The sequence below is a fragment of the Brassica napus genome, chromosome C2, assembly GCF_020379485.1.
Source record: "Brassica napus cultivar Da-Ae chromosome C2, Da-Ae, whole genome shotgun sequence".
Taxonomy (NCBI): Eukaryota; Viridiplantae; Streptophyta; class Magnoliopsida; order Brassicales; family Brassicaceae; genus Brassica; species Brassica napus.
In genome coordinates, this window is record NC_063445.1 from 17,110,271 (window position 1) to 17,182,359 (window position 72,089).

General features: G+C 34.4%; 6 protein-coding genes and 1 pseudogene across 6 annotated transcripts; 2 read left to right on the plus strand and 5 right to left on the minus strand.

The window, feature by feature from the left end:
* The first annotated feature begins 10,743 nt into the window (after positions 1-10,743).
* On the plus strand, positions 10,744-14,144 carry LOC106381129. Its single transcript, XM_013821000.3, has 11 exons — positions 10,744-11,436; positions 12,085-12,204; positions 12,286-12,397; positions 12,486-12,517; positions 12,593-12,706; positions 12,800-12,856; positions 12,943-13,009; positions 13,109-13,162; positions 13,273-13,347; positions 13,439-13,474; positions 13,573-14,144. The coding sequence occupies exons 2-11, from the start codon at positions 12,185-12,187 to the stop codon at positions 13,693-13,695; spliced, it is 690 nt and encodes a 229-aa protein (XP_013676454.1). The 5' UTR covers positions 10,744-11,436; positions 12,085-12,184; the 3' UTR covers positions 13,696-14,144.
* A 5,073-nt stretch (positions 14,145-19,217) lies between these two features.
* On the minus strand, positions 19,218-26,976 carry LOC106378009 (annotated as a pseudogene).
* A 12,331-nt stretch (positions 26,977-39,307) lies between these two features.
* Positions 39,308-40,571, minus strand: LOC106381128 (mediator of RNA polymerase II transcription subunit 23). The gene is made up of 2 exons (XM_013820999.3): positions 40,141-40,571; positions 39,308-39,823 (listed from the first exon to the last, which is right to left on the minus strand). The coding sequence occupies exons 1-2, from the start codon at positions 40,510-40,512 to the stop codon at positions 39,539-39,541; spliced, it is 657 nt and encodes a 218-aa protein (XP_013676453.1). The 5' UTR covers positions 40,513-40,571; the 3' UTR covers positions 39,308-39,538.
* A 9,332-nt stretch (positions 40,572-49,903) lies between these two features.
* On the plus strand, positions 49,904-50,678 carry BNAC02G17680D. Its single transcript, XM_013819346.3, has one exon. The coding sequence runs from the start codon at positions 50,320-50,322 to the stop codon at positions 50,518-50,520; it is 201 nt and encodes a 66-aa protein (XP_013674800.1). The 5' UTR covers positions 49,904-50,319; the 3' UTR covers positions 50,521-50,678.
* LOC106380390 (basic blue protein) lies at positions 50,559-54,858 on the minus strand. Its single transcript, XM_013820148.3, has 2 exons — positions 52,773-54,858; positions 50,559-52,484 (listed from the first exon to the last, which is right to left on the minus strand). Exons 1-2 carry the CDS (start codon positions 52,975-52,977, stop codon positions 52,279-52,281), a joined length of 411 nt encoding a protein of 136 aa, XP_013675602.1. The 5' UTR covers positions 52,978-54,858; the 3' UTR covers positions 50,559-52,278.
* Positions 54,859-65,086: 10,228 nt separating this feature from the next.
* On the minus strand, positions 65,087-65,600 carry LOC106378006 (uncharacterized protein At4g02000-like). Its single transcript, XM_048748793.1, has 2 exons — positions 65,541-65,600; positions 65,087-65,461 (listed from the first exon to the last, which is right to left on the minus strand). The coding sequence occupies exons 1-2, from the start codon at positions 65,598-65,600 to the stop codon at positions 65,087-65,089; spliced, it is 435 nt and encodes a 144-aa protein (XP_048604750.1).
* A 4,354-nt stretch (positions 65,601-69,954) lies between these two features.
* LOC106381126 (heat stress transcription factor A-8) lies at positions 69,955-71,749 on the minus strand. Its single transcript, XM_013820997.3, has 2 exons — positions 71,322-71,749; positions 69,955-71,071 (listed from the first exon to the last, which is right to left on the minus strand). The coding sequence occupies exons 1-2, from the start codon at positions 71,550-71,552 to the stop codon at positions 70,214-70,216; spliced, it is 1,089 nt and encodes a 362-aa protein (XP_013676451.1). The 5' UTR covers positions 71,553-71,749; the 3' UTR covers positions 69,955-70,213.
* Positions 71,750-72,089: the final 340 nt, after the last annotated feature.

Consider the following 72,089-nt stretch of genomic DNA (forward strand, 5'->3'; position numbering starts at 1 on the left):
AGTGATTGCTACGGTCATCAATATACTTAGAAAATGTACTTATTTAATGTGTTATACTATTAAATGCATATGAATCGATAACAACTTTAATAAAATTTTCATTGTGGGATTAATAGTTTTAGTAATTTATAATTTAAAAAAAAAATAAGTTGTCAATTATCGTTCAAAACTTTTATCAAAAAAATTGTTCAAAGTAAATTTTGAAACTAAAATATTGTATTTTATATGGTTTATAGTTTAATTTAAAACGATATACATATTAATCTTATTAATTAATTAAATTAGACTTTTTACTTATATAATTTTTGTAATCATTTGTATTTTGTCATAACAAAAATTTTAAACCATGGATCATAAAATTTGAATGTGAGACTTTTAACAGTTTTAGTAATTTATAGCCGTTTGTAAAAATTTGAAATATTACATATACATAAAAATCTAAATTTTTATTATATGGTTATTGTGGTTGTTTAATTTATTTAATAGCTTAAAATTAAACAAATATGATAGAAGATATACTATTTTTTATCAAATCTTTATTATTCAAAATCATTAATTGCCATATACACTTTAGCCACGTTAGGCAATTCCGTAAATTTTATTTAAGGAAATAATAAAGTACATTAATGATGAATTTATTGTTAGTTTAATAAAAAGCTTATTATATAATTAGATGAACCAACATATTTCTCTAATGATTATAAGAATCATTCTAGTGATGACATGTGGCTACAAAAAGAAGTTGTAATGTTTCTCAAATAATATATAGGGATAGTTAGGGGGATAATTAGGGAAATGTTACGTAAGACTAAAAATATTGTTTGTTAATACTCCCTCCGTTCCTTAAAGATACATATTCTAGAGAAAAAATTTGTTTCTAAAAAATTCATTTTTCACATTTTCAATGCATGTTTTATTAACTAATTGCAAATTTCAAAAATCTTAATTGCACTAATTGATTTTTTATTGGCTTAAATTTGTGGAAAGAAGATAAACACAAAAAATTACCCAAATTTAATATGTTTTATTAAAATGTGTGAAAAAACTAGAATATAGATATTTTAGGAACAGAGGGAGTAAAAGAGTTACTTGTTAGTTAATAAAAGGGTGCGGTAACCTTTAGTATGGAGATTTTTTAAGAATATTTTTTTTTAATAATATAGATATAAACAAGTATGATGTCGAGAAAAAAAAAGTGTGTCGAAAAAACAAGTATGCTCTCAATTCCCAAGTTGGTATTATACTTTTTTACACGTGAATACCACAATTTCACGTTAACAAAACTATTATAGAATTTTAGATACATTTTTTTATTTGTTATGATGTGACATTTTCAGTAACTTGATGTTTAAGTCTTTTTTAACTGGACCATTCATTTATAAAATTTATTCGAGTCGGGTTTCCAAAGTACTTGAATATTTTTTCTATATTATGTATATTTGGGTATTTCAGATTGTTTTGAGTATTATAGAAATTTTTAAGTTTTAGATTCAGATTTTTGGTTAAAGTTTCAGGTTTGGGTAAAACATTTCGGGTATTCGAATAAAACTTTGGATATTTTTGGTTCTTTAGATAAAATTTTGGCTTTTGGACATTTGAATATTTTCAAGTATATGTTTATATTTTCGTGTTTTGGATTTTTCAGAATTTCAAGTACTTTGAATCTTTTCTGGTCCTAAATACCCAAACTGATCCGAACCTATATTAAACCAAAATTACATATATTTTACAGATATTAGAATTGTAGACTCGAACCAAACCGGATCCAAAAGAACAGACTCAAACCCAATATAGACCTACATTATTGCATAACAACCATAATGTTAAGTGATAAAATATTTTAGAGAAGAAGTGTATCACATGAAATATTTTAAAAAATCGAATTGATTGTTATATTTAAATATTATTTTATTTTTATTAGTGTTAATCTATTATAAAATTTTTTTAATTCAGATTCAAAGTTAATTTTATAATAATATTTATTTATTTATTTACTTGCAGCCAAAGGCCTAGTTTGGTATAAAATTATTCAAATAATTTTGTGAAGAAGCTATGGTGTTCATTGGTTGAATTTTTAATTTTGAGAAGAAGCTATGGTGTTCGTTTGTTGAAATTTTAATTTTGAGATTTGAAGACTATGTTTTTTTTTGTAACTCGATTTGAAGACTATGTTCTAGGTTGTTTATCACTGTTTATTAATGATGCATGTCGAAGAAGAAAAACCAGAAGTTATAGAGCTTGGTTGGGAATAGAAGTCATTGCCATCACGTATAGAAATGGTATTTATTTGATATGTAATACTATTAAATATATATGATCAGTTTTATTTGATGTGATATTATATTATTAAATGTATATGAATTTCATGGAAACAGAAGTGATTGCTACCGCATCAATATACTTAGAAAATGTATTTATTTAATGTGTTATACTATTAAATTAAATGCATATGAATCGATAACAACTTTAATACTACCGTATAGTTAGAGAAATAATACTACTGTATAGTTAGGGATAATTAGGGAAATATTATGTAAAATCAAAAATATTTCTAGTTAATAAAAAAGTTACTTGTTAGTTAATAAAATGGTGCAATAACCTTTAGTATGTAGATTTTTTTTTTTTTTTTTTTTACAATAAAAGGCTATAACGAAACTAAGTAGGTTCCTGATCCAAGAGCCACTTTGGAGGAATCGAATCAACATAAACCATAGCAGCAGGCTGATTTCTAGCACCTCGTGCCAGCTTGTCCGCCAATGTATTTTGTGCCTTCGGAATATGATGAATAGTGAAGGGATGAAAAAATTCCTTACATCGTAGAAACTCCTCCATGTGTGTAGTGAACGCTGGCCATTCTGTTGGTGTAGACACCATCTTCACCAGTTGAGAGCAGTCAGTTGCAAACACCACTTCTGAGATTCGTAGGATCTTCATGCACTCCATCGCCCATATCAAAACTTCACATTCTGCATGTAAAGGTGATAGACTTTTGCGAATATACATGGCACCCATCATAGTATCAGTAGATTCACCTACTTCATAAAACCATCCTTGTCTTGTCCTTTTGCGTATGTAGATTTTTTTTAAATGCTTCCTTTTTTATAGTATAGATATAAACAAATACAATGTCGAGAAAAAAAGTGTGTCCAGAAATAAAGTATGCTCTCAGTTCCCAAGTTGGTATTATACTTTTTACACGTGAATACCACAATTTCGCGTTAACAAAACTACTATAGAATTTTAGATACATTTTTTTTATTAGTTATTTGGTGACATTTTTAGTAACTTGATGTTTAAGTCTTTTTTAACTGGACCATTCATTTATAAAATTTATTCGAGTCGGGTATCCAAAGTACTTGAATATTTTGTGTATATTATGTATATTTGGATATTTCATATTGTTTTGAGTATTATAGAAATTTTTAAGTTTTAGATTCAGATTTTTGGTTATAGTTTCGAGCTTGGGTAAAAAATTTCGAGTATTCGAATAAAAATTTGGATATTTTTGGTTCTTCAGATAAAATTTTGGTTTTTGAGGCATTTGAATATTTTCAAGTATTTATTTATATTTTCGAGTTTTGGCTTTTTCAGAATTTCAGGTACTTTGAGTCGTTTCTGGTCCTAAATACCTGAACTGATTTGAACCTATTTTGTACCAAAATTACATATATTTTACAGATATTAGAATTATAGACTCGAACCAAACCTGATCCAAAAGATCAGACCCAAACCCAATATAGACCTACATTATTGCATAACAACCATAATGTTAAGTGATAAAATATTATAGAGAAGATGCGTATCACATGAAATATTTTAAAAAATCGAATTGATTGTTATATTTAAATATTATTTTATTTTTATTAGTGTTAATCTATTATAAAATTTCTCTGTTTTTTTAATTTAGATTCAAAGTTAATTTTATAATAATATTTATTTATTTATTTATTTATTTGTAGCCAAAGGCCTAGCTTGGTATAAAATTATTTAAATAATTTTGAGAAGAAGCTATGGTGTTCGTTGGTTGAATTTTTAATTTTGATACGAAGCTATGGTGTTCGTTTGTTGAATTTTTAATTTTGAGATTTGAAGACTATGTTTTTTTTTTGTAACTCGATTTGAAGACTATGTTCTAGGTTGTTTATTACTGTTTATTAATGATGCATGTCGAAGAACAAAAACCAGAAGTTATAGAGCTTGGTTGGGAATAGAAGCTACGTAGCACAGAAGCTTCATCCGACGTCCGCTTCCCGCTTCAGAACTAGAATCGGAATCAGAACCTTGTGGAAGTTTGCGGAATCTCGCTTCCAAAACGTTTCTAAAATATTCTCTTTAAAAACCTGTTGGAATCTTACGATTTCGTTTTAGAATCACGCTTCTGTTTAAAAAAAAAATGCAATGTATATCAATAAAATATAAAACTATAGTTTTAATCTACATAAAATAAAAAAAAAATAATTGTAATGAATACTGAATTATAAATATAAAAATATTAAAAATAATACTATAATTATCTTTATACATTGAGATTTTTTATTAAAGATATAGCGCATATTGAAATGTATTGTGTCAATTATTTATGAAGTATTAAAAATAATTAATATAATATTTTTTTGTAAACTTAATTTATGTGTATTTTTACAGTTTTAATATAAAATTATTTCAAAATTATTATAAATGAATAAATACTTTATTTCAAATTTAAATCATATAATTTTTAGTCTTATATTTTTAAAAAATTTATATATACCTATATATATATATATATATATATTTCTATATGGACATACGATTCCAACACGTACCCGCTTCCTAATATTTTAAAAATTCTCGCTTCTACGCTTTTTTACGCTTCCGCTTCCACGTACCCGCTTCCGTTTCTATGTAACATAGAATAGAAGTCATTTCCATCATGTATAGAAATGATATTTATTTGATGTGTAATACTATTAAATATATATGATCGGTTTTATTTGATGTGATATTATATTATTAAATGTATATGAATTTCATGGAAACATAAGTGATTGCTACGGTCATCAATATACTTAGAAAATGTATTTATTTAATGTGTTATACTATTAAATTAAATGCATATGAACCGATAACAACTTTAATACTACCGTATAGTTAGCGAAATAATACTACTGTATAGTTAAGGATAATTAGGGAAATATTATGTAAGATCAAAAATATTGTTAGTTAATAAAAGAGTTACTTGTTAGTTAATAAAATGGTGCAGTAACTTTTCGTATGTAGATTTTTTTTAAATGCTTATTTTTTATTAGTATAGATATAAACAAGTATGATGTCGAGAAAAAGAAAGTGTGTCGAAAAAAAAAGTATGCTCTCAGTTTCCAAGTTGGTATTATACTTTTTTACACGTGAATACCATAATTTCACGTTAACAAAATAGAAAAAAATAAAAATAGCACTAAATCAACTTTTTGTTCCCAAACTAATACTCAAGGTCAAAAGTCACAAAAATAGCATTTAATGTTTTATCAAAAGTCACAAACTTAGGGTTTAGAGTTAAATGGTGGGGTTTAGGATTTAGGGTTTAGGGTTTAGGGTTTAGAGTTTAGGGTTTAGAGTTTAGAGTTTAGGGTTTAGGGTTTAGGGTTTAGGGTTTAGAGTTTAGGGTTTAAGGTTTAAGGTTTAGGGTTTAGGGTTTAGAGTTGAGAAATGAGGTTTTGGAGATAAGATTTCAAATTTTAAAAAATAAAAAAATTAAAATTTTCAAACGATAAACTTAGAAATGTGCTATTTTGGTCATTTTAATTTTGGAATGCTATTTTGTGATATAAACTTAGAAATGTGCTATTTTGGAAATTTGCCCTTGACAGAACTACTATAGAATTTTACATACATTTTTTTATTAGTTATGATGTGACATTTTAGTAACTTGATGTTTAAGTCTTTTTTAACTGGACCATTCATTTATAAAATTTATATGGACCATAATAATTAATTAATTACTCCTATCGACAATCTGAATTCGGTTTTTAACTATACCGAATTATTAACAACATAATCCTTGACTACGAATCTATATTATAATAGATCAGTTTTTGCTCACTCCTCAGCGCACCACGTCATCGTTTTGTGGGTCCCACTTTTAAAAAGTATAAAAAAGTGTCAAGCTCATGGCTCGAACCCGGGTTATTAAGATATAAACACCAACATTTATACCACTAAGCTAACTGATACCTTTGAACATTGATGGCCGAACCTAATATATATTTATGAAGGTCGGAAGCCCTTGCTTCTTCGGCTTCCTCTGAGAGTCGGACCTACAAGTGTGTTATGGTTTCATTTTTAAATGGGATTCATCACGTTATATGAAAAAGCTTAAGTTTTCAACAATTATGGTTTTCGTATATTGTAAACTGTTGTAGTTTAATATGAGTTCTTTTCATCATTGTCTCAAACAAGTCTGAGTTACAGAGTTGCGCTGTGTATATGTTCGTAATCTATTTTTTCACCGGTGAACTCTTCATGTCCCCATCTTAAATCGCCTGATCATAAATGTTCCTGATTTGTAGCCCCTCTGTAAACCATATATATATGATTCTCATCTTTGATGAACTCAATCTGCATCTACACAAAACTCAATTATTCCTCTTAGCTTTAACCATCTTCTAGAAAATGTTTCTCTCTGCCTCTCCAGTTCGTCAAACCGGCGTCCCGGCGTCCGTCACTCAACCTTCGAGTCTCTCCGTCTTGGTCTTAGTAATCAGAGCATAGCCTCTGGCTTCCTCCGCTTATGGGATTCCTTGAACTTCAAGAAAGACAGGGAGTTTGTGGGAATCACGGTTCTTTTCCTCGATGAAAAAGTAAGTTAATCTTCGATCTATCACACTTATTTAACATAATAGTTTTAATTTATTTCCTGATTCTTTGTTGGATAATACTATTTGCAGATTCCGTGATTCATGGGTTTACTCCCGTCGGACATGCTAATCATTACATGCCATCTTTGAAAGCAGATTCCATTGTGAAAGTCGATCGTTTTGAGGTTGCTAGGTGCTCCAAGTGATTGCGAACACAAACCTAGAAATTGGTAAACATAACATATTTGGCAGCTCCAAGCAAGATTACAATCAGGCAAATTCAAGTGGAATGACATAGCAACAACTGAAACTGGTAATTAGTCAACAACTTATCCCATATTTTCCTTATCTGAAAAAATCTACTGTGTTTCTGATCTATTTTTTTCATCTACGCAACTTTAGTCTCTGTCATGGATAGCTCTCTCCCAAGGATTGCATTGACTATGGTTTCTGGGAAGAAAAAGATCTTGCTCCTGAAAAAAGACCGTGACAACCCTGTTGTAAGATTTTAGTTTGTGCAGAACAAAAAACCTTGATTTATTTTCTATTTAGTATAGTGATAGTTGTTGACAATCATTAGTTATTTGCCAATATGTTTTTTATGCGGCATTTCAGAACTCTCCATTCCAAGCGGAACAGCAGATGGAAGCTAATTTTTTTGGAAGCTCCTTGACTTCAAGACAGAATCAGAAGATAGATGTTGGTGGGAGCTTAATCAAGGGAATACTTCAGAGAAGTGAGACGGCCTAGCCAGACTTCATCTATTGTACAGCCTGAGCAAAGAGTGGAACCCACAAAACACGAGAGAAGAAAAAACAAACACGAAATTAACATATTCAGATCTTCTCTCTTGCATGTCTAACATCTGACGCCGACGAAACTCAACACACACGGCAGACGAAGCTGATGCAAGTAAACCTCTCATCAATCATGCTTAAAATCAATATACGCTTTTCAATCTCACAAACTAAAAACAATTTTACCTACATGAATCGGAAAATTAGTGCCCACATTCCCGACATAGAGAAAAAAGGAGTTGAAGTTCTAACAGTTTTTTCAGTATTAGACTAAACCACAGATTCAAGGCCCAGTTATTTTGAAACCCTAACATTTTAAATCCAAATTTATTATCTTTTTCCATGCACTATTTGATTTATATACAAATAACTACCTAAGTAAACACTAACAAGTTCCATCACCCTCAACTTTGAACATATAAGATATAAAAATATCAACATATGACTTCGTCGTTCATTCTTATATCAAACTCATCAACCTATGTAATATCCAAAGTCTCATCAATCACATTATAGACAAAAAAACAATAAAATCCCGTAAACAAAACTATATAATACACCTATAATGTAGCCGACTCCGCGCTTGCGCGGAGACTATGCACCTGGTTGATTCTTAATGTGCAAGTATAACCGGAGATATTCCAAACTATTTTGTAATATCCCTTAATTTTTTATAAATGCATATTTATTCGTCCACGTCAAGAATAAATCTATCATTTACATACTCTTCCAATTTTCCAGTCTGTTAATAAAAATATAAAGCATTTTTTTGTTGACTATTATATCATATAAAGGCTAAGTCAGAAACCTCAAACTGGAGAAGAAAAAAAAATAGTTTCGCATAATACATATATATTAAAAACTGTTTGATTATAATTTCTAATATAGAATTATGTTGTAAACTTGATTCTCTTACATAAATTTTATTTTGTATAGATATACTAACTTTTTAAAAACGTACAAAACAATTTTAGATCATAGAAAAAAATTGTGGCAAAAATTTATTTTTTGACTGAAAAAAACAGAAATACAAAGAAACCTTAAAAACATATATTAGAAAATCATTAGAACCGTTAGTAGCTTGAGAAATTAACCAGGAAGTCATTTCCTTATCTAAAAGCTGAGTTTTGGACACATGCTCACCTTATCAAAAATTTTACATGAAACCCAACAAATATTAATACTTTAAATCAATTGTACAATACATCTAAAATTGTTTCGACATCAAAACTGTCTAAAATTCATATAACATGAAACCAAACAAATATTAATAGTTTTTGGTTTATCACCGAAAAAATAAAAATCTCATGTATTTTAACCGAACAAACCAAAATAAATATGGATTTAGAATGATAGTTATATTTTAGGAGATTAAAAACAAAAAAACAACATAAAGCCGAATTGATATCCAGATTAAACAGACCTAATGTTTTCTTATCTTAAAAATAACAAAAAAATAATCTCATCGTACAAGACGCGAATTATTACCTAGTATATAAATACTCATGTCCCCCATAAAAAATCCTAAGATCCACTAAAGTATAACACACGAATGGAGCTGATGATGATGACAGAAACGGAAGCTCTATCTTGAGATGACCATAGAAGAAAGTAGATAAAAGATATGGAAAATTATGAAAAAGAAGAGTAAGAAATTAAACGACTATTCATCATCCTTGCGTACCTTTATTTGGTTCGTTGCTGTGAGCTTAATAAAAATTTTAATAGTAATGGTAGTTTTTGGGAGGTGATATTTAGGGTATGATGGAAGGTATAGCGAGCGAAGACTGGAAGTTAGAAATAATGCCAATTTTAGAATGCGCCGTAAAACCTAAATATGAAAACATAAAAACAGTTCGTGAAAGAGAGCTAGAGAACACCTCAAGATTGTTAAAGAGAAGTGTACATGTATCAAATTTTGGAACGTCCTTGGTTGAGATGACGCATTGAAAAGAGGCTCCTCAACTTTATTATTATAGATAGATATCATAAAGTCTAAAGCTCTATTAATACAAAATTGGAATATAGGCTCCGAATGGTGACGTGCGGTACAACTACGGAACAAGTGCGGTGCCGTTCTAATAGTAACAAAAGTATATAGATACATAGGTATATGTAAAGATTTTTGTTATTATTCACGGCGGTGCGGTGCGGTGCGGGACGGTTTGGCACCGTTGGAAGTAGACATGTCAATTAGGACCGAAGCCCGTAGTCCGAGCCCGCCCAGCCTTAAAAATTACCGGGCTTGGGCTTAGCTTTATAAGCCCAAAAAAAATTGGGCCTTTCGGGCTAAGCCCATTTGGGCTTTGGGTATTTTGGGCTTAAGTCCGTTTGGGCTAGGGCCGGCCCGAAAACCCGAAATTTATATTTTAGCGTAAATATTATCCTTCTTTCTTGTAATCGAAACTATTATTAGTATTGATATATTATTTTAATATTTTTATCTAAACTCTAATAAAGCAAATATAAAAGTTTTTAATGCGCTTTATTGTTTCATCATTACAAGTGTTACATTTTAAATTTTACAAAAGTGCATTCTTCTTTCATGTACAACATGTTTTTATTTTCAAAATATAAAGTATAAAACGTTTGACCATGTTTATCATAAATTTTGTTCTCTTATATTTTTTGTTTTAATTGATATTTGATTATTTAAATCTTATTAAATTTGGTTTGTGTATAAAATGTTTTTAAAACATACGAAAAAATAAAAAATTTGTGATAGACAAGAAAATTTTAAACTCACTTTATACTTTTTTTATTTTTTAAAAATGAAACTCTTTTTTTAATGAAAATTCACATGTATTAAAACGATGGAAGTGACAATGACAAATTATTTTTCGAAAAGCCCACAAAAGCCCGAAAAGCCCTGTAGCCCTATAAGGACCGGGCCGGGCTTTGAATTCTAGGCCCAAATTATTTTCGGGCCGGGCCGGGCCGGGCTCAAATATTTACGGGCTTAGCGGGTTTGGGCCGGACCGGGTCGGGCCAGCCCGAATTGACACCCCTAGTTGGAAGCAATAGATTTTATTCAACAAATTCATACAAGGTTAGAAATAAATAATTTCATTAACTATTTACAACGTATCTGGATTGTTGGTTTCTTCTATCAAAATCTTATCTTCTAAAATAGTAAAAGATCTGGCGTGATTATTGGAGAGATTTCCCAACCCAGGCTTTCTAGTAATTTGCAACTTGATAATTTTTGGCAACAAAGATTATGACAAAAGTTGCAATTTGAAATTGAATTTTCTTAGATTTTGTTTACATCCACATTGACATGTTTGTTGTAAGGAGATTCGTGCCGGTGTCGGTCCTTTAAGAATTTTGTTATTGTTGTGCGTACTTTTACGCGCATTTAAGTTAAAGCCAATCAAACCATGACAACATCTACATATAAACGCCGTCGTTTGGTATTTCGATATTTCAGTTTCACCATTCTAATTTCGTTTTTCTATATAATTTTTAAAGGAATCAGCTTTGAGTTGTGAGCTTTTTGGGGTTTCTTTCTCCTGCACCTGAAAAAAAACCCCAGAAAAAAACAATTCTCATAGGGGTCGCCACCAAACCAAGACCCCCCTACGCTGCTTTGAATTTTCTCAAGGAAGAAAAGGCAAAGTTGTCCGTTTTCTCCTCACGGTTTTTGTTGGCGATCACGCGGGTTTTAACACCTCTCTTTCGTTGTTTCCTGTGCGAAGAAGAAGGGTTTGGGTTTTGTGTGGGTGAGAAGCGATTTTCTCGTGCTTTCAATTTTTTTTTGTCACAGGGATCTCATTCGTGCCTTGTTTGATTAACCCCTCCCCCAGGTTCGTTTTCGATTTTAAAGTTTGCCTTTTTTTTTTTTTTTTTTTTTTTCCTGTCGTAATCAGGATCATGTGAAAGCCTATCCGGTTTGGGAAATTGGGTTACGTTTTTGCGTTTTATCTCTTTACCTGCTTTGGTTGATTGTTGGTTTAGTTGTCATTGTCGGTCTTGCAATCTAAGTGAAGTGTTCTGTTTTTTTTTTTTTGCGTTCTGATTGTAGTTTATGGTTTGTTTTTGTTGCCTTTGTCAATTGGGGAAGCTCATCATGCTTTCTTGCTTGTTTGTTAGTTTTTTTCTTGTAATTGTGATTATAGAACTGAGAGCGATCTATTTCAACTATGCAAGTAAATGTGTGTGTTTTGACTTTTATTAGATATTTGTTTTCTCATTATAGGTTTGGTCAATAGTTTGGTATTCAAGTCTTTGCTGGTTTAGAATCACTATATTCTATTCATGTTTAGATTCTACGATAATGACTTACTTTATTGAGCATAGAATTCCATTTTTTTTTTTTTTTTAAAAATTGTATTTGATGACCAAATCTGCCGTTTAAAGAACATAGAACATCCTATTCTGTTTGACCATGTGTATCTTTTTCTTCAAAAGACTCATTTTTAGTTAATGACTCACTGTATTAATAACCATAGCAGGTTCCTAGCTTCTTCACTGTCAGGAGGCCAGAGAAAAAAACCCAGTGAGTCACTCCTGCAAATTGCATGCTACAATTAGAGTCTGTACTTTGGAGAAGATATGGGAATTTTTTCACGCAGGTAAACATCTCGTCCTTTTTCTTTTAAGAGGTCTAAGTGATGAATTTCTCTTCATGACTTTTTGTTCTTGTTTTATTTCAGTTCGAATAGTAGGAAATCAAAAGATGGAATGAAGATCATTGCAGCAGCATTTTTCGGTGTAACTTTTGGCTTTCTCATTGGAATATCTTTTCCATCATTATCAATCACTAAGGTTGTTTCATCAAACCCTTTTTATCTTTCTGCTCTCTGTTTTTTTCCTTGTTTTAATCTTAGGAAGATCTTCATCTCATATGTTCCAGGTGAATCTCCCAACAAAATTTAATGCCGAAGAGTAAGTTTCTTATAAACCTTCACATGGGTTTCATTTTGAACTGTTGGGATCATCTTTGGATTATCTTTTTTCCAGGTACATAAAGCTGGTGAAGAAGCATGGCCTGGAGATTTCACAACCTGGCTTGGAACCAAACAAGGGGTTAACATGGCAGATGACAAAGAGAAGAGGAGATCTTGAAGTCCACAAGTATGATGGACCCAAAATCCCCCTTATATTCTAGCCATCTTTAGTTTTCTGCATAATGATCTTTTTGAAATTTTTGGCTTTGAATTGATTTAGGATAACAGAAGAAAAACCTGGATGGTGCTCAGATCCTCACCTCCCTCCATGTGCTGCGTACGTAGAAGAAGCCTTTCTTTCTGCCTTTTATGAGTTGAGAGGAACTAAACAGTCTCGTTATTTTGTGTCATTGACAAATGCAGATTTGTCGAGATCATGGCTCCTGTATTTTCAAGAGATGCCTGGAGATGCGTGTGGCATATGATCCAGGTTCCTTATTTCATCATCTGTTTGTTCATTCTTAATTCACTTTAAATCTGGCTTCATGCCAGTCTTACTTATATGCCTTACCTTAACTGTTATAAACAGAATGATTTGGTTCACGGTTGGGGACTTGACTTTGCACTCAGAAGATGTGCTGAGGTACGAAAGTAACACATGAAGCTTGTTTCTTAAAACACTGGTTTACTTAATTTTAGTTACCTCTTTGTTGTATGATGACGAATCTGTGTATATTTTACACCAAAATGCAGCCTGCACACGAGAAGATAGGGGTAGTAGATTCTCAGTGGATCGTTCATCAAACTGTCCCTTCCCTTGGCAGCCAAGTAAACTCTCTCTCTGTGTCCCATTGTTTCATCTTCTTGATCCGACATTAACGTTTTTGCTCAAACTCCCTTTCTCTTTTGATTGCTGTAGGGTGAGGCAGTAGATGGAAAAGCGCCATGGCAAGGGGTAACAAACTTTTCTAAGCTCTCTCTCTTGTTGTAACTGTGTGATGTGAGCAAAGACGCATAACTTTAATGTGTGTGTTTTTTTTTGTGGTTTTGCAGGTGAGGGACAGATGCAAAAAGGAGTGGACCATGTTCCAGAGTAGAATGGCTAACGCAGAGAAGGATTATTTCAAATCTTTACAAGTTGAAGGCTCCTCCAATTCAACTGCAACTACCATTTAATAGTATTCTTCAAAAAAAAAAAAAACTACCATTTAATAGGAGAGTTGTTAAATAGCCAGGCCAAGACGCTGACAGATTCAGCTTACAAAAAGTGTCTTGCATTTACATATAGAGTCTGTATATGATGATAATGTAGTGGATACTCATCTTTTCTTTTCATATTAGGCATAGGCATTCGGGGTCCCAATCGGGTTTCGGTTTTGTGCAATCGGATCTCGATTTTTCGGATTTATAAAAATCAGCCCCATTCGGGTTATATGAAAGTTCGGTTCGGGACCGGTTCGGGTTCTGCCGGGTTCGGGTTGGGGTTAGTAAATCTCCAAAGAACAGGTACAACCCGATGTACTTTCGGGTTTGGGTCCCAATCGGTTCTTCGATTTAAAACTACATGATTTGTATCTACTTTGTAAGCAAAACATTGATAAAATCGGTTCTTCGGTTTTAAAATACTTGATTTATACCTATTTTGTAACCAAAACATAAGTAAAATCTATTCAAAAATAAGAATAGAACATCAAACATGATCACGAAAGGTAAACATAGTTATTGGAAGAAATAAAATCAAATAAATGAAAGCATAAAATGAAAACCAAGTTCTCATGAAATGAGAAACATTATTCAATGAAAACAAAACCAAAATCTAAAAACTTCAAGTTTCAACCGTCACCTTTAACCATCAACCTTCATGTAATAGATAATTATTTTAGATGTTCAATAATATATTAGTGTATTTTGGATACATATTAGAAACCGAGTCATGTTCGGTACAAATTCTTTTTTTGAGATTTTGAATCTTTCGGGTTCTATCGGGTATCCATTTAGGTTCGGATTCGGTTCGGATAATACCCATAACCCGAAATACCATAAAACAAGATCCATTTGGTATTTACATCGGATTCGGATCGGTTGGGATTCATTTTTATCGGATCGGGGTCGGTTCGGGTTTTCGATTTCGGTTTATTTGCCCAGCCCTACTCATCTTTTCTTAGCTCACATTAAAATCTTCCATCTCGTAAACAAAAAGAAGATAAATGTCACAATCTTGATCCATTATAGGAGTTCTGCATCCAGTGGGATAAATTGATCTAGAAGTAAATTCTTGATTGAGGAAAATATTAGTGATCTTATGCTGAATTTCTTGATTTAGTCAAAAACTCAAAATCATGGATTAGACATTAGTGGCTGGATTAACATTGAGAAACTTCCATTCTTCCTCTCTATAACATCGTTGACTTACATCAATGAGGTTAATGCGGTTCTAAGCTCTAACATTTTAGCTTCAATGTCATATTATTTGAGTTCAGTATAATTTGTGTACTCAGTATCACATTTTTGCAAGAATTTTTCATAGTCTTCGAAATTCCCACATTAGTTCTTTGGTTTTCTAATTCCTGGTTAGGATCATTACAAATTATGAACTTTGGATAATGACTTAATTTTAAAGGAGAGCATTTTTTAAAGAGTATTTGTTGCTTATGAAATGGTTTTTTCCCTCTCCAACAACGAGGTTTTCTTCGCTTGATAATCATCAGGGATGCATCAGGCGGTTTCGATGGTGTAAATACGACAGTCACTTCCCTTTTCCTTCTGTTTGGAACAAAAAAGACTTTTGATGGATCACATTCACATGTTTTTGGTTTTACAATTTGTTGAAATCCTGATGGCTTTACTTACGAAACAACCATCATCTGATCCACCATGAAGAATGAAAAGGAGCAAAGACAAATATGATGGAAAAAAAAAAGTTAAAGCCAAATAATGTTACAAGGTTTTGGATACAGAGACATCGACATATAACTATAGAAACAAAACTTATACAAAGCATTAGTTTAATAATAGGGAAAACTAGATTTTGATCCGCGCTTCGCAAACGCGGGTTATGGGTTATATACGAAGTTGGATATGATATAGTATTTTGAGTATATTGTGTATTATTATGTTATAAAGTCGTATTATATCGAATATAGAAATTTGTTTAAAATTATATAACTTATGAATAAGTTTATTCAAGATTTTTTATATATACTCTTATATAACTCTTTATTAAGTTTGAAAGTTTTACCCAAATTTGATAAACGAACCAAACCAATACGAAATACGGGTTGAGGTTCGGGATTGGGAAAAAGTACCTATTAGATTTTTGCGGGTCTCTGTTGGACTCCGGGTACCCAAAGTACCCATAATGTTTTGTTCATATTATGTATATTTGAGTAATTCATATATGTTCTCAGTATAAAAATATTATTGTTAATTTTTCTGTTATAGTTTCAGGTTTTGGGTAAAATTTCAAATTTTAAAAATATATTAAAAATATTGGATATTTTTGGTTCTCGGGTAAGATTTTGGTCTTTAAGATATTTAGTTATTTCTGGTATTTTTTTGATTTTGGGTATTTTCGTGTTTTGATTTTTTGGCTTTTCGGATTCTTTAGATTTTTTTGTCCTAAATACTCGAACCGACTCGTTACGTAGCCAAATTACATTGTAAATTTTATAGATACTTGAATTATTGACTCAAACTAACCGAACTAAAAGGAACCGATCTGAACAAAAAAAAAAAAATTCAAATACCTAGTTGGATATAAATGCCCAAGACCCAAAGAACTTGGACCTGAAAGAAACCGATTTATATTTGACCCGAAGACCCGAATGTCCAAATCTAACCTTTCATTATATTTTTGTGCATTTTATAAGAGTTACATTTGTTCGGTTGGTGAAACTTAAGATTTATTTGAGAGGTTTTTGGTTAATTTAATAGTATAGATTTGTATGTTTTTTGTTGAGCGGTAAAAAAAAAGATTTGTTGGGTTTTTGATAATTTTAAACTTATCTTAAATACTAAATTGTTATTTATCAATAAAATAAAATTAACATAATATATATTTTTAAACTTATCTTAATGAGACATATTTAGATAATAGTATAATAAAGTGTACGTGATATTATGGATGTAACTGGTAAATTGTTTTAGGAATGTATGGAAGAAAAAGAATTGGAATATATGGGATACAATGGAATGGAATGACTCTAATTTGAGGGATAAAAGGAATGAATTATATATTTTGTATCCAATTATAGCTAAGTTATCTCATTCAACTCATTCCTTCCATTCCTCTACTTTTTTCATCATGAAAGAATTTTAACGTAATTTACAGTTTTTTTCATTCATCTCACAGGAATGAGTGGAATCAAAAAGTTTGCTTTTTCCTTGTAACTGGTAGTTTTTATTTGGAATTCTTATGAATGGCTAATTCTACATAATTCCATTCATAAAAATTACATTCCAGTTGCAGTCTATATTTTCGTGAACCAAATTTATGTGGTCGTATATATATGGTATAATCTTTTCGTTTACAAAAAGATATGGGTCCAATAAATAAAAGCTTTGACTAAATAATTGTTAGAGAAATTTAAGATAACATATTGTTTGTCCAAATCAAAGTAAGACCAAAATATTATTAGTTAATGAAAGGGTCCAAACAACCTTTTTAAATAGATTTAAACTTCTTCTCTTTTAATAGTATTGATTTGGAAAAATACATCAAATTAAGATTTTAGTTTGAAAAATACACTATTATTTTATTTTTTTTGAAAACTACACTTATGTATATGTAAATTGACTAAACTATCCAATATATATATATATATATATATATATATATATATCTATTTTATAATTATTCTATATATTATCGTTTCTTCTTTTTTGTGCATGGTATATTCTCTCGTGTATCGCCGACATCGTCTCTTTCGATGGCAACATCAACTACGTTTTTAAAAACTTAGAGAAACAGACATTGTGTGGTGGATCTGTTGAAAATTATTATGCTTTTTGTTAATTTATTGCAGGAAACTATGTTTTTGATCAAAACTATACCGCTAATGAAACAAGAAAGAGCTCTGTTTTATTCACGAAAACAGAGTAAATCTGTTTTATACACAGAAACAAAGTTCCCAGATATAAGCATACAAGCAAACCAACACAAACACAAACCAAAATAACCATGACGTATTCATGAATTAAATAATTGAACATATATAACTTTGATAAAAAAATGCTTGTACAGAAACACCAAACACGACCTAACATCAAAGCACTACCTCTGAACGACTTAACCCCAAATCCTAATCAAGAGAAATTTCAAAGCATAAGAAGAATTCACTCATGAAAATTCACATAAGTAACACTTCCAACCAAGTCATCAATGGAATGTGTTACAATTCCATATATCTACTTTAAGATCCCTAAGGCCTTCAAGCAAAGTGAACTGTAGCTTCTCGTGGAATACAACGCTTGTTTCACCATTTTAAGAATTATAAAATATTAACATTTTTAAACTATAAGAATGAACAATAGGAATTTGTGCAGGTTTTGGTTTATAACGTAGTGGTCTAAGTTTTTGTGATTCAACTACACATTAAGTTGTCGATTGTATTTAACTTTAAAAACAATTCTAATACAGAACAACCAAACATACATGAATCCAAAAATCATATAGTGATTCATGAATTAAATTATTAACATGTATTTATTTCATAATTGTGTTTATCTCAGAAGAAAATAATTTATTGTTTTAATTTTTTTTTTGGTTTTTAGTTTATAAAAAATCTCGATATAAATGACTTTTCACATATAAAAAAGTGCAGTTTTCAAAAAGAAAAAATCAAAATGTATTCTTCAAATTTAAAATCTTAAATAGGGTATTTTTTAAATTATCCCTTAATAATATACTCCCTATGTTTCACAATGTAAGTTGTTTTAAAAGTTTTTTTTTGATTCAAAACATAAGTAGGTTTAACATTTCAAAGTGACTTTTGTATTTATTGAATATTGTGTGACCAATTAAATTATGTAGATTTTTTTATTAACGGTTAAAGTTATATATTAAATGATACTTTTTAACAAGTAACCACTTTCTTAATATCGATGTCTTTAACTAAAATTATTTGTAATTTAAAACAACAGAAGGAGTACGTAACTAAGAGCTCTAGCCAAGAGTGCTATACAAACACAATTTGCGCTAGAAAAAGAAAAATAACATTTGTAATCCACTGATGACAAAAAAAAAACATTTTTAATCCACTGTTAGCAAATAACCTTTTACTTCACGAATCATTATCCTGATTTGTATATATTAATATATGTAATATAACTTTTTGAACTTTTATATATTAACTTTGTAATCCTGATTTGTTACTACTGAAATTGTTTGGTTGTCCAAAAACATACATAACTAAAAACATCATAATATATTAATTTCTGTCTAACTGATGTACATATTCTAAATGCGCAAGACCTGAGGTGTCCTATTTCATTTGGGCACTTAAATGTCCACACTTTTTAAAGTGTTTCTACCTAGCAAGTACAAAGTTAAGTTTAAGCTTTTTGATTCGGCCAAACTTTATATATATATATATATAATAGGGTCGGCCTGTCATACGGGCGGGATATACTTTACTTGTGATCTAAATTATTATTTTTTTGTATAATTTTGTGATTTGTGTTTTGGATTTACATCTGTAAGAGATGTGTATGATAATGGTTTTTTCTTTTTAGAAAGTTTTAAGTGAAAAAATATTATATGTGATAAGATATATTTTGCTTGAAATATTACATTAATTTACTCGAAACTATAACAAAACTATTCATGAATTGACCATTTTCATCTTTTTTTATGAATCATTCTTTACTTATTCTTAAAATTAATATTTTGTATTACATTTTATATTTTTGAATTACATTATGAATATATATATTGTGTATCTCCGTAACATGCAACAGTATTTTTCACCTAAAATATTGTAGCAAAGTAATTAAACAACACAATTTAACAAATGTAATTCATCTTAATTGGAAATTATATTTCATACTATCTATGCTTTTTTTTGAACGCTTATTATTATCTATGCTAACTTCTCAAATTTGTGATGGTTAATTTCAACTTTTACAAACAAAACCAGAATTACGAATGGAACACACGAAACACTCATATATTGAAAGTCTTGAATATATTTGAAGTTAGTTGGTCGATCCAACATCAGGGCCATTGTTTTTATATTAGTTTTTGTTTCTTTTTTGTTCTTATTTTTGGAGTACATTTGTCAATGAGTAACACTATCATATACTCAGACAGACATTATAAATAGCTTGAGTTGACCGTGGAGGAGAACTCACAGAAACAATAGAAAGACAATACATACCAAACTATACACAGTAGTGTCTGGAAAATTAGAAATATACGCCCTAACTTGAGAGTATAATCATATGTTGTACATGTAAAGAGGATGACGACGTTTCTTCTCAGTGGTTTAACTCACCCGATCAGCAAAATTAGCTAGTGGCGATCTAAAATGGCGTGAGAGAAGTGAAACTGAATCCCGAAAGCTTAAACTGGAATATGAACGGAACGTCCTTGCACACAGTATCTTGGTGGCATTGTGGGAGGGCCATCTCATGTGGGTCTTCGAACCTGCATCAAGTATTTATGAATTATGAGTGATGAAGAGGTGGAAAGCTCTACAAAACTAAAGTATGATGATACAGAGGAAATGAAAGAAACTAACCTTATACAACCGTTTCAATACTTTCTCCTTAGTTTTTTTTCTTGCCTTGGTGTGAGTTCTCCCATGTATGTTTGCCACTTGATTTCTTCAACATCCTCCTTTATGTTTAGACAGTTCAAGAGATAAATTAATTCAGAACTTAAGAAGATTAATTTGACAATTAAGTCTCAGTAACACTTACAATACAAAAGTAATAGTTACATCTTCTTCCTCAATAGCATTTTTTTCCAATGCCCCAAAACCATCCGCCGTATATGGTTTCTGTCTTGCTCTCCGAAGTAAAGCCTCTCATTCCGACACCTACCTCTCAACTGCGCTTATCTCATTAATTGAGTATAGATCCATACTTTTATTATTTGCTCGCAGCCAAAAGAAAAAATCTTCACTACAACTCAGGAAAAATTCTTTCTAGAATCTTTTTCTTTCAACGAACACATGATTAAGAACATTTGAGATGCATATAAGAACATGCAAACCCATTAACAAATTAGCATATATCGAACCACTGCCCATGCAAAGTAGTTGATTAATCAAACGTCGGTAAATATTACTGAAAATAGGAAATAAAATGCAAGTTCAGAAAATTCTAACCTGTTGTATCAGCATCCCACAGAAAAATCATATTTTGCTGAATAACCGATTTGCAAAACATAACAGTTCAGAAAAAAATTCATACCTTGAAGCAATCTTTATCATCGTCTCATCCACCTCACAAATGGGAGCCATTGATCTGTCTCCCTGACAGAATATCATCGGTGTATGTTGCTGTTGCGTTTAATGAGCAACCACGATGATGAAACAATCTCGAAGGAAGCGCATGTATAGGTGGAAGGGGTGAAAAGTGTCACATATAAGGTGGACACGTTCACTCAGTCACAATGACAGAAGCGGTGGCCATTGAAACTTTTGTTCAGAACCATCATCCATGTGTTCTTCTTATCTGAGCTACTACCAATAAGTTTACAAAAAAAGGCCTTTGATTCATAAAGTTCACAACTTTCTTATGTATGTAACCAAAAAGAGTAGAGAGGAGCAACATTACCAAAGTCATCAAGAGTAGAAGGTAACACCAAACTCTGCCAAGTTCTCTGTTCAAGAACAAATTTTAAAGTTGAATATTTTGAAACGTTGAGCTACAAACATGAAACATCGCAGTCGAAACACAAATGAAAAAAAGAAGCCAAGAAGGAGCCTGGAGCATGGGTTTGCCGAGGATTTGCATGTGGTTGCTTACGAATCGAGAGGAAGTGATTATCCGGATGATCCTGTTTTAGAAATTCATGGATCAAGTTAAGATAGATCCTTGCGCCAATCGAGGTGCCATTCACCAATCTGGCCTAGTCGGAGTTTAGAAGATTGATCCAACAGGAACTCCAGTCATCATTGATTCTCCGCTAATGTTTGTCAAAAACCGGACTTCGACAGATGGTGGTGTTACGACTTCATGCCTTCAAGTGGGCGAGCAGATGGGAAGAAATAGCCATTCCGGGATGACAAATTTGTGAAGATTACAATGACTAAGAAGAAAGTGATAATCTTCACAACTCCAAACTCGCTTATTTATAGATCGAGATCTACAAACATTGAGATAAGAGGTGCATTGAATGAAATGTTGTGGGATGAGTGGATCAGTGATGTTAATGAAAACTTTAATATTGTTCACTGAATCCATTCTTTAACAGTACACATCGCTAACTACAAATTCAATGTCCAGAACATCTAACGACCCGAACGATCACGATGCTTGCGGAGAAGACGAAGCGAGTCAGCTGACCTACAATACAACAATAATGGGCTTATTTAATAGATATTCTGTGAGATATAAACGATCAAGCCATCACGTAAAAGATCCTCAAACACACACACGTTAAACCACGAAGCCCATCACGTAAAATATTAAATGAAACGGTGAGTTTAAGTCGCTTTGACACGTGTCGCGCATACATGCTTCGACTTTGTGACATGGCATCTTAGGTGGCGCGTCCTGGAGAGAGAAAACTATCTTTTATATATTTAGATAGATAGATAGATATACTTTTAGTAGGGGTTATTGGTTGTTGTATTTTAATGGATTTGAAAATCCGAATTAAATCTAGTGTTATTGGTTCTATGATTTTCAAATTTGTATTAAAATCATGTGTTATTGGTTTAATGATTCATTAATTTTATATCAAATCAAGTGTTATTCAATCGTACGGATTTACTAATATATTTGATTTAATAGGTAGCTGATTACTACCTAATCTGAAAATATAAGGAACTGTTCTATTCCAAAAAAATAGTACAGAAATACATGAAAATAGAAGACTATAGCTTAAATAGTATATTAGCCTTACATAAATAGCTAAACTAAATAACATATAATGCACTATAATTTTATTTTACTCCATATAGTATAGTCTGCGAGTTCATCTTCTCTATCTCATTTTTTTCTGGACATAGCGACACTTTTCTAAGAGCAAAATAGAGTACAAATACGACACGCATGCGACACTAATCATCAATGATGATAATCAATATCATATAATCTTATTGGAAACGACGGTGACAATCTAGCAAAGGAAATCATCGGTGATGTAGGAGAACGTACCATTGATGAAAGAGACTAAGAAAAAATCGTGTTTCACTTTCTGATAAATTCGACTTCAGGTGCAAAGATATCTGTCAACAATATCATTGATCTAGAGGATTACAAGATTCAATCAAAAAACAGAGAAACTAGACTGAAGAAGTTGAGCCAATAGATATAAAATGTGTTTTGGTATATAAGATACAAAATACGTTGAATATTATGGTCAAATTCTTCTATAGTTATGCAGTGAATTATTATTTGTTTGAATGTCATACAATGCAATTTCCCTTTCTGAAAACAATTGTAGCTACTCCAATGAAGTGTGGAGAGCAGTCACCTTTGGTCTCCTCTGCGATCAGTACACATCAGAATGGATGAGTTTACAAATGCTGCAAACAGGAAATCTGCTATCCATGACTCAACGATTCCTGTTACGGTATGTTCTCCAAACATCAACTCACACGATATGGAGGGAACGAAATGCATGGAGACATGGTGAGGGTCCAATTCCTGCCTCAACTCTCATCAAACAGATTGACAAAACCACTCGGAATCGATTAGTCTCAATTCAAAATCAAGGTGATCACATGCTCAAAGACGCTCTGCAACTGTGTGGTTTGCCACCCGAATCTAAAAGTCTGTTCGTTTTTTTTAACTCATGTTCAAATTTAAAGTTGTAAAAACAGTTTTTTTTTTCGTTTGAATTATTTTTTACATTCATTCAAAAAAAAACAATGTCTAATCTCTCTCATGCTTTTTTTCTTTCAAATGTGAGATACTACTCCAAAATTGGAATTGCTCTAGGAATCGATTCATCAACAAAATCTTAAAAATATAATCCAAAAATCCATAAACGCACACAAATGTTTTATTTCTTTATTACAAAGAAACATTATCACATTATTACATTATTACATTTGATTCCGATTATAGTACTTATCCAACATATACATACTTTAAAAACTCTGCGTCACTCGATACTTTTCCCAATACATGAGACGTTAAACTCGCCTGAATCTCGATGTTACCTTCAATTCCTGAGTAAATAATGAGTTTACCATCTTTAGCACTTTCCGGTCCACCTCGAATTGCAATCGGTTTACCCCAACCAAAATCATTTCCATACACATTAAACAAAGGAGAGCTAGCAACAGCTATAGAATTACTCCTACCCAATATATAGCACTTTCGGTTCTTTCACCCACTTCTCAGCGAACACTCTGAACTCTTCATTCGTTTGTGACCTCACAGTTTTGTTAATATGCAAAGCAGTCCAACCCAGGCCATTGTTAAGCATATTTCGGACAGTCGTCGTCGTCGTTGCGGCCTTGACCACATTTCCAAAACACTCTTTCTCAAGCGGAGGGTTTAACCTTCGTCTCATATCAACCAATAACTTGCAATGAATCACTTCTTCTGGATTCAGATCACTGTTTCTGATTATCGATCGCCAGATGTGCGCTAAAATCGCTTGAAGTGACGAGATATTCTGGTCGTCGGTATCAACCTCGCTGTTGGCTTTCGCTTTAAGCTCAGATACTTGTCTACTCGTGAATTGAAAAACCCTATCTTGTAAACCAAGTAACGACGAAGAAACAACTCGAGTTGGTAACTCTACTGTCTCTGAGATTGGGATTCGAATGGGGTAATCAATCCCGTCGAGAAACCACCCACGGAGATGCAAAGGAGGAAATTTTTTCTGGCCAGACCCAGTACGACAAATCTCCGACCAAGTTTTGAAGAAGCTCCAAAGCGAAGAATTATAACTTGCATATTTCTATTGTTTTATCCATTCACCCATGTGCATTTTGATCATATAGATTAGGATTTAGCCATGTTTATGTTGCATTTTGCATACATGAGTTCTTATCAGGTATTGGAGTACCACATGGAGTTCTTGGAGACATTTGGGTGCAATTGGAGTTCAAAAGAAGTGTTTAAAGTGATCATTAGGCGAGCACCTTACCGGAGCGACCAGTCCGGAGCGACACCATCAAGTCGCTCTGATCTCCCTATCAGAGCGACCTTACCAGAGCGACAGGGAAGAGTCGCTCGCGTTTTGATCACCCGGAGACGCGAGAACGAGTCCGGAGCGACCTCTCGCAGTGATACAACGAGGTCACTCCCGAAGCATGGAGCGACTTCACGGAGCGACAGGGAAGAGTCGCTCGCATTTTGATCACCCGGAGACGCGAGAACGAGTCCGGAGCGACCTCTCGCAGCGACACAGCGAGGTCGCTCCCGAAGCATGGAGCGACGAGCGGAGGTCGCTCGCGTTTTCATCACTCGGTAACGCGAGAACGAGTGCGGAGCGACCTCTCGCAGCAACACAGCGAGGTCGCTCCCGAAGCATGGAGCGACTTGTCGGAGCGACGAGCGGAGGTCGCTGCGCGTCTTATTTCTGCTCGAACTTATGATTTCTCAAGGGCCTTTTGGTCATTTCATTATGCACGTTTTTATTTTCTAAACCTATGTTTTAATACTCTGGAAGCCACCAGGAGGCTGGGCGATTTTTTGTTCTTAAGAAAAACCATCAAAAACCTTTGGAAAGTCATCTCTTGAATCAATTGATCAGTTTTGTTATTGAAATTCTGTGTTCTTATATCTATTTTCTGTTTTTCTCTACATGATTAATCTGAAATCCAACATGGGTTTAAGAGGAATCATGGAGATTAGTGAGTAATCACCCTTTGAATTCATGGGTTAGGGAGATTAAGGGTGATTATGTTAGAGCTAGGATGTTTTAGTGTAGATCATTCATATTTCCTTGCTAACAGAGTGAACATAATGCATCTTCTGAGTTGGCCACTCAGTTGTTGATCCTTAGGCATTTCTCACCCGAAAGGTGTTCGAGGAAATGCCCGAGACAACTCTTCTAAGCTTTTAGCATACTTTGCCAAAGACATTTGTTGTTAGAGGTGCTAAGATAGCCATTGGACTTGCTAGTTATGATTGATTTCATATTATTCAACCAAAGACATTTGATGTTTGAATTGTGCTAGTAAATGAACATTCATCTAGACATAGAGTTTGTTTAGGATTGTGTCTAAGCTTAAGGTTGATAGTTTGATTGATCGTTTGCCATCTTTAGTTCGAAACTTGATCACCCGAGGTCTAATCCCTATATCCATGAGTTCTCTTTTCTCATAGTTAAGAAAGTATCATTTAGTTATTCCTTCTAGTTAATTATAGTTTAAAAACCATTGGTTGCACTTAGATTAAGTGATTACTTGCATTCTCGGTGCTTTCATATCTCTCAGAACTGGTTCGACAATCATTTATACTACAACATTTTTCTTAGGAGCCTTGAAAACTCTTAACATCAAAGATTCATCTCCAACCATATGGTTGGAACCATATCCGATGAAAACTCCATCTTTCAACTCCGTTACTTGAATAGCAAGCAATGGTTCTGAGATCCCTTCAAAGATTTTAACTCCGTTCACCGGCAAAAACCCACTTAGGAAAGTAGCGACAATACCAACAGCAGGTTCTAAAACATCACTCACAGAGACAGTTACAGCCGAGGCATGTATGAACTTGACACCCGAACCATCGCAGTCGATGTAAAACAACGCAGTTTCGTCTTCTTCGTTCTCGACCTTGACTAGGCGTCCCGCGTATGGGTAGAAAATGTTTAAAGCGAGGGAAAGAGAGGATTTAAGTTGAGAGATTATATTAGTTTCCGGGTCAGGTTGTGGAAAGATCAGTCCTCTTTGTGTGTAATCAGATTGAAGAAACACGAGATCCCATGGAGTGAGATGTATCTTCACTTGATCTGATCCATCTTGGTAGCTCTCGGGTTGAACAATGGTCTTAGAGATCACTACAACATCCGTCATTTATTTCAAGAGGAGATGATAAACACTACTACAAAGATAATCTTTGGTTAATGTTAAATGAAATCATTCATTAGTCATAACCCTGACAAAAAGTTAAACCAAATAATTCATAAGTCATGACATTGACATAAAGTTAAACCAAATCTTTCAGAAATTGACATACGAACAACTGCAACGTGCCAACGTGTTTTCAGCCACTGGACCAAATATTAAATTCATACCAACCGACACCTTATATTTTATTGCTATAAACCACTGCAAGTGATCACAAAGAGTCAAAACCAGTGTTTTTAAACCCGGACCGAACCGGTGGTTGGACTGGATTGAACCATGAACTAAAAGTAATCCGGATTGGGTTAATGCTAAAACCCAACTAAAATCGAATAAGCTAAAAACCCCTATCGAACTGTCAAAAACCCGGTAACCAGCGACCCAATAAACCGGCCAAACCCTAGTTTATATATAAACCAAAATTTTGTTAATGAAACAATTATTTTTTCTTCTTTTTAAGTAAAAATAAGATTTATCAAAGGTTAATAAAGTATCGTTTCTCGTTTTTTCTTTTTTTTGTCTTTACAACTCATAAATTATAAGATTAACAAAGGTTAATATTCACGTCAAGATATTGTTTTTGTCTACTTCTCACTTTGTTTAAATTTTTATTTCATGATCATTTGTTTTGAAGACTTTAAATACTTGAAACATTTACGTTTTTGAAATTTGTATTTCAAAATATAACTCTTACCTAATGTGTATATAATTGTTTTTAAAGGTGATGAAGATCTGCGAATAAAGTTTAAATGTGTTTTTCATATTGATTTTAGATTTTAATTGTTATTTTTAAGTTTTTCTACACATTATGGCTATTTAAACATTTTATTTGATATGATTTTTTTTTTAAATATGCATACTATTTATAAAATATCATTAAATTTAATTTAGTCTAAGTTACCCCGATCGAACCCGGTTCAGACCCGGTCAAACCACAATGACCCATGACCCAATAAAATTCTGGTTCGTTAGCCGGTCCGGTTTTAAAAACACTAGTCAAACCCCTAGTTCCCTTTCTCTCCCAAGTCAAGGTCCGCCGCATCTCAGTTTCGTCTCTGCTCCGGCGGTTGGCTCTGCCGTAGCCGTCGGGAGCAGCCCCTCCGTTTCATTTATGTCTTCGGCGTTGTATCTCGTTTTTATGTCTCCTCTGAAGGTTTCGGCTTGGTATCGTCAGATCTGAGTGGGAGATTCTATTGGATCCGATCTCGTCGTCATTCTCGGTGCTCAAGGGCGTTCTCCTTGGCATTCAGTGTTGCTGAGGCTCGATGGTAAGATCCGGGTTGAATCTCTGTTTTTCGTAGCCTCAGTGTAGCAGCTAATGTCTCCGGATGGTTTCTTTGTTCGGGGTTTAGTCTAGGATGTGGTTTATCTGAGTTTCTGGTGAGTTGGGTTTCGATTGGCGTAACTGATGCAGGCTCGGGTCTTTGATTTGGTTCGCAGTAGATGTGCTTGCGGGTTCAGATATGTGGTTATATGTTAAGTCGAATCTGCTTAGTTGCTTCCCAGTCGTGTTCCCTGATGTTGCTGTCTCAGTTTGACTTCTTATCAGTGTCTTTGTCTATCTCATATAAGTTGTTGTCGAGCTCTTGTATCTTTGGGCCTGAGAGTCTTGATCGTTTTGTGCCAAGGGAGTAAGTGCTTGGTGAATGTGACTTAGCAGTCTTTTTTCTAGGGTAAGGTTTCCAGTGGTTGCTTGCAGTTTGGTTCTTCTCTCGTGAGTGGTTCTGGAGAAGTTCGTTTGGCAAGACTTCAGTTTGTGGTGTTTGGGTGAGCTTCTTTCTTTGATTTTCAGAAGTATATGTATCCAAGGTGTGTGGACTGAGCAGCGGTTCCCCTTGTCGAGTTATGAAGCCTCCGGTGTGTGGTCTTATCGATTGGCGTGCGAGGCAGCAACGATAAGTCTGGTATGCAGAAGTCGAGATTACCGGGTGGCAGGCTATAGGCAGCAGCTGTAATTCTCGATCATTGGTCCTTTCTTAGTTCTAAAGCCTCCTAGGTTTTCTATTTTGGCTCATGCATAGATGAACTTCTTATGTGTCTCTATTGTCTTTTAGATTTCATGTATATTTTCTCAAATCACCCCGGTGTGGGTTTACGTTGCCCCGGTGTGGGTTCTAGTCGCCGCTTCCTATGGGCTCTTGGTTCTGGGGCTATTTGTTTCTGCTGCCAGCATTTATATGAATATTGGTATTTCGATTATGAATGAATTTCAATTCGGGGGAAAAAAAAAAACCACTTCAAGTAATCAAGTTGTTTGAGAAACCAAGGACAACATAAACGCCTCTCCTCTCTACCTTACACAACGCCTTTGAGTCTTGGTCAAGATCAGAGAGAATTTTATGTATTTTACGTAATTTCAAATTTCTCATAAAAAAGAAAAAGAAAATATGGCAAACAAAAATCAACCAAAATTACTATGAAAACAAATTCTGATTTTAAGCCCAATAAGAACTGATATAGGATATGAGTGTTACGAACCAGATTGTAGATGACTCATAACCAAGAGATTATGATTTGTAATCTTTCTATTTATCTATGAGAGTGTAATCTCCTATATAAGGAGCCTCTATGTTATGAATAAAGATAGACTTTTCTATTACTTTTATAACACGTTATCAGCACGATTGATCTCTAAAACTCTAAGCTAAAATATCGACCATAAACCCTAAATCTCTCTCCATTGCTAAAACCCTAATCTCTATCGATCACCACTCTTTGATCATGACCCTGATCTGTACTCGACCACTGATCTCAACAAGATCGATCTGTGAACTGATCTCTGCAAGTTTCAGTACGCCTCAACTATTCCAGATTGTACGATCAGCATGTTCCAGTCCGTGATCAAACAGTTCCAGATCTACGAGTTCTTTGACTGCAAGTACCAGCTCGCGTACCAACGATCCAAATCAGCTCAACCTAAGCTAAGTTTTCGATCTCTATCTCAATCTCCATCGATCTCTTTCTCTCTATCGATAAACCCTAATCACTTTCGATCTCAACTTGTACCTGATCTCAGCTCGCGGACTGCAAGGAAATAGTTTGGACCAGTCCGCGTAAGGTTCCAGTTTGTACCAGTCCACGTAAGCTCATTCTCTTGGTGGTCCAATCAACCCATCAAAGGTTTAAGGTATACCTAAACTCTAAGAACCCAGAATCGAATGAACTAATGTTCAAAGTGAAACCCTAAAATCTGTAAACCCTAAATTACGTGTGCATGGATTGTTTTATTTGATTGGTTGAATGTTTCTTTGAGGTTTAAATCTGTGAGAGTTAGGATTGATAGTTTTTATAACCTGATTGAATGATTTGAGGTTTAATATTGCATGTTAGAATCTGTAATAATATAAACCCTAAATAATATAAGTATCAGAATTAATTATACTATAATTATCAAATCACATATTAAAACCCTAATCAAATATTTTGAAATCAAAACTGTTTTCGGTTTTGATCATTGAGGTTTTAAATCAGATTGAATCTGATGCTATGTTGCTAGAATTGTTTGACCGTTAAATTGATAGATTTATTTTCTCATCCTGCTTGGTTAATTGTTCATCTGATTTAAAATTGTTTAAATCGACCAGCCTGTTAAAACATTGATCGAATCCGATAGGTTGCTAGCTTGCTTTGCTTATATAATCCGATAGGTTGATAGAATGATTGAGGTTTACTTGTTTAAAATCCGAATGATCTGATTGCATGATTCTTGAGGTTTAATATCATCTGTTAGGATTGATAGTTTTGTAATCTGATCTGCTTTAAATAGAAACCCTAAATAATCTGTATGATAGGTTATATTGATCTGATTTGGATGTCTTTGAGAATTGAAAATCCGTATGCTAGGTTGATAGATTCATGATAAAATCTAATGTCTTGAGGTTTAAAATTGTATGCTAAGTTCGATTAAATTGATTGATCTGATTATATGTTTTTGAGGTTTGATAAATTCAGATACTAGATAAATTATTTACACATGGTTTATGCTAAATACCAATCAACCTTGAAACTGATTCATTGAAATTCATGCTTGAAATCAATATTCTAGTATTGCTAAAATCAGCCTTGAAACTGATTCATTGAAATTAATGCTTGAAATCTATATTTTAGTATTGCTAAAATCAGCCTTGAAACTGATTGAGTGATTAATAAATTTTTTTACTAGTCTTGCTAAAATCCATTGATTGTTAAACCCTAATTGCATGATTAATTGAATCCGTTTTTTCTAGTCTTGATAAACCATAATAGTATGAGCACATTGAAATAGTATTGCTGAGACTTGCTAGAAATTGACTGACTGATTAAATGTTTTTAAGATTGATAGTCTCATTGTCCTCACAAGATTGAAATCCGAATTGATTGTTTTTAAGAATAAGGCCGCATGAAAATTATACCTAAATATTGAGTGATATACGATTTGAGATGTCGAAAATCAACCTGGATTTTGCTGCCCTAAATCTCTCTGGAGATAATTAGCATTGGATATAAAGATTATCATAAAGTCAAAAAGACTTGGTGAATGTATCATAGAAGGCAATAATGCCAATGAGAAAGATTGATACAGAGCAATATTAATTATTAGCCATCATCTTATTAAGAGTCTCAAAGATTAGTATCTGACTATAGAGAATCCTCTAGACCTTTGGACAGAGTTAAAAAATCGAGATATGATCACCAAAGAATGGTGTTATTACCAAAGGCCTTATTTGATTGGAGGAATCTCATAATCCAGGATTATAAGTCTGTGGATGAGTCTATTGCTAGCTGGGCAAAATAATGGATTACTGATGAGAAACAGTGAATTGAGACCTCCTGGATTAACCCTATTACCTGATACCAATAAGGCCGCAGAAGAAAAAAAAAAAGGTAACTACGTCCAGAATGATAGACCACACGGCCATGGCCGTGGAGGGTGGAAAGGACGTGGCCATGGCCACTATAACACATTTGGCCGTGGGATTCACTATGGCAGAGGCTGTGGGTATCAACCCAATTTGAGCCATGGTCAAGGAAGTTGCCGTGGTATATCCTTTAAACCACAAACTCGACCAAATCAGTGTGCCATAGATGTGCAATGGGGAACCATTGGGCTCAGATATGAAGGACTCCCAAACATTTTTGTGACCTCTATCAAACAGAGTCTGAAAGGGAAGAATCCTGAAACCCACTTGGTCTATAAAGATGGTGAACATAATTTCGAACATGATCAAGATGATCTTATGGAATATGAGACTTATGATTGCCTAAAAGAATCAAGTTGATAATCTGATTTCGATATCAAACTTGTATGATTGCTTTGTTTGTATGCTTTCTCTGATTTTTATCTCCTTTAATTTATTTCTATTACATTGTCTGCTTAGATTAAATGAATGAATGATTTTTCTATATGAGTACACTGAAAAACGCCAATATAAGTACTAAAGCAGGTATCGCTAGTCTGAAAGAAGACTATGGCTATGTTAATATATTATTGCCTAAGGGTATGCATGTAGAGATCAGTGATGCCTTATATTCACTCAGCTCTAAGAGCAAGAGCAGCCTATTGAGTTTGAAAGATATAAGAATGCATGGTTTCCATATTGAAACAATGGGCGAAGGAAACAAAGAGTTCCTTCAGATATATGTATAAAAACGTTCAAGGCCATAATAAATCCGAAAGACTATACATGCATTCTCTACTGACCTAGACTATGCATAGATCAATATGATAGAGGCTAAAAGCCTGCGAAAATATACACTTTATGGCACGACTGGATTGGCCATCCTCGTCCAAACATGATGCAAAAATTGATATTCATTAGGCACACATTTAAAGATAAGAAGAGTTATCCCAAAGAATCTCATGTGTGTAGCATGTACACAAGGGAAACTCATTAGGCCATCACTAGTAAAACGGTTACGAGCCCCTTTTTCATAATAAAGACTATATGTCTAGATAATACTGGTGAATACATGTCCCAAGCGTTTAAATGATTATGGTATGTCCATGAGGGTAAGTGTGGAAATTCTGTGATACATATCCATACCAAGAATGGCTTGGCCAAAATCTTTTAAAACGCAAAATAGCTGATTGATAGACCATAACTTATGAGGTCAAAACTCCCATTCACAGCTTGGGCCACAAGAAATTTACATGCACCTAAGTTAATACGCATCAGGCCATTTAGTGAGCATAGATGTCCCCTATCACAATTATTAATGGGTCAAGAGCCAGACATACCCCATCATAAGACATTTGGAAGTGATGTCTATGTACTAATTGCTCCACCACAGAGAACTAAGATGTGACCTCAAAATGAGGATGGAGATATATGTTGGATATGATTCTCCCACAATAATAAAGTACTTTGAGCCAACTATGGGTGATTATATTTGAGGCAAAGTACACGGATTATTTTAAGACCAGGAGGAGAAAAAAATAATAAAGCTGGTAGAAGAATGGTAAAAGAAATAGAATGGAATCAACCATCAATGTCTTGACAAGATCTTCAGACTAAAGAATGTGAAATAGATGTCCAAAGATTATACATTTACAAAGCTAGCTAATCAAATGTCAGACACATTTACTGACCCGAAAAAGAATGACTAAGTCATATGTAAACCAGCTTGTAAAGCACCAACGAATTTGATGTCCAAGAAGAGACACAGTCAATTTGCTACAGAGTCTAGACAACGTATGAAACGTGGTAGACCAAATAGATTCCAAAAGATAAGAATCCCCAGAAACAAAAGAAAGGTGCAGAGAATGATAATCAAAATCCAAATCCGAGGTTACAAAGGAAACCATCCCAGACATGGAGATAAGGCCGGCCAGCTCTAAGGTACAGATACCAAACAATGTAGCTTGGGACGCCAAGCTGCAAAGTATTAAATGTCCTGATAATAATGAATCTCAATCGATTATATCATGTCTGGAACATAATGGAACCAATAAGGAATGTCGATATAAGATGATTTATTTGCATACAAGGTAGCACTTGAATTTATGAATATAAGCGAGGATCATGAACCCACATCAATATAAGAGTGCGCACTCGTAGAACAGATTGGATTGAATGGAAACGTGGGGTTAAATAGTTTAAAGAAGAAATGCGTATTTGGCCATATGATTAAGACACCATATGATGTTAAAACCAGTGGATATAAATGGGTCTTGTGAGGAATAGATATCGTGAGATATAAAGCTGATGTTGCACAAGGATTCTCACAAAGACCAGTAATAGATTATGAGGAGACATACTCCCATGTGGTGGATGCAACTACTTTTAGATTTCTCATAATTCTGGCTATATAAGAGAGAAAATTAGACTTGCAGCAAGTTGATGTAGTGACCGAATATTTATATGGTCCACTGGATAATGAAAATACTAGAGGGTATTGAGCTGAAAGTACAACAAGTTCTCTAGAACAATATTGAACAATATTAATACACTTGATATCTATGTTTTTCTGTAAATATACACTAAACCAATGATATGGTGTACGGTACCGTAATTTTTGTTGTAAATGTCATATAATGCAAGGAAATTTGATAAATAAAAATAAATATATTAGGTTTTTATAAACATAAACTATTCGAGATATTTCGATAAATATTTTTTATTAAATGGGACGAAGCTTAAAAGAGCAAAGGCGACACGTATTTTTACATGGAAATAGTAAAAAACGGGCCAACATAAACTTTGTAAACCACATGCCGTAAACTCACAGAGAAAACCGTTGAAGAAAAGGACATGTCGCCTATCATACGTATGATCAGAGCCGAGCCGGTCTTTGTTTTGTTGAGGCTACAAGCCAAAAAAGAGATGTGGCTGGTTAGGTTTGAACCATTCACTTCTTTCAGAAGATAGAGGCATTTGACTGCTGGACTAAAGACACTTTTGTAAAATTTTGTGGCCGATATTACACTTAATAATATGAAAGCTGGAAGCCCATGCTTCATTAGCTTCTGGCTACGGCCGCCTCTGCGTATGATCGCCCGAAGATCAATTAACATGAACATATATCTATAAGATATTACGTAATAGGTAAAGATGCCTGCTACATGAACACATATCTATAAGTAAACAAATACAGTTAGCAACTACTTGAAATATTTAATAGAAGAATCAGTTCAACAAAAAACACTCGAAATAGGTTATTGTAGACCAAAATAACATCCCTTTAATTTGAAAAAATAATGTAATTATAATAAATGAAAACGACCGTCAAGTTTGGCCTTCTCTCTTTACCATTAAACCATGATCATTTTTCACCTTCCAAATGTACCATAAAATCCAAGGATAGTTGTTTCGATGAGCTTCAGAAAACACAATTGTTTTGTCTTCCAAAACAAAAAATACATATTTGGGTATAGAAATGTATTATAGAAATGTATTCAGGAAAAAAAACACGGAAGGGACGGAAGTCCAAAAGGACCCAAACTTGTAGGAAATATGCGTGCGCATTCAAAGAGAAGATGGTTTATGGTCTCCTCCGTCGCACCACATCTTGGACAATTCTTATCAGTTCTCAAATGACCTAGGCCAGACCTTGACAAGTGGCCACACAGCCAGAAATAGCTTGCCAGATGAAGTGTCACATTTTACTGGGAGCGTTAATTTTTTGGACTTGGTTTTGAGAGCGGTGATACTAGGTTCAAGGACTGAAACATTTTCCCCAAGGAGCTTTTGTTTTCTCATCATCTCATATGCTCATTTGACTGTGTATGATTCTGACCTGGAGTAACTCCATGCGAAACCATCTTTCGTATATGTGTTACTCAGTCTCAACCCTACTATCATGGAAATATCTTCAGGTTGGACTAAAAATATTAAGTGGTTTATATTCCAAGTATTGGTATCTTCTCTGATCAAATGATGTACCATAAGGTTTGGGTCACGGTGACCTAGATGCATCAAACCCCTTGGGGGTCGCGCCAGAGTATCCAAGCCCAAATGAGTAGTCTTCCTAAGCCCTTGTTAAAATGTCTCTCTTGCTACCATTATACTCCTCCAACCGTAAGAAGAGGAGTAGACTTTCTTATCCGCTAGAGGGCTACAAGTCCTAAAATATCTACCTTTTAGAACTCTAGCTCGTAGTGTTGACGGGAACTCCAAAAGGCGCCACAGTTGCTTAGCTAGGAGCCCAAGATTAAAATTGTTCATATCACGGAATCCAAGACCTCTGATGTCTTGTGGAATATAAATCTTGTCCCAAGCAATCCAGTGAAGCCTAGCTCGTCTTGTTTGGAGCTCCACCAGAAATTCGAGATTGCGCTCCTAAATTTATCAATGATTCCTTGAGAGAGAAGGTAATACGACATAACATATGTCGGTGCTTGGATTACTAACTTGATTTGGACCTCTTTCCATTCTTTGGAAAGGAGACGTGCCGACGAAGTGGTAACCCGATTATTCATCCTATCTTGAACAAATTTATTCAGGAAGATCCAAATACACCTGAATGCCTCTTTCATTGGAAATACCGATGTTGAGTTTAATGGCTCGCCTTTGTCTCCTGGTCTACTTTAGACCCATTTTATCGGGTTTAGCTGTTGGCCAGAGGCTTTACCGTAGATATCAATAATCATTAAGATATCTGCACATTGCAGAAAGGAATCAAAGCTTTAACGTAGAAAAACTGAAGAGGTGGGCCAATGGTATTAGAGGATAGATTCTACTTGCTAGGATATATATGCTTATGTAGAAATAAAATATCTAAATTTTTAGAGGTATTCATTATCCTATCCGATTCAATATGTATCTATCCAGATATTCGATATTCGGTTATCCAGAAAATTTTATATTTTAACGAATATACGATTTGATTCGTATAGATAAAATAAAAATAAATAAAAATAAGAAAATTTTATTATAAAAATAAAAAATGATTTAATTTTTAAAACTGTACTGACTAAAAGAATCAAATTTAATAATATAATATTATAAAACTTACATAAAATATAATAATATATTATGTATATATATATATATATTTCTTTATATATATATATATATATATATATATGCATATAATGTATTGTATCGGATATTTTTTTATAAAAATATTAGTATTTGTGATTTACTTTGTTTTTGATGATATTGTATATTAGTATTTTTTTTTCGTGTCGTAGAATTATGAGTATCTAGAGTTTTGATTCAAATCTAAATGGATAAAGAATCAAATTTGCGAAGACCTGCGGTAAACCGGAAAGTGTTGGTTTTTCGAGGCATTATTTGCTTTTAATAATTGATCAAAACTACGCTTCTTGACCGCATCTTTAACAAAGAACATAAGAAAAGTATAAGTGATATTTCATTATATCTAAGGCACATATTCGTTGTAGAATGGTCTCTTCAATCATGCATGTTGATGGAAATTGCATCTAATGCTTGCAAAGTTTGAATAGTCTCCCTTAAACCCAGAACACGTACGTTTGAGGGTGACTCTTTGATCCATCCTTTCTATGAAGACTTTAAGTCAACTTCGATATTCCTCAAGAGTCAAGATTATTGCTATTTGCTACACGGTATAATTAAATGCCACCAACTATTTTGCATGAGTGATATTTTCAGGTTATTACTTACTTTACACTGTTTATACTTAATAACACGCGACTTGCGCGGAATGAGATTATTAATTTTGTTATTTTTTAAGGTAAATGACATTAGATCTATTTAATCTGAATATCAGTTCGATTTTAGGTTAGTTTTTTCGGTTTTTATTCTAGTAAAATATAACTAACATTCTAAATTCATATGTATTTGGTTTGTACGGTTAAAATGCTTGAAGTTTTTGTTTTTTTTTCCGGCGATGACCAAAAATTATTATTATTTGTTTGGTTTCATGTTATATGAATTTTAGACAGTCCTAATGTCGAATCAATGGTTTCATATTATAATTTCTAAATGCATGAAAAATCAAATCAAATCTAGAAAATAGTGGAAGAAAAAAAACTATTAAGACAAATCATTTCATTACAATTTGGTCGATACTTAAAGGAAGCATTTTAAAAAAAAATATTCTAAACTTTCAAGAGAATAAGAATCTTCACTTGTGGTAAATATTTAGTTATATATGTGTTCATGTCAATGTGCATATGTATGTGTATATAAAAATATATAAATATGGTTGATAAATACATTAAAATACTGTTAATTAACACTAAAATACATTTTTGTTCAAAATAACACATGAAATATAAAATTCTTAAATTAAAAGTAAAAATAAAATAGGTGTAGGCATTAGTATTTTTTTTGCAAATTGTCTTTATACGTGGAATCTTTTTATAACCCGTGGAATCTTTCATGTGAGTTTTTAATTGAAAAACGTAAAGTAGTATATAGTGTGAACACATTTGTATAGAGTTTGGTCGAAAAACTCTCTATATATGACACATCAGCGTACTCATTTTTAAATCGCTGTGAAGTTGACACGTGGCAAACATAATGTAAAAACATTAATGTCAAATATTTTTATTTTAATATATATGGGATATTTTTAGAAATTCCAAAAATGTTATCAATGGCCGTTTAGCCACGCATTCACCAACCCTATCCAGTTTTTCCAGATACAGTTTACTTTATTATTTGAAAAAAAAACAGACAGAGGTGTTACAAAAAAAAAAAAAAAAAAAAAAAAAAGAAAAAAAAACAGACAGTTGAATTGAACTAGAAAGGAAAATTGATCTTTAATACGATATACTCCATCCGTTTCATTTTAATTGTCGTTCTAGATTCTAGTTTTATGCACACATATTAATAAAACATATGATTTTGTATATTTCCAAAATAAAAACACAATTGCCTATACATCTAATCATATTTCAACCATAAAAAAATAAAGTGGAGAATCTTATAAATAAATCTTGTATTGAAATTCTAAAACGATATTATTTTGAAACAAAGTTTTTTTTCTACAACGAATTAAATCGAAACGAAGGGAGTATTTCGCTAAAACACGTTCCCAAATTGAAAGTTAGTCCAAATTAAAGCATTTTTAATAGATGCAGTTTTATTTTGAATATTAATTTATAAACTTTAAAAAGAAAAGAAAAAGTATTAATCCAAATTCCAGATTGAACATTTATCAACGACCATTGAGACAAATATTTTTCTGTCAACAAGTTAGTCACGCCTCCAAGTTGAATAGTCTGATATATGTACGATATGTTTCTTAATAGTTTCTTGGAAAGAATATGAACAGTGAATAACTTGTTAAAATTTCGACAACTTGCCATATCGAATCTGAGAATTTGAATTCAATATCTGCGTCAACTGAATTCAAATCCGCAGATTATATTGCATGTTATCGATTTTTTTATTATGTTGATACTCCAACTGCACTCAGTGAGATGAACGGTGAACCCACGTGAAGCAATTTGGAAAGTTATGTATATAGTTTGGATTGTTGTTAATTACTTTGAATGATGTAAGTAAAAAATATCCATTCAACACATGATCATTCATCTCTAATTAAATCTTAATGAAATCACTATTGGAATTGGAGGTGATCTAATATTTCTTAGATACTTCGAAAAAAAAAATATATATATATCTTAGATACTATTTTTTGTGTAATCAATCTCTCCACCGGCACGAGACAAGAAATAATAATACTTGCATTATTTTTATTTAACATACTCATGCAACAACAACACTCGTTGGTTATCATAAGTTCATCAAACAAGAACACTTTATTTCTTTTGTTAAAGTCCCATGTTTGGTTTTAGTACGATACTGATTAATGTTCATCACGCGCACATCTTAATTATAATTTATTATTTAGTATACAAATCATTAGTACTTTTTTTGAACCGGCAGAGTAGTTGCGTGCAGTTAGAATCCTTTATTCCCCCACCTGGCCTTGTGATGGCCGCTGCTATTGTTGCTAACTCGCCAGTTCTCCGAAGCCTTGAACATTACTGCATGCTCACTGCCACTACCATGGCTTGGGTTCATGTAGACAGGATGTGGTGGAATCTGAGGAGCCATAAGCCTGTCGTGGTGCTTCATCTCTTGCGCACCGTGCTGCTTCATCCCATACCTACCGAGTTGCTGCATCCCGTGCCCTCCATAGTATGCATCTTCATGCATACCCTGCCATCCATTACCCATCTTTCCCTGTAAGCCATCATTACCAATGGGTTGAAACCATACAAAAAAATTATTAAACTGTTTAACAAGAGGGATAATTGGTGCATCTGCATATAAAGATCCCAAAATTTATAAATCAGATTCTATAAATAAAAATTTATAATTTTATCTAACAAAATTTCAGCGTAAGTTTCAGGACTTATATGTTTGCAAACACCAGACAAAACATGTACAAACCCACATAATGCATATTATAAACTTCAAAAAACCTCCAAGACACTTTGGAAGAATATCTAAAACATGTCATGATTAGATAGATTGCAACACCTTAAAAGATAACTTACATTGTGGTGAGGTTGAGCCATCGGAGGTGGGGGCATGAAGTTCATATGAGGTGGCTGTTGGTGGTGGTTGTTTCCGTGATGTGGCAACACTGTTTTGTGGTGGCTCTGACTGCTCTTATAGAACTTCTCCACTTCTGAGTCTGAATCTTCTTCGTCAAAGACAGGCATGTGAGCCATGGGTGGACGGTTGTGGTTGGCTGGAAGCCTCATGTGGTGATCGTAGCGGGTTTGACGGTCAAAGTAGCCTCCTTGTGACTCTTCATAAGACATGAACTCCTTGTGCTCCTCGAAGGTGTAGCCGCTGCTTCTGTGATTCTTGTGGCCGTACCCCTGATGGCCGTACCCATACCCTCCGATAAGTTTGTCAAGCATTTTTTTCTTTTTATATATACTTCTCTTAGTGTTCTTTGATATGGATAACTAAAATCTTTCTGGTGTCGCTATATATATATACAAATCATGTAGTGTAGTGTTGATTTGAAATAGTATTTGATATGATTCCCTCTGTAAATTACTCCTAATCATTATGCTATTTTGCTGAATCTTATTCCCTTTTCTACAACCACCAAACCGAAAGTTGAGTAGGCATGTTTGTTCTGATTCCACTCGTAATTTTAATTGATAAATCCAGTCCACGTGAGAAATTCGAATTCTAAATTGACCGAATTGTTATAAATCATATTGTGGATGTCCATAACCGACCCGGTCCATAACCGGCCCATACCTAGAGAGAGACGGCCGCGCCCTAGAGAGAGAGAGCCGGTGGCTGGAGAGAGAAAAACCCTAGTTTCTCTTTTCCTTATTAGTTTATGATTTGTACTCTTTCCATATTTGTATTTCATTTATCTAATCTTTCCATTATTCTATGACGGTGTAATTCGCTATATATAAAGGACTCCTTATGTTTATGAAGAAGATAAAAACATACAAATTTTATTCTCTTGTTTCGCAACACGTTATCAGCACGTTTATGCTCTAAACCCTAAGCTAAAGTCCGAACCCTAAAACCCTAATCTCATCCCGGCGATAAACCCTAAACCCGACGACGAACCCTAATCTGATCGAGAACCTAAAACCCCATACTCAAGGCGTTCCTGATCTCAGCACGCGACCTCAGTCCGTTCCTCAGCTCGCGACTTCAGCCTGTTCGCGAGACACGATCTCAGCCTGCTCGACGCGACCCGATACCGTTCGATAGCCAGCACGTTCACGACCCGATAGCTGCTTGCTCCCGTTCGCGACTCGTCTCAGCTTCAATCCGTTCGCGATAGACAGCAACCCGTTTGCGACCCGACAGCAACGATCAACTCGCGTTCTTCCCTATTCGGTGGTCCATTCAACCCGACTTGAGGTTTAGGTAAAACTAAAACCTAAGAACCAAACCCTAAGGCAATAGATCCAATCCCTAATAACCTAAATTGAATCTTATTGCTTGATTAAAATTGAAACCCTAATTCCCTAAAGCCTAGCCGCATGCATACCATGCAAACCCTAATCGAAATTTGATTTGATTGTTTATGTGATTGAATGTTTTGAATCTGATTATCATCACATAGAACCGATTGCTAGGATTGATTAATCTCATACTTGAATTTGGTTGATTGAATTGATGAACTAATTGAATGTTTTCTTGCGATAGAAATCGCCTAAGTTGATTAGTTCTCATCTTGTTTAAAACTTGAAACCGACCGGCTTGTTCATATTAAAACCCTAATTGCATTAATCTCATTGAATATGATCGTTAGGTTGATAGTAACTAAACCCCTTGATGCATTGCTTGATTATTTTATTGAGGTTTCATGATCACTTAGAATCGTTCTTGCTAAAGATGAATAACCGATTGCATTAAGATCATTTAGAAACCGATTGCTAAGATTGTTCATACTCTTGGCCGTGCGGCTTGTCTTGCATTATGCATGTTCGGATTGTTTGGCCGTGCGGCTTGTTAGCATATCATGCATGCATAATCGTATGGACTAAATGCATCATATCCGTTTGGTCGTGTGACCAATTTGCATTATATATCTGATTGTCTTGTATGCATTATAAGAACATTATAAATCCTAAGAATGAAATATATGATTTCAGATGTCGAAAATCAACAACTTGGATTTTGCTGCCCTAAATCTCTCTGGAGATAATTACTTGCAATGGACACTTGATGCTAAGATCATCCTAAAATCCAAGGGACTCGGTGAATGTATCACCGAGGGCAATAATGCAAGTAAGAAAGATAGATATTGAGCTATATTAATTATACGCCATCATCTTATTGAGAGTCTCAAAGATCAGTATTTGACTATTGAGAATCCTCTAGACCTTTGGACAGAGTTGAAAACGAGATATGATCACCGGAGAACGGTGTTATTACCAAAGGCTATGTATGATTGGAGGAATCTCAGAATCCAGGACTTTAAGTCCGTGGACGAGTATAACTCTGCCCTGTTTAAGATAGTTTCTAAATTGAAACTGTGTGGTGAGGATATAACGGATAAGGATATGCTTGAAAAAACCTTTTCCACCTTCCACACAAGCAATGTGTTGTTACAACAACAGTACCAAGAGAAGGGCTTCACAACTTATGCTATTCTGATCTCTTGTCTCTTGCTCGCTGAGCAGAACAATAAACTGTTGATGAGAAACAGTGAATTGAGACATCCTGGAACAAACTCATTACCTGAGGCACATGCGACCGTAGAGGATAAGAAAGAGTCGAACCATGTCCAGAGTGATAGCCAACACGGCTGTGGTCGTGGAAAATGGCATGGACGTGGTGGTCGAGGCCGAAACTCGTTTGGTCGAGGCCGAGGCAACTCATATGGCCGTGGCCAAGGAAACTCTTATGGAGGCCGTGGTCATGGCCGAGGCCGTGGTACATCATTTAAACCACAAAACTCGACCAAATCCGTGTGCCATAGATGTGGTATGGATAATCATTGGGCTAAGACATGTAGGACTCCTAAACATCTCGTTGACCTCTACCAAGAGAGTTTGAAAGGGAAGAATCCTGAAGCTCATATGACTTATCAAGATGGTGAAGATGATTTCAATAATGAACAAGACGATCTCATGGAGTATGAAACTTCTGATTGTTTAAAAGAATAAAGTTGAATTTTACATCTATGTTTTCGTGTTCTTTGCTTTATGTTTTCTATGTTTTGATTGCTTTGAACTTATTTTATTAATGAATAAAAGTTTTTATATGAAGTCTCTAAAGTATCATTCCGGGTATAGCCAGTCTCATAGAGGGCTACGGCCAGGCTAAAATCCTGTTGCCTAAGGGTACGCATCTAGAGATATCTGATGCATTGTATTAACCCAGCTCTAAGAGAAGCCTATTGAGCTTTAAGAATATTCGAATGAATGGCTTTCACATTGAGACTAAGGGCGAAGGAAACAAAGAGTTCCTTCAGATCATAGAGATCGGCCAAGGCTATAAGAAAGTCCTAGAGTCTATACATGCGCTCTCTACTGGCCTTTTACTATGCTAAGGTCGGAATGATAGAGACCAATGCTGGTGAGTTCACGTTCGAAGCGTTTAATGATTACTGTATGTCCATGGGGGTAAGTGTGAAACACTCCGTGGCACATGTACATACACAGAACGGCTTGGCCGAACCATTCATAAAACAAATTCAGCTAATAGCTAGACCATTGCTTATGAGGTCTAAGCTTCCAGCCACAGCTTGGGGACACACGGTCTTGCACGCGGCCGAACTGATTCGTATAAGACCGTCTAGTGAACATGGATATTCCCCATTACAATTGCTTACGGGTCATGAGCCAGACATATCCCATCTTAAGACATTTGGTTGTGCCGTCTATGTGCCAATTGCACCACCACAGAGAACAAAGATAGGACCTCAAAGGAGGATGGGGATATATGTTGGATATGATTCTCCCACGATTATAAAATACTTTGAGCCAACTACGAGTGATTTATTTAAGACCAGGTATGCGAATTGTCACTTTAATGAATCCGAACATCCCACATTAGGGGGAGATAACAGTAAACTGGTAAAAGAAATTACATGGAATCAAACATCCTTATCTTGGCAAGATCCTCGGACTCAAGAGTGTGATTTAGAGTGACTAAGTTATATATACCAGTTGCTAATGCACCAATAAGAATTGATGTTCAAGAGGGACACAATCAAGTTGCTACAGAGTCTAGACAACGTTTGAAACGTGGTAGACCAATAGGTTCCAAAGATAAGAACCCTTGGAAAACTAAGAAAGGTGCAGAGATTGAAACTGGGGTTGTTAAAACCCTAGACGCGACCGCGGCCATTCTTAAATCCCGGGACTTAGCCGTGGCCGATCACAAAACCCTAATAGCGATCGCGGCCGATCATGAATGCTTAGATGCGGCCGGCCCTGATGTATCTAATATTGATTCTTGGGATGCCAAGATTCAGGGTACTGAAGGTCCTGATAATAATGAGATCTCAATAAACTATGTCTTGTCTGAGATACAATGGAACAGAAAGAATGTCGACATTGATGATATATTTGCATGCAATGTAGCACTTGAAATCATGGATGATAATGAGGATCATGAACCCACGTCTATTTATGAGTGCACTCAACGATCAGATTGGATCAAATGGAAAGAAGCTATAAACGTGGAGTTAAACTCTTTAAAGAAGAGAGATGTCTTTGGACCAATAGTCCGGACACCTTATGATGTTAAACCAGTCGGCCATAAGTGGGTCTTTGTGAGAAAGAGAAACGAACATGGTAATGTCGTTAGATATAAAGTACGGCTTGTTGCACAAGGATTCTCACAAAGACCAGGAATAGATTATGAGGAGACATACTCCCCTGTGGTGGATGCTACTACTTTTAGATTCCTGATAAGTATGGCTATAAGAGAAAAATTAGTCTTGCGGTTATGGATGTTGGAACTGCATACTTATATGGGCCACTGGATAATGAGATTTATATGAAAGTACCAGAGGGTATAGAGTTGAAAAACAAATCGAGTACTCGAGAACAACACTGTATAAGGTTGAATAAATCACTTTATGGATTGAAACAATTAGGCCGAATGTGGTACAATAGACTAAGTGAGTACTTAGTGAAAGAGGGATATAAGAATGATCCGATCAGCCCACGTATCTTTATAAAGAAATTCAGCCAGGGCTTTGTAATCATAGCAGTGTATGTTGATGATTTGAATGTCCTAGGAACCTCTGGAGAGATTTCCCAAACCGTTGAATATTTAAGAAAGAATTCGAGATAAAAGATCTAGGAAAAACGAAATTCTGTTTGGGATTACAGCTTGAGTACATAAGAGATGGAATCCTTGTGCATCAAATGGCATATACAGAAAAAGTACTCAAGATATTTAACATGGCCGAGTCTCACCCCTTATCTAGCCCCATGGTCGTGAGGTCTCTCGGCCTGGACACTGATCCATTCCGTCCTAAGATGGACGATGAAGATGTCCTTGGTCCCGAAGTGTCATATCTCAGTGCCATAGGAGCTTTGATGTATCTGGCTAGTCACACACGACCAGATATATGTTTTGTCGTGAATCTATTGTCTAGATTTAGCTCTTGTCCAACCCAAAGGCACTGAGACGGGATTAAACATATTCTTCGTTACCTGCAAGGAACGAAAGACTTGGGTTTATTTTATACTAACCATAACAAAGAAGGATTAGTTGGCTTTGTTGATGCAGGTTATCTCTCGGATCCTCACAATGCTCGATCACAGACCAGCTACGTCTTTACTCATGGTGGTACGGCCATCTCATGGCGTTCCATGAAGCAGACAATCGAGGCCACTTCATCAAACCATTCGTAAATCTTGGCTATTCACGAGGCCAGCTACGAGTCTGTGTTGGATGACCGAAGGCAAGGACGCACCAACCGTGATGTATGAGGACAATGCATCTTGCATTGCTCAGCTTAAGGATGGCTACATCAAAGGAGACCAGACGAAGCACATACTGCCTAAGTTCTTCTTCATGCACGAGCTTCAGAAAGCCGGCGAGGTCCAAGTCGTCCAAGTGCGTTCCAGTGACAACTCAGCCGACCTGTTCACCAAATCACTTCCTACCTGCACGTTCAGGAAGCTCACGCATCAGATTGGGATGCGTAGACTAAAAGACCTTCAGTGATGTTCAGAACAGGGGGAGTAATACGTGTTGTACTCTTTTTCCTTCACCATGGTTTTGTCCCATTGGGTTTTCCTGGTAAGGTTTTAATGAGGCAACATCTAAAGCGTATTACAAACTATGTATAGTTATGGCATCCAAGGGGGAGTGTTATAAATCATATTGTGGATGTCCATAACCGGCCCATACCTAGAGAGAGAGATGGGCGCGCTCTAGAGAGAGAGAGAGCCGGTGGCTGGAGAGAGAGAAACTCTAGTTTCTCTTATCCTTATTAGTTTATGATTTGTACTCTTTTCATATTTGTATTTTATTTCTCTAATCTCTACATTATTCTATGACGGTGTAATTCTCTATATATAAATTAAATCGCTCCTTATGTTTATGAAGAATATAGAAACATACAGATTCTATTCTGTTGTTTCACAACACGAATACAAATAGAAGGATAATAATATTTTAACACCAGTTTGTAATACCCCTTTGGGCTTTTACTAATGAAACCTTTGGGCCGACAAAAAAAAAATCAAACTGAGATTAAACCTACTTTAATCTATGTATTACGTACGGGTGTTGGTTTTATATCAAACTCAGCAATCAATACAACCTACGTGAAGATAACCTAAACATAACTCCCTTTGAAATCTATAAAACCCATTTGAGAAAATATTCACAGAATAAGTGAAACAGATTGAGGGAAAAACATCACAAGGTTAGGAAATCTTCTCCATAATAACTAAGGTTCATAGTTTTTTATTTATTTATCAAAACTTACACTTTTGAAAAGTATTGCAAAGGGCTCAAGAGCATGATTAATGGGGCTGGGGGGAGGGGGGGGGGTTTAACGGAATATAAAAAAAAATTTAAGAGTCGGTTCTCAGTAAGTTAATTGACGTTTTTTTATATTCCGCTAAGAACTCCACCCTAAGAACTCCTATTAATCATGCTCTAAGCATGTCAAAATCATGCAGTCTCAAACCCGATCGAACTCCCAAAATTTTGGTCTTCGAGCGATCATATGTTTGGTTGGCAGACTATCAATCAATATTACTGAAGACCTTTTTTGAATCTTCGAATAAAAAAACCGGACTAGTCTATTATCTATTTGGTTAGTAGACCATGGATTAATTTTTATTGGGGAACTTTTATGAATCTTCGAATAGAAAGACCGGATCGCACCTGCCAAGAAGTGGATCAGTCGGTCCCTTCCTCTCGGCTAACGTCCATATTATTTGAAAACCCATACCGGGCAGTAGAGATGGCAATTTAGGAAACAAAAAAAACAGCCAGATTGGATGTGGAGTGAAACAAATCGAGTTTCGGCATCAAAATTCGCGTAAGGAAGTCAGTTAATCATCTCACCTACAGAATAACCTCAAATCAAATCATAAATTATAACTCAACGCTCAATCTTGTGTTCAACTTTTGGCTCCATCAATCGGTAGAGCCTCATTCAATAATTATATACGATCCTGATGACAAAAAAAAAATACAATCCTACATCTCTTCGTAATTGTATGTTTTTTGTTCTCTTTCTATTTTCAACTATTCTTCCTGCATTCATATTTTGTTGTAGATAAGATACCAGCTCGGAATATGAAAGTGACTTAAGTAATATGGAAATGACTTGAGCCTATCTACTAATCGACAATCTAATCTATTAAAATGAGAGTACAAAACTAGATTACCATTTAGTTTTACCACTTATTTACAATGGCATATGCCGTTGAGATATTTATTGAACCTATATTTAAGTGTGTTTGTCTTTTCATAATTTAAATTATAAATCCTTAATCAAATATTAACCAAATATTAACCAAAATAGATTTTCCAATAGATTTCCTAATATATTTCGTATTAACGTATTACATGTTTTCCGATATTTATTAGTAATAAATAATAAAGTAAAAACCACATATCATAATCAGTTTATATAATATATAAGTAAAATATAAAATAATCTATTCATAAATTATTGGTATAATGTTTTCAAATGTATAAGACCAATTAGTTATTACAAAGTGATATAATAAACAATTAAAATAACAAAATATAATTATTCAAAGTAATAAATAAAATTGTTATGTTTTAAAATGTTATACTAAAAATTAGATAAAATAATTTAATTTACAAATATATATTATACCATTTAGTACGAAAAAATAAATAAAGTGAAAACATGTATTCAGACGGTCACATGTCAAACTCTAGGAATAAACAATAAAGCGCGGGATAAGTTTTTTAAACAAATTTATTTTAATAGAAATTATAATTCCAAATTTTTTAAAATTTATTTTATTTATTTAAGGGGTGCTAAATTTTTGGAATAAGAAAGATTTATGACCGAACCCTATACTGTTTTAGTATGAATAATTGTAATTTATATCATAATATTTTTAAAAATTTTAATTTTACTTTTTGTTATAACTGCATAGTTTACTTTTCAATCTAAATTTATGAATAGAAGGTGCAACTTTATTTTGTGATATACGTTTTTGTTTGTGAAAATATATAAAATATATACTACAAATCTTTATGGAGTAAAAACAAACAAATATATGACTTTAAAAATTATGAAATTATCTGTAAAAATGGTAGAAGAAGTAAAGGAAGAAAAAGACCATACATGTTGATTATAACGTTATTTTGTTCAAAAAACAATAACGTTTGAAAATATGGTTAATGTTAAGAATATTTACCATTAACAATATAGAAAAAAATTATGTATATAAAAATGAAAGAAAACACCCGCGCAAGATCTAGTTGGTTTTAAATTGGAAGCCCAAAAAACTTATCATGGTATCAGAGCCAGGTTCACACCCTGACCCATTAATCCAGCCCGGAAAGAGGCCCGATCATCCCACTAGGCGATGGCCCATATAAGACTAGAAAAAAATAAAACATTGTCTTGGAGGAGGTAAGATGGATTATGCGAGATTAATGGTTATATGCACCATTATCTCGAGGGAGGGTGTTGGAGATAAGATCCCACATCGAAAATATGAAAGAGATTTAAGTAATATATAAATTGGTTTTAAGTTGGAAGCCCAATAAACTTATCATATTTACTTCTAAAATTTGAATGTAAAAAAACTTATTGTACTTATATTTTGTAGAATTGAAACCTATCAAAGAATTACACCAAATTTTCAGTTCAAAATAAAAATTATATCAAATTTCAATGATGATGATGTAGATTCATTTTAAAAAACCTACGGTCTGAAGAAATTTTATTTTCCAAGATTTATTAGGCAAAATTTTAATGTATCCCAATAATTTGGAATGTAAGAACAATAGTATTTTTAAGTACTAGATAAATTCAAAATAAAAATATCAACTAAATTTTTTTTTTATACGTACATCACATATTTTTATATTTTACCAATCCTATTTTATTTTATTTTATCTCGGCAAAAATGATAGCTATTGTCAAGATAAATACATAAAAATCGCAATAATAAATTTAAAATTACCACTACCACACCTATAACACAAAATTTTCTTATCTGATTTCTTAATTTATATACTTCAACCATATAAGGTTTTAAAATTATATGTTTTCTCAGTTAAAAACTTCAACCATATGAACACACCCAAATTCTCCAGCTTCATAGACGTCAAAAAGAAGGCTTAATATTACGGTATGGAGAAGAGTGAAGATGAAAGCAAAAATAAAAATGAACAAAACGTCTAAGCTTTCTACATTATTTAATGACAAAAAAGTAACACGAGAATAATGCGTTTGGATAATAATTAACGACTGATTAGAGAAGTAATGGTCTCAAAAGCATATCCTCTAGAATCTTCTTGTTGACCGACGACCTGAGTCCACATGGCAGCCTCCTGGTCTTTCCGAAGACACCGTCCTTGTCTCATTCTTCACGTTTGTTTATAAACACAAGAAAGAGTAGTAGTCGTCTCTCTGTATAATAATATTCTCAAACCATTTCGGCGTTGCTCACCAACCTGATTTCTCTTCTGCTTTCACACACAACTCGTGTCGTCTTTTTAAAACAGGATATAGTTCTTTGTTTGTCTCGGGGTTTGTGGGGGTGAAAATGGAGAACAAGAACAATCATGGAAACGAGGATGGTCCAAAACATAGCCAAGTGGTGAAGATAAAGAGAGAATTTGAGAAGATAAGTCAGCCATCGCTGCATCAACCGGAGATGAGAAGGGTACTTTCCAAGATCAAGAGGAGTCAACGTTCACGTTCACCACTTGGCTTAGGAGAGAGATCTGTTTCTGTTGGCAACTAATGATTGTTTGCTTTTGTAGTCGTTCCTTGTTGTATATGTTCTATGTAAATACGCTTTGGATTGAATATGACCGATGTATATAGATCTGGATTTACATGATATGTATGTAAGATAGAGATATTGTCACTATAAATGACCAAAACTCATTGAGAACAAAATGTATATGTATTGACTCGATCTGCCAGAGAACTCAAAATCCTTTAAAAAAAAAGAAACAAACACATGTGGAGCTTATAAGTTCTCTTGTGTCAAAGATAATCCAATTTGAACCATTAGAGGATAATAACTGGTCTGAACTCTTTTTCCTCTCTCGACAAGATCGTAATCATCCAATGTGGCATTTATTCCTTTCCAGATCTGATCCTCTATTTGGTTATCAAGCCACAGTGAGTACTGCTTAGGACTCGGTCTGTTCTTCTGCATTTATGACTCCTTACTCGTCTGGGCTTCTCGTGTAGAGATAATGTAGGACGATGAAACACTCAACTTGCTCGCCAGACATAGTAGAGATCATCTAAGACAACACAATGAAAGTCCAATCAATTGCAGTACACTCACTCTGGAGGGAAGGAACCAGCGGCAGCATGGTGAAGCTCCAACTCAACCACAAAATCTTGGGAAAATCATTGACAAAAACAATAGGAATTGGCTATGTTTGCTGACGTAATCAGACAACAAGAGATATGGTTCCATCCTCTTGTGTTGGTTCGCTAGTAGATGCTAAATCTATACTATCTCGTTTGTAAAGTGATGCAACTGGAGTGGACTTCTTTGTGTGATGGCCGGACCAGGACCTAGTCACCCCTGCTTCGCCTGTTGCTCGTTCGGAGTCGCCTTCGGGACAATATGCGGGTCCTCGTATTGTTCTCCGGCTGTTCTGCTCTGTTGATCATCACTCTTGTTGCAGGTACCGTTCTACTGGAATTTCATAGCTGCTAGGAATTTCGTTTTTGTTAAGCTTTACTCTTAGCGTTAGGGATTAGATTAAACCTTGTTTTTCTTACAAAGTCTTTTTTAGCTTTTTTTGGGGCTTTGTTTTGACCTCTGCTTTAATTAGCATCCATTGATGCAGTAGGTTTTGCTTGCAAAAACTATTTGTATCCCCAATGTCATTATCTTGATAATGAAACTACTTATCAAAAAAAAAAGTGATGCAACACAAAAACAGGTATGCACTAGATGTACCAACTGATTTTGATGAATATAATTTTACATTCATTCATAAACTGCCAATGTCACATTTAACTTTGTCTGGTCATAGTTTTTTTTTTAAAATCATACCATTTTTATAACAATGAATATAGTGATTATAACATTAAATTTATTAAAAAGTAACTTCAATATAAATATTTAGAGATTTTCCATATAAATTTGAAAATTTTAGTTCTCAATTTATTAATATAGTGATTATACAATTATTTTAAATTTGCGTAACATATATGTGAGTTGTTACCATATTTAGAATCTCGACAAAAATATAAATCTATATAAGTAACATTTTCAGGTCACAGTTAATTTGATTTTATGTCATTATTTTTAAAAGCCATTTTTTATTTTGTAAGAAATGAATGTGACGATCGCACATTAACAAATCTGAGGAAATAAATTCTTGAATAATGTTTGGAGAATAACAAAGAACGAAATCGCATACAACATGATAAAGTTATGAGATAACTTTTTTATTCATATGAGCGTTTGAGTGAATTGACTTACAAAAAAAAATGCATTAATAATTTCACTTTCAACTAATTACTTATTTCAACTAATTGCTCTTATGGCCATCTTTAAGCCAGCTGAGCAATCAGAAGCATCATATGTCCCGATGTAGTAGCTAAGACCATATGGAAGGCTGATCCTAGCGTCCCCCGATGTGTACTCTTTCGCACCCTCGTTTGCTATACACGTTTCATAGCCAGTACGATTTACCACCATCACATTGCTTGTCAGATAATCGTATTTAAATTCTGCAATGCAACACCATATTATATCAATATAAATTTATTGTCTACAAATATTTACCCTTTCTAATAAAGTTGGCTCGATGAACCAAAATAGATGAGTAAAACCATTCGGAGTTTAATTAGGCCTGGAGTGGATCAATATCATAACATAACACCTTAATCCGGTTTTGATACATAGTTTGGACCGGAACAAGATGATTTATCCAGCAAGTCATCTCTTATTCAATTAAACTAATAAAATATTTGTTTATCAATCAACATTAATATGATTTTTTAACATCGTTTCCATACCGAGAATATCACCAGCGTAGAAGATTTTGCCTCGTGCCCAAGTGTCCATTGGAATAATCGGGTCCCAACCATACACGCCTCCAACATAGTAAGTGGCTGGCATTCGGGCATGGGTCACATTATTTGCTAGAAACAAACATAAAACCGTCATGACAATAACCATTGGTACTGTTGCATATGAAACATGTACTGATGATCGAGCCATAGGGTCAAAAAGTTCCAGTGAACTAGACAAAACCTTTGTGATTATTTATATAAACCGTTGATTGATATATGTTGTTTGAGGAGACTAATACACATGATTATCTAAGAAATATTATTATATAGGATATTATAAGGTAATGCATATACTACTTATCCTAAAATTAATACTTAAACCAAACTATTTTTTTGTCAACAGTCAAACTATTTTTGTATGGAATTAATTGATTTCATGGCTTGAATTTTCAAATTCAAACAAAATATTGTCTTAGTTAGGTAATTTCTCAATCACATCCCTTATATATATATATTATATATTAGAAGAGAAACATTTTTAGAAAATAACTTTTAAATGGTGTATTATTTACATTTTTTTCTATGCTGACATGTCATTACTTCATGCACTCTTATATAAAGTTTTAAATTGCCCTTTAGTTAGTAAATATATTTCAGTGATTGCCATTGTTATAATTTTACATGTATTTGTGCATATTTGGAAATTTGGTGATCCAAAAACAAATGTAATAGCTTACGAACTCAAAGTGTACCTAAAACTATGTGTACCAATTATTAATTATGTAAATATTATACTTAAGAAAGTGAAAATTACATTTACACACTATTTGATTTTTCAATTACAGAATAAGTCACTTTGTGCTTCTAGAGCACTTTTTGATGGCTAATTTCCCAATTTTCCCTTCCAACCAAATCTATTAACTAGATATTTTTCTAATTCCACTTAAACAAAGAATCCTAACTTTTTTCTTATCTAATCTTTTGATTTCGTTAAATCATTTTCTTTCTTGTTTCACTAATCAACCTCTTCTTCCACAATACTATAAATACTCACTGAAATCCTAATTTAAATGGTTGAGCTTAAAAATCTTTAAATTACAGATTTTTAGTGTAATTGAGAAAATCATAACTCCTCAAACCAACTCCGTCCTTTTCACCATGGTAGTCAATGGTGGAATTGCTATTTTCCCAAATTTGAAGACAACGTTTTGTACTTTAATGGAAATCCTTCTATTTTATTCTTTTTTTTAGAATATCTCTGCTAGTAGCTATTGAAGAAACACTAATGTATGAATTACAAATTCTCTTGTGTTTTAAAATTATGGATGGACAATCTTTACAGTTGGAACTAGACTTCCTCAACTCAATTATGTCATAGTATCTTTCTCAACTTGAACTATGGATAGAGAATATAATTGATGAGCACGATAAAATAAAGGACATTGTGAAGGATTGGTGGAATACATGATGGAATTCGTCGAGCATCAAACAAGGTCACCATTGGTACCGCTATGATGTGCTTGCTATGTTGTCCACAACTCTTCCATCCACAAAATTACCGTCCACAATTTTTTCATCCACGAAATTTTCGTCCACTACTCTATTACTCCTACCAATACTTTTTATCATTCACTGTTTCAAGAGAATCATAAATAAATATGAGTTTTTTCAGAAACACACTACAAGAAAACAGGGGGATTCTGATGGCCGAAATCGTCGGAAATTCGTCGGAATAGACCGATTCCGACGAATTTCCGACGAACCCGTCCGTCGGTATCGTTTCGTCGGAAAAAAAAAATTCGTCGGAATTTCGTCAGAACTTCCGACGACTTTCTGACGAATACCGAGAAACGTCATTCTGACGAACTTCCGACGATATTACGATGCGGATACACGAGACCAGAGTTCATCGGAAAACAACGTACCGACGAAGAACGTTCGTCGGACAATTCCGACGTAGAGTGTTCCTCGGTTTATTCCGACGCACTTTGGGCGTCGGAAATTACCGACGAACATTGTTCGTCGGAATATACCGACGAACCACGTTCGTCGGATATTACCGACGGACAACGTTCGTCGGAATATACCGACGGAAATGTGGTTTGTCGGTAAATTCCGACGGATATATGTCCGTCGGTATATTCCGACGACCATTGTCCGTCGGTATATACCCATTTTTTTTTTACAAATTAATTTTGCATTTTTATATATTTTTTGATATTAATAAATTTAAAAAATCGGAAATTTAAAACTAATAATATTATAAAATTTAAATTCATAAAAACCGAAATAGGAAAAAAACATTCATAAAGTTTAAAATTCATACAAACCGAAATAGAAAAAAAAAACATTCCGAAAGTTTTAAAAAGCCGAAATAAACTAAGATGAACTCGAAGACATCAAACGATCTAGCTTCTGCATAATCTCGGTGTTGAACTTCTTCTGGGATGCCAACTCAGCAAGGATAGTGGCATTCTCCGAACGGATAGTGGCATTCTCCGAAAGGATAGTGGTGTTCTGCTCCTCCAATGCCCCAATCCGTTCATCTTTGTCATGTAGCTCCTCGAGAATCATGGGATCGGCATACGGAGCTTGCGAAGAAGATGCCGGATACGAAGAAGCACGACGGGCCAACCCAACTAAACGGCCTCCTTTCCTTTTAGGAACCGCCTACAAAAATATTTAAAGTAAGTAAATAGGGACAAGTAAGTAATCGACATTATAAAAAAAATATATTAATAAAAAAAATTACCTTTTCAACCATCTCATTTATTTGCAATAGAGACAGGTTGGTTGAAGCTCTCGTGGAGTCGCCGTCATCAGAGAGAGGCTGAGATTGAGAAACTATCTCAGCTTCCACCAAATCAACTACACCTTTGATCACGGGGTCCTGAATTTGACCCGTCGTCTTGTTAGTGTGAGCCACCTTAATGAGTTGGAGACGATCAACGGGATTACCGTCATTTGCTTCGATCTAAAAAAACCGCCATTATTAACCAAGAAATATATAAAATATTTATTTAAAAAATATAAAGATAAATAATAATAAAAAACTTACAAGTTCATCCTCCTTAGTAGACATGGAGCAAGCGCCGAGGTTGTGCACATACATACCTTTCCCGCCACGATCGCTCTTCCGGTTCCTGGAGTTCCTAGAAGACGTCTCTGCAGTGTCTTCCTTCTCCCAATGAGCTATCAACTGCTCCCACACCGTCCCGTTGATGAACCGTGGCTTCTTGTTCTTCTGCCAAACTGTCTTCCATGCGTTTATCTGCTTTGTGTAAGAGTCCATGGCCTTTTCGTTGAATTTCTTACGGACTGTTTCCGTAAGATCGGAGTGCCAGTTGAACTCTTGCTACAAAACAAACACAATTTAATAAGTAAATATATGTAAAAAAATGTAAAAAACTTTAAAAAAATGAAGAGTTACTATACCGCAAACTGACGAAACCACAACTCTCGTTCGTCGGAAGGGATCACACTCCACTTTGGATATCCAAAACGGAGCATGGAGTACATCATCTGGTTGATGCTCCGGCTAATGCCATTTTTCGACTTGGTAAACCTTTAAAAAAAATACAAGTTAGCAAGTTAATTAAAGGAAAAAATATAACGGTACGAATAAAAAAAAATACTAACCAAGTGCTATGGCCTCGTAGTGGGTTGGGTTGGAGAAACGGGAGATGCTCTCGACCTGGTTGTTGAACCAATAGATGAACCGGCATGACCCCCGGATCCTGTTGAGCAGCAGCGTGAGGGGCAGAGGGAGCTGGAGCGGGAATATATGCGGGAATCGAGTCATGAGACGATACCGATGCACGGGAACCGCTCACCGAACTACGTCGAAGACGGGCTGCGGGGCGGGCTTCATCCTCGGCCCTAAAAAAAAAAATTAACCCATCAAACATAGTTTATTAGTGGAAACTTAAAAAAAAATTATAAAAAATTTCAAAATTTTTATTATACATGATTTACATATATATATATATATATATATATATCTATATATGTATACAAAATTATAAAAAATTTATAAATATAGAAAAATGTTGTTAAAAATTTATAAATGAAGAAAAATGTTGTTAAATATTTATATTTTTTTTAAAAAAACGTTTTATTATACATAGTTTATTAGTGGAAACTTAAGAAAAAATTATAAAAAATTTTAAATTTTTTACTATACATGATTTACATATATATATATATATGTATACAAAATTATAAAAAATTTATAAATATAGAAAAATGTTGTTAAAAATTTATAAATGAAGAAAAATGTTGTTAAATATTTATATATTTTTTTTAAAAAACGTTTTATTATACATAGTTTATTAGTGGAAACTTAAAAAAAAATTATAAAAAATTTTAAAATTTTTATTATACATGATTTACATATATATATATATATATATGTATACAAAATTATAAAAAAATTATAAATATAGAAAAATGTTGTTAAAAATTTATAAATGAAGAAAAATGTTGTTAAATATTTATATTTTTTTTAAAAAAACGTTTTATTATACATAGTTTATTAGTGGAAACTTAAAAAAAATTATAAAAAATTTTAAAATTTTTATTATACATGATTTACATATATATATATATATATATACAAAATTATAAAAAATTTATAAATATAGATATATGTATACAAAATTATAAAAAATTTATAAATATAGAAAAATGTTGTTAAATATTTTTAAAAAATTTTAAAAACGTTTTAAAAAATCAAAAAACGTTTTTAAAAATAAAAAAAAACGTTTTAAAAAATCAAAACAATGTTTTTTAAAATCAAAAAACGTTTTTAAAAATCAAAAAATGTTCCAAAAAAAACTAAAACAACAATCCAAACAACAATCCTAACTTATATATCCTAAACTATCCATTCAATCCTAAAGTTTTCAATCAAACAAACTAAAATCCGAGATCAACTTCCAAAACCCTAAACAATTGATAAAAAAAAAGGTTTGGGATGATTCTTACATGATTTGGGGTTTGGGGAAGAGATATGAGGGTGAGGAGAGGATTCGCCGGTGAAGAGAGGTGGAGAAAGGCCGGAATCGCCGGAGAGGGGGAGAAATCGCCGGAGTGTTTGTGAGAGAGAGAGAGGCCGCGGAGATAACGAAGAAGAAAGGAGAAGGGTTTTTATTTCCGAGGATTCCGACGGACATGAGTTCGTCGGTATTCCGTCGGTATAATTAAAATATACCAAATGCCGATTCGCAAAAATTTTCAAGGGTTTGGTTCTCCCGGGCTAATTGAAATTCCGACGGAACGTGTCCGTCAGTATTTTCCGACGGACACATTCCGTCGGTATATTCCGACGGAATTCCGACGACTTAGTGTTTAGGGTGTTCATTTCAAGTTTCTAAATGCAAAATCCAAATCTTTGATAATATATATAGTATTTGCATAAAGATTTAACAATAAAAATGTTTTATAACACGATTTTACACAACAACATTTTTTTGTAGTGTAAGCTTATATAAATATGATTGTATAAGTATATAATGTTAAGATGAGATGTTATGAAAACAATGATATGCATACATAAATATTTTAATGAGTTGTTATATTTGAACGGTTGCGATCTAATACTATACTAAACACTTATTATGTGTTATTTTCATAGTTTTGGCATCTAAATTTATAGATTTTTATGATTGAAACTTTATAGAAAAACATGTCGTCGGTATTTTCCGACGAAATACCGACGACCTTTAAAATTTTCAATGAAACCCGTTGTCGTCGCTATGTCGTCGGTATATTGCGAGGGATTTCCGACGGACCATTAAAAAAAAAAAAAAAAAAACTAATCAGAATCTTCTGAATCTTCATCAAACTCCCCAACCTCGGCTTCCGGCTCTGAATGTACGACAGCATCATGTCCAAACACAGTCAAATTCTCAACGAGTTGAACATTTTCCAAATCTTCAACTGCCTGGGCGTTGCTGGTAGACTCTGGTTGCAATGGTTCATCATCATCAGAAGTTCCATCCACTCGTCCTCTTGGGTTGATTTGCGTTACAGTAACCCATGGATCGTCTCTGTACGTCACCCGAGGGTAACTGATGTAGCACACCTATACATATCAATTATACAAGTATTAGTTCAATATATAACATTAATTAATTATATTGGTAAAAAATTATGAATAGATTGACATACCTGATCAGCTTGCGAACCAAGAATGAAGGGATCATAATATTGAAGTTTCCGCCGCGAATGGACTGATGTAACACCAAACGCATCAATCTTCACTCCTCTATCTGGGGTGGTGTCATACCAATCACAATAGAATACTACACAACGCAATCCAACCATTCCAGGAAATTGGATTTCCAATATTTCTTTTATGTTGCCGTAGTAGACATCGTCACCAGAAGAAGATGAAACACCAGCATCATATGTTGTCTTAGAATGACCTTTCCTTGTGAATGCATATCCTCGCGTACAAAATTTAGGATATGATTTGACCACATAGTTTGGTCCCTGCACAAATTCGCGTATCCAATCATCGAACACAAGACCTCTGGCCAAACCATCATTCACCTATAAAAAAAAAACATATATGATTGCAAAATTAATTAGTTTATATATATTAAATTTAAACTAATCATTTGCATAGGGTAATATGATATATGACTCACATAACTACGAAGCCACGCAGCAAATCCGTTATCTCTAAGTTGTCGAAGCTCATCTTCTGTTGCATGCCTGTGAGTCATACGCAACTCCGCCATATATACACTATATACAAAAATATTATCAATATGAAATAAATTTATTGAATATTAATCTAACAATAAATGAATAAATATTTTTACCTCTCATATTGTAGAACATCTTCACAGTTGGTGAGCAAATATGTTTGCAAATGAGCGTGCTCAGTGTCCGTAAGTCTCCGCTTCGTGAATTTTCCACTAAGTCGTCCTATTTCCTTGAACATGCTTGGGACAGTAACATGATATGTTGCTCTCTCCCCTCTATCGTCATGCCGAGCAGGTCTTCGGTGTTTTGTTTGCACTTCTGGTGGAAAATAATTTTCAGCAAAGATTGCAGTTTCTTCATTGATCACCTGTGCCACTATAGATCCTTCCACCCTGCTTTGATTTTTGACCATCTTCTTCAGATGATGCATATAACGCTCAAAAATATACATCCATCTGTACTGCACAGGACCACCAAGTTCCAATTCTCTTGCGAGATGAATAGCAAGATGTTCCATTACATCAAAGAATGATGGAGGAAATATCTTCTCAAGGTTGCACATGCTGACTCGTGCGTTTGTCTTCAAATTATTAATACCCTCTTCAGTCACTACTCTGCTGCATAAGTCGCGGAAAAAAACACTAATTCCTGCAATTGCTTCATGAACATTATGTGGCAATAATGCGGAAAAAGCAAACGGAAGGAGGCGCTGCATAATTACATGACAATCATGACTCTTCAAGCCAGTAAACTTTCCTTCGCTTCTATCAACGCAGTTCCCCAAATTTGATGCATATCCGTCAGGAAATTTCACTTTATCTGTAATCCAATCAAAGAACTCTTCTTTTCTAGCACCATCTAGCCGATAAATGGGAAAAGGGGCCGTACCGTTCTCATCAACGTGAAGTTCAGAACGATCACAAATATCGACTAAATCCAACCTTGACTTCAAATTATCCTTCGTTTTACCTTGGATGTTAAGGACTGTGTTCATCAGATTATCGAAGAAGTTCTTCTCAATATGCATGACATCTAAATTATGCCGCAATAGATGACTCTCCCAATATGGCAGATCCCAGAAAATACTCTTTTTGTGCCAGTTATGTAGCTCTCCAACCGCATTGACTCGAATGTTTTCATGTCCACCTACATCTGGCGTCCTTTCTGCATCAAAATACCTAAACTGCTTCAACAAATCTTTCCCACTAACTTCCTCAGGTGGACCATCAAACACCTGCTTGTTCTTCGTAAACGAAGTCTTACTCCTGCGGTATGGATGATCAGGTGGTAGAAATCGTCTGTGACAGTCAAACCAACACGTTTTCCTTCCGTTCTTTAGTTGGAAAGCATCTGTGTCATCTTGACAATATGGACATGATAGCTTCCCATGTGTTGTCCATCCAGATAACATACCATATGCTGGAAAGTCACTTATTGTCCACATAAGTACTGCCCGCATCTGAAAGTTTTCTTTGCGCGAAACATCGTATGTCTCAAAACCATGCGCCCATAGTTGTTGCAACTCATATATTAGTGGTTGAAGAAACACATCTAGTGATCTTTTAGGATGATCTGGCCCGGGGACGAGAATTGAGAGAAACAAAAACTCTCGTCGCATGCACAAGCTCGGCCGTAAGTTGTACGGTGTCACAATAACTGGCCATAGAGAATACTGCCTTCCATGCTTTCCAAATGGGCTGAAACCATCAGTAGATAATCCAAGATAAACATTTCTTCTCTCTTCCGCAAATTCTGGATATGTTGACTGGAAATGTTTCCAAGCCTTTGCATCTGAAGGATGTCTAATCTCACCATTTGTGGAATGCTCTGCATGCCATCTCATTGCTTTTGCTGTGCGCTCACACTGATACAACCTCTTCAATCTTTCCGTCAAAGGCAAATACCACATTCTTTTGAATGGGATCGGAACTCTTCCCCTCGTCTCCTGATAACGAGGTTTCCCACAAAATTTGCATACATTCCGTGTCTCATCCGCTCTCCAGTAGATCATGCAGTTGTCAATACATACATCTATCACTTCATACGGTAGTTGAAGACCTGCAACAAGTTTCTGAACCTCGTAGTATGAACCCGGTGCAAGGTTATCCTCAGGTAGAATACCTTTGACAAAATCAGTAATCGCATCCATACATTCTTCAGCCAAATTATAGTCTGTCTTAATACCCATTAATCTAGTTGCAGATGATAAGACTGAATGACCATCTCTACAATTTTGATACAAAGGTTGTTTTCCTGCATCCAACATGTCAAAAAATCTCCTAGACTCGGGGTTTGGTTCTTCCCCTCTATAATGATCATGTACCATCTGCTCAGTACCTACACCATAATCTATATCCGTTCTAGATTCTTCTAACCTAATATCAGGCTGAGGTTCACTAACAGGCTGAGGTTCGCTAGTACTACCATATTCATAACCAGTTTCCCCATGAAGGTACCAAACTTTATAATTACGTGAAAACCCTTTCATATACAAATGAGTCCAAACATCAAATTCTTTTATAACCTTATTATTATTGCAAGAAGAGCAGGGACATCTTAACATACCACTTTTTGCATCCGGTTGCTGTTGAACAAGCCTCATGAATTCTCCAATCCCTTGAACGTATTCTTCCGTAAGCAAATTGGTGTTCGGATCCAAATGAGGTTTATCCATCCACGAACGATAATAAACTTCTGAAGACATGATTTTCACGGAATTGTTATGACTAAAGAGAATGAAGAGAGAATGAAGTGTGAATGAGTTGAATGAGGAGGGGTTGTATTTATAGGAAATTGCTTACGGACCTCCGACGACTTTCCGACGAAATTCCGACGGATGTAAAGCAGTCCGTCGGAATTCCGTCGGAATTGTCCAATCCCAAACGGCTATACAACGGTCATATATATTTGTCGGCAACGGTCACATGGTTCGTCGGAATTCCGTCGGAAAATACCGACGGAATTCCGACGACTTTGCTGTTAATCGGAATGTCGTCGGAAATTCGTCGGAATATACCGACGAACTTCCGACGACTACAACGGTTACATTTTTTATCAGAATGTCGTCGAAAAGTCGTCGGAAAATTCCGACGAACCATATTTCGTCGGAATTCCGTCGGAAATGGCCGACGGAATTCCGACGACTTAATTTTTTTGGATTTCGTCGGAAATTTGTCAGTATTCCGTCACAAATGTCCGACGACCTTGGTGTCCGTCGGAACCTCCGTCGGAATTCGGTGTGTTTTCTTGTAGTGACACTAGGCTTAATTTGCAATGAATATCACATGTTATGTGGATTTTATTTTAAGTTTGTTGTGTTCTCATTCATATAGTGTACAACGAATCTCGTCCAAAATTTAATTGTCAACTCAAAACACAAGGTTACATAATTGAATCTACTCTCATCCACACATTTCATGTCCACGTTTCTACTTTCCATAAAGTTTTCTAATAACATGTATTTAAAATAGTATATGAGCTAAAGGTTATTATACTATCATTTTTTGTATATAAACATTTTTAAGCAATATATCGTTGAGAGTTTAAAAAAAACGAAGATAATATATAGTTTTACTTCTGGATTTTCTCTTAGCCTCCTATCGTATCTGAACAGCTTGGTGCTTTTTTTCTCTGTCGCATCCAGATAGGAGATGAGTGATCGATGGTCAGAGCCTTCATATCTCAGATAGTGACTTCTACAAGAGGGAAAAAGTTCTATCCATTCGCTATTCCTGATCGACCTGTCGAGTCTACACTGAACCAGGTGTGTGTGTCTCTTGCCTCTCCATGAGAGGTAACTGCCTGAATGCTTTAGATCGAAGAGATCATTGTTTGATAAGAAAGTCCTGAAGGCACAGAATGTACCCTCAGCTCTATCTGGTCCTCCACACTTCTCATTATTATCGATGATCTCATTGAAATCTCCTGTTAGCAGCCATGGTTCCCCTTGAGTGGTCTGTAGATTTGTTAGTTCATTCCAAACAGCTTGCCGTTTTGTATGATCAGGCTCACCGTAGACGAAAGTAGCATGAAAACTGATGCCTTTATGAGTTATTGTGGTGTCCAGGAAGTTCTTTGAGGATTTTAACACTGATAACTTGATGTCAGGTTTCCAGGTTAAGAAGAGGCCTCCACTGCCTGGTGTCTCTGGAGGTACCACAAAATATTGGTCTGGGAGGAGCCACTGGAGCTTTTCCAGCACGACATCAGTGGGGTTTTTCGTTTCCATGAGGAAAAAGATATTAGGAGAGTTTCGTCTGTGAATCTCCTTCAGACGCTGGATTGTAATGGGATTCCCCAACCCATTACAATTCCAGCTAGCCACGACTAAGGAGCCGGATGTAGAGAAGCCCGAAAATCCGAGCTTCTCTTGGTCCTTGCAGGGATGAGATTAATTGGTGGGTTCAGGTTCTTGCTCCTCGAGCTTTTTGATGTTCTTGTAGTGGTCTAGTCATTGTTTGCTCTCTTCTGTGAAGCTGAGTTAGATCTTTTTGGGGAGGCTACTCCTCTCGCTGGTGAGTTTTGGATCTGACTGATCCTCCTCTTTTTTGAACTAGCTCCCCTTAGGATATTCGGACTGTTCCTCGTTGATCTGGCTTGAAGTGGTCTTTTAACCCTTCTTTTTACTTTATTTTGAAACTCTCTAAGTGTCTCTTCCTCTCTTAGTTGCTCTATAGGTACTTGGGACATCATAGGAGCTTCCTCTTGTTCGACATTAGGACTAATGACAATAGATTTTAACTTTGCAGGTCCTTCAATTGTCCTTTGCGGAGTTGATTCCGTCTCTCTGGATATAGGGCGCAGTCCTGAGTCTCCTTCTTCTGCATTGTTTTCCTCCCTATTCTTTGGGTTATGGGTGACTGAGGGTGCATGGAGTAATAGAGTCTGGTTAAGAGTATTTTGGATCGGGGGGGGGGGGGTGTTTGGGTTGCTCTCATCCCCCATCGACTGTGAGATTAGTGCTTGCCTGCGAGTCTCTGGTGCGATAATTGCTACTGCCGTCTCCTCCATCTGGCCCGAAGAATCTCCCTGGAGGACTCGTTGTCTCCTTGCCGCTGCTTCTACAGGATCGGGGCAGCTTAAGTACTGCCTGGTTACATGATGTAAGTCCTCCATTACCTCTTCCATTGTTGGTATGCACATTCCATTGGGGTTTATCTGTAGTGTTTCGGGCGCAACAGTTTCTCTAGACCCTTGGTCCTGTTGCTCTACAGGTTTGGTTGATTTTTCTTCTAGATCATACCATTTGTTTAGCCCTCCATTGGCCTTGGCTTCTTTGAGGGAAAAGGTATCGTCCTCTCTGCGTCTCTCTAGCTTTTGTTTGTCTGTTCTGAGTATGCTGTGGAGATGAGTATTCATGGGATCCTTCTTTTGTTGTTTTGTGAATCCAGGTTTGCGTGGGAGGGTTCCCATTCATCGTGATAGGTGTAGGTGGAGGCGCACGCGTTTTCCTTGTGCTCACCCTCTCTCCAAAGGGTTTTCCATGGCGGTCTAGTCTTGCCGTGAAGGAATAGTGGTCAGTTCCTTTCTTCGCCTTGATTTGTTCTAGCTCCCTTCTCTCCATTTGTTGAGCTCTAGAGGTGGTATCTGTTCCATAGAGGGTCTCAGTTTGTGACGTCTTTTGGGTCTGGCTCCAGATTCTTTCCTCCTCCCTTGTCTTCGGGCAGTTTTTTTTTTGAGTGTAGGAGCGAGAAACAGACTGAGCAGTGATATTTCAACTTCTCATACTCCAAGGTAACCGAGGTCTCTTCTCCAGAGTCGAATTCAATTATTAGTTCCTTAATCAGAGGCTTTAGACCATCAACTGACACTTGGACCCTGGCTGTTGTTTTTGTTAACTCATGATTCTCAAGAGTTCCCGGTTCCTTACCCACTCTGCACACCATGTCGTCTTGCCAGTAGTGGAGTGGGAGACCTTTGATTCTGATCCAGAACGGGATCATTGACGGGACGGAGTTGGATATCACAGGCTCCCATCTCTGGAGGATAACCATCCAGTAAGCAAAGTGATAGGGTCTATTATCTAGGACCCTTCGTAAGTCTTCCTCTCTTTCAAACCTGAACTGGAAACAGTTGTTTCCTAAGTCTGAGCCTATGGCTCTGCCTCGCAGGTTCCATTTGCGTGTAAGTGCTGGGATGAGAGCCCAGATCTTTTGCTACAACGTGCACCTAACTACACATATATGATCAATCGACAATAACACCATCACCATATTTATAAAAGATTTAGCATATTTTCTTGTCCACAATTATCATGTCCATGTTTCTCATACCAATTTTCGGTGACCACGCTTTTCACATATGTTCCATCCACTTATTTTTATTTTACATTTATTGTTAGACTTTCTATATTAATGTTAAAATATATAAAATATATATATATATCAAAATGAATGTTAAAATATAGAAAATAAAAAGTTATTATTAATGGAATCAAAAAGTTTATTGTATAGGTTTTAAATTTTGAAAACAAGCAAATACAAAATGAAGAGGGAATAAATCTATACTATTAAAGGAGAAACATTCTGAAAAATCTTGTTAAACAAGTTTGTATCCTTTCATTTGACTAATAATATTTTGAAATTTCGACTAATAATGTGTTACCATATATTTCTCTAACAATAATTTAGTCAATTTAATAATTAATATAACTATATTTCCTAAATTTTCTGAGATCTTCCTTGAATAAAAATATTTTAAACCTTTTAACATGAATCAAAGCCATCGTATTATTTTTAAAAGCTTTTACGTAGTTCCAAAACATTTGTAGTCTTACTTCCTGCTTCATTGAGATTTGATGTTTGCAAAACTAAGTTAATCTTGCAGCTTTTCCTTTTGTATATTTTCTTTTCCTTTGCTCTTTTACATTAAAAATTATAAAGGGTATGGTCGTTGTCAATGTAAACCATAATTCTAATAACTTAAAAACACTTATATTAGTTTGCATTTAACCAACCTGCATCTAATCTATCTATAAAATATTAAAGCAGAATTCTATTATCCTTTTTAACTTAGTCTGCCTTTTCTTTACTAACATTGCATGTTTTATGAAGGGCAATCAAGTAATATTAATAACACATCTATATTGGACCATTTTTTTTGGATCCAGCCCACTGTCTACATCAGATCTCTCTTAGGCCATTTGGGCCAATTAAGAAATCAGATCCAATTCTCACATTTTTTTTTCCTTTGGGTCATTGAGTCCAAGTTCAAATAATTTTTTTCAACCATTCTTAATTTTTTTTTCTTGATATAATTTAAGCATTCATAAAAAAAATTAATTTTTTTCATTGAAAGGTATAAATCTTTATTAAAAGTATATATATTTTTTTATTAAAAATATTAACCACATAGTAAAATTAATTTATCAGAGTTATACCAACTTAATTCATTAAAAAAATAAAGTTTAATTTTTTAAACATAAATAGTCATTTAAAATGAAACACGATAAAAAAAGATAAAAAGTTTAAGTCTTTTATAAAATAAAACACAAATATACAAAATATAACATTTACTAAATATTTGTCAATTAAAAAAAAAGGAAAATAAATCCGCGCTTTGAAAGCGCGGATCAAAATCTAGTATACTATTAAAACAGAAGGCCATTTTTTGAGGTGCCTTTCTGTTTCAATAATATTTACAGATTTTTGACACTGATTAATTTTAAACTATGCATTTTAATTATTTTTATTATTCACGAAATCCTTTTATTCCAACAAACAATATATTTCCGTTTTTCTCTTTCCCTTTCAACTAAATATTTTTGGCATAATTAAATTTTTTTGTGATCTGGAACAAGAGATCATAGCAGATTTGCGGATTTCAAGTTAAGCGTTTGGTACGAGGTGATTACGAAGGCGATTTGTCTTAGGGTTCGGAGAAGTGGACGAAGGTTTTGCAACTTGATTTTAATCTTGCTAGAAAACCTTTTAGTGGCTTCTCTAATGGTGGTTCTGAATTCAAGATGGAGACGTTGATCCCTGCTGCACTAACAAGTTTCAAGTTCGCAAAAAAAAATCAAAAGGGAGGGAAGATTAAGCACTGACTGATTAACATAAATATATCTGTCTTTTTATTTATCCGAGAACTCCTTTGTGGTTTTGTTGACATTTGGTCGGTGTTGGTGATTTGTAGGGTCTGGGTTTGAAGAATCTTGGGAATACATATTTTCTGAATTCTGTATCGCAATTTTAGACATACACTGAGTGCTTAGATGCTTACTTTCTAGATGTTGGCAATGTGAAACGCTGTATGTTGCATTTATAAGCTGGTTTGATTAATTGCTTGGCTTGGTGGGTCTTTTATCCAGTGTCTAATTGGATGTTCTCATGAAAACGTTTGTGTAGTCCATGTGATCACATCGAATACTAAATGGGTATCCAGATATCTAAAATATAATAAAATATTAATATATATATATATATATATATAATTTAATTTATAAATAAAAATATCTAAAGCCTCGAATTACATGAATTAACTGATTTTTTCAGGTTTTTAGGTTTAATTTGAGATTTTTAGATTTCTGTCGGTTTTTTAGATTTCTGTCCGATTTTTGGGTTTAAACCTAAATTAACCCCAAACTTTTTTTTAATGTGGTTCACTTCGGTTTTATCGATGGTAAAACCCCGACTCTAACCCAACATTACCCGAACTGATCTGATCCGAAAAATGTGGTTCATAAACGGGTCTGAAACACCTAACCCCTATAACTTGAAAACCGATAACCTGAACCGACACAAATCTAAAACTCGAATGACCATCATTATAAGACGTCAAAATTAATTTGATCTCAATTATAGATGTCAAAACTGAAATAGTAAAATTCAAACCAAAAAATTAATAACTTTCAAATTGAAAAATTTAACCAAATAGTTATCCCGCGCTTTGAAAGCGCGGGTCAAAATCTAGTATTAGAAAAAAACACATAATAGAAATAGTAGGTACAAGTCCTATATTATTATACAACACCTAAAAATATGTATACCAAATATATCAATCAATAGAGTATTAAAGAATTATAAATTAAATATTCTATTTAAATTCATGTGCTATTAAAAAGTATATCAAAGATTGAATCATAATTTTAAATATTATTCATATGGATTTTTATCGTGTCAACAAGTATCAGATCACGGGTTAATGACAAATTTCTGATTTTTACCGGGTTTATCTCGTTTTCGATGTATTTTAACTGAATCTTAACTGAATTATATACGGATAACTGGTTCGGCCATGTGTTTGGGTCATAAAACCCATAAAAATCTATACTATTAAATTAGCCCAAAATCTAACAAATAAATCTTACGTTTAATCAATTCAAAAAATGTAAATCCTATAAAACGCACATAAAATATAAATATAATGTTGTTATATAAGAGTGTATATACAAAATCTCAAATAAAATAAGTGATAAATTTCATAATTTTAACAAAATAAATATTAATATTTATTTTAAAGAAAATAAATATATATACTTATTAATTGTTTCACTTTACATTTTTAAAATAATGTATTTTAAAACATATATACTATACGTAATATTAATATTTTAGAGCATTTTCACTCTACGCAAAGTGATTATTGACCTAGTTATGTAATATTGTCTTTGGACTGGCTAAAGAGTAATAAAGATATTTAATCCATCATTATTTAGTCAACTGTTTAGAACTACAAATTATTAGTTGAGGAATCTTTAAATAGTTGTTGGTCAAAATACGGAGTATATCCTAACTATTTTGAATTCCATATCACGATCAGGTAAATGGAGTTACTGGATGCAAATCGTGAACCATTAATCTCTCTGAAGTTGAACTTCTCTGCAGTGGTACAATGGATTTAATAGGCACTATTTAATTTGTCAATCAAATCAGATGTCGATTTGGACAGACTTTATACAAAGGTGAGTAAGCCCACTTCTAACAAATAACATGTGTAAGCCCACTTCTAACAAATAACATTCTATCTCAAATTCATTTGGGTATATCCATACCCATTTCTTTCAGAATCAGAGATCCAGCCTCCAATACTCTGGTTGGATCCCTTAGCATAATCTTTGGTTCTTAACAAGACAGATCTTCCATGTCCAATAGATGCTCTCACAAAGCACCCTCAAATTTGCTGGAAGGCGTCATCTTGAGTGTTTTTTCAATTTGATAAGCAATTTGAAAAAAATTATTTATGCTTACAACATTTGAGCAGTTTAAGAAACCAATATTTGTATTCGCCATCTTACAATCGATGAAGATGGTAATGTTACAAAATGTTAAAATCTTTTAAAGAACAAATATTAATATAAAAATTCACCCGCGCGTACTATTATCTAGTGTAATTTAAATAGACAACATAAGAGATAAAGAAGTTCATGAGAGAATAATCCTAGCTCGATATTTGTGCCATTAATGGGGGTACTAGGACTATTATTCAAGTTTTATTTCATCTTTGAACATATTCAACTTTGACCAATAAGATGTATGAGCAAGATCGGTATCTATATTATGTAGAGAAAAAAAAGTGTTGTTTTTACAAAATCATTAACAAAATGCTACTAATGTTTACCGAGTAGAAAGTAAAATTCTCAGTAGATAAAAAGTCCATGTTTTCTTTTGTAAGACGCTGTAGCTTATCTTTAAAGAATAGCTCTGGTCAAAAAATGATACTCCAGAGCCTACTTATAATGTTTCACTGCATAACAAAGTTTTGATATGTTCAAAAAAACTCATCCTTTTTTTCTATTCATTTGAAGCCAGCAATGCTATCTGCTGTGTTAGAATCTCAAGATTCCTAGACCTCTCTGGAGTAAGCTGTCCAAAATCAAAGTCATCTGCTCTCTCCATTTCTTCTTGTATCACCTTCATGGTTTCATCCTCCTCCTCCTCCTTCAATGTTGCATCATCCTTTCCTTTCTTCACATTCTTCTTCTTTGAAGGGCTCAACAACAAAAGCTTTTCCCATGCCCCATCATCATACAGATCAGGTATGATCAACGGCACGTGATTCTCATCCAAGCAGAACTTCAACATATCTGCGTTTCTCAAGAAGTCATTCATGTCACTCGAGCTTGACTTTGCTGTTCCCTCTGATTGTGGCTGCTGGTATGTTACTAAAGGAAGACCACTTGAGTCTGATTCTCCTTCATCTATAACTTCTTCCAAAATCTTTGCTCCTCCTCCTCCTCCTTCCGCCTTTCGCCAGCTACTCTCCTTTGGTTGAAGCAACTGAACCAAGAGACTTGGATTCTGCATAACCATCACCAGAAACGAAAGCATCTCCTGCTGACTCTCTTCCATTCCTTGAACTCTGTCTTCCAAGTGTAGCATCTTCGTGTCGGTAACCTCCTGGTACTGCCTGACTTTGACAAGCTCCTGCGCCAATGCCTTCTTATCCCCTTTTAAGATATCAACTTCTTTCCACAGCTCACTCTTCTCAGTATCATCTTCCTTACAAGTACTTTCCTGTTTTTTGGAAACGCTTTTGCTCTGATGGTCACTACTCTGAACATTCTTCCTCCGGATAACGTTCTTTAGCAAATCCTTTCGACCTCTTACAAACCAGTCGTTCGCAAACTCCCAATCAACTTTTCTAAAACCCTGGAAGGAAGATAAGAAAATCACAAACGTTACTCTCATTACACCACATCCAAGAATCAGGCACATGTGCACAGAGGAAGTGACATCAAGTAATCAAAATTCTCTAAAAGCTATACACTTTACAGAAGCAGAGAAACAAAAAAGCTAGACTACGATTCAAGATTTCAAGAAACAGCACAAAAACACCAAACGGGCGATTCAAGAAAACAACATATATAATCTTTGATTCTTATGACAGAGAGGGACAAACGTAGATGTTGAGCTGACGGACGAAGCTAGAGAGATTGCTGTGTTTGAAGTATTTGGGCAAGAGCTGAGCAGAGAAGACGTTCGTGTCCGAGATAACGAAGCTATTATCTGCACTGCTACTCCACGAGATGATGGAATCAGTTGAGGAATCGTCGACCATCTCGTAGCATTTCCTCAGGAACGGCGCCACTGAAGAAGACGAAGACGAAACACCGTCCGACGATTTCACCATAACTCGACTCTCGAGTCTCTGATAAAGTTTTGAATTTTGAATTACTTTGGTGCGATTAAAGAAGACAGGAACAGACTTGAAGGCAGGGCAAAGGATCGCTCTCTCAATCAAAGGAAATTACAAGGAAGAGAGAGGGAGGGAGGATCTGTCGCCAAGCTTTTAGATTTTTTTTGTTTGTTTGTTCTAAAAAATCGTTAAGATATTTTTGAAGTCTTCCGATATTTTTGAAAGTCTTCTCTCCCTTAGGCTTATTTAGATATATTTACATAAACCGACCTTTTTTTCCGGACAAATCTCCAAAATAGCACATTTTTAAGTTTAAATCACAAAAATAGCTCTCAAAAAACTAAAATAACCAAAATAGCATTTTATCTTTTCAAAAAATTAATTTTTTTTTATTTTTCAAAATTTGAAATCTTATCCCAAAACTCCACTCCCCAACTTTAAACTGTAAAACCTAAACTATAAACCCTAAACCCTAAATCCTAAACCCTAAACCCCACCCCTAAACTCTAAACCCTAAACTCTAGACCCTAA

Bases quoted from the DNA above. Each gene is read 5' to 3' on its own strand.
- LOC106381129 (XM_013821000.3), top strand. From the start codon at position 12,185: ATGGGAATTTTTTCACGCAG. The intron at 12,518-12,592 runs GTAAGTTTCTTA...TCTTTTTTCCAG, and splicing joins ACAAAATTTAATGCCGAAGA to GTACATAAAGCTGGTGAAGA. The intron at 13,348-13,438 runs GTAAACTCTCTC...TGATTGCTGTAG, and splicing joins TCCCTTCCCTTGGCAGCCAA to GGTGAGGCAGTAGATGGAAA.
- LOC106381128 (XM_013820999.3), bottom strand. From the start codon at position 40,512: ATGCTTGACAAACTTATCGGAGGGTATGGGTACGGCCATCAGGGGTAC. The intron at 39,824-40,140 runs GTAAGTTATCTT...GATGGCTTACAG, and splicing joins TGGCTCAACCTCACCACAAT to GGAAAGATGGGTAATGGATG.
- BNAC02G17680D (XM_013819346.3), top strand. From the start codon at position 50,320: ATGGAGAACAAGAACAATCATGGAAACGAGGATGGTCCAAAACATAGC.
- LOC106380390 (XM_013820148.3), bottom strand. From the start codon at position 52,977: ATGGCTCGATCATCAGTACATGTTTCATATGCAACAGTACCAATGGTT. The intron at 52,485-52,772 runs GTATGGAAACGA...GTTGCATTGCAG, and splicing joins CTACGCTGGTGATATTCTCG to AATTTAAATACGATTATCTG.
- LOC106378006 (XM_048748793.1), bottom strand. From the start codon at position 65,600: ATGGAACCTGCGAGGCAGAGCCATAGGCTCAGACTTAGGAAACAACTG. The intron at 65,462-65,540 runs GTTTGAAAGAGA...GTTATCCTCCAG, and splicing joins AACAACTGTTTCCAGTTCAG to AGATGGGAGCCTGTGATATC.
- LOC106381126 (XM_013820997.3), bottom strand. From the start codon at position 71,552: ATGGTGAAATCGTCGGACGGTGTTTCGTCTTCGTCTTCTTCAGTGGCG. The intron at 71,072-71,321 runs GTTTGTCCCTCT...TCTTCCTTCCAG, and splicing joins TCCGTCAGCTCAACATCTAC to GGTTTTAGAAAAGTTGATTG.